Below are 72089 nucleotides of genomic sequence, written 5' to 3'. Positions count from 1 at the left end.
AGATGAAACATCAATGCATGAGCACATACTAATGCATATCAGATCCAATAGTTGCAAGCCTTTCAGATGTCAGTGTTTCCACTGCATCCATACTCTTCCAGTCAATAAAACCTTCATCTCATTTCCTTTGCAGTCGCATTGCATTTCACTTAGTCAGTCAATAAAATTCTCATCTTATTTTCCTTCACTACTCATTTTTATTCATAGAAACTATATTTTCTTGCCTTGCTTTCACTGACTCATAACCCATTTTCATCAAGACATTCAACTTTCTTACATGCTGATTTGTCCTTTTACTTTCCATTCACTTGTCATTTTACTTTCTGTTAAATAAACCTTGATCCACTGCAAAACTTTCCATTCATTGTTCTTCAAAATCATTGTTTCATACTCACTTTAGATGATGGAGGATTCCTTAAGGCCTTCCTTCGAACAAGCCTTGGCCTATCGACATCCGACACATTATGTAGGTCTAAGGCTAGAGTCCTCATTAGTACCTTGAGGCTTGTATGCATCAATGACAAGTTCTCTCACTGACAATCATGGGAATACATCAATGTCCCTTGATCGTTAGATCTTGCAAGTGGCTCAACATCAACTCATTTATTTGCCCTTTGCAAGATGTATTTAGGTACCTTGGCACTCGTTATCATTAATGGCGATTTTGCCTCGCATTGGTTAACAACATTTATTAATGGTCAGTAATCCAGTGACCTCTCTTCATGCTCGAAACCAACACATTTATTCGCATGACTAGAGCTGTACCATCAATTTTATAGTGATTGAAGACTATATCATTTCAGCATTTTGCTACAGATACAATAGATTTAGTAGCAGAAATAAAGAATCCAATTCACAACCTCATCCACCATTTATGCAACCAAGAAGCAAATGAATTCTACATTTCATTCCATGATCCAAAAGCAGCCACACTTTTCAACTTCCATATCTCATGCACATTGAAGGTAAGTGAAGGTATGTGGTTCTCTAATTTTTAGTCAAGAAATTCCTTAAAATACTAAAATTGCAACTTTGGGAAATTCCTCACTTCCTCTTTCACATTGTCATATCTTTAGCTGGGGGGAAGGGACATCATTTCATATTCATATATCATAAACCATCACGCATTTTCATTTCATCCTAACATACTTGTCTTAATAAATTATGATTACATTATGGTTCAAAAAGTTATATGATTTGCAAATAATGCCTAAATTATGAACACACTATATGGCTGATTTTAAAGATGCATTCTTAAATATGTTCAATGAATATTGTTGCAACAAAAATAAACAAGGTATTGAAACACAAGAACCAATACCAATTAGAATTTGGTTTAAACACAAGAACCAACCAAACATGTTGCAATTCAATATATGACAAGGAATACTTTGAAAAAATAAATAAAATTGTCAAATACAAAGTTTAAGGACATATGATATAAGCCAAGCTCATTCAAAAGTAAAGACATTGCGAGCAAATCAAAGGAATTAATGTAATATTTGCATGAGGACATGAAATTACTCTAGTTGGGGAATATGTTGATCCTCCAAAATGTCTTCAAAATAACATCCACTTTCAACTTTATCACCACCATTTCAATCACAGGTTGCAACTCCATAACCATATATCCTTTCATTAGCCACCATTTTCATAAATATATGGGTTAGGATCCTTATTTACCAAAGTTATTTACTTTATGTGTTTAAAGTGAATTTATGATTAAAAACTAGGAAATTAGCATAGTTTCATGTATCTATATATGTGGCTTGAGTTTCATGACATGTGTAGGTCATTTGGAAGCTTCCAAGGTGTTAGCGTTCGAATTTCCCTCAGGCTGAGGAAGGCAAAACTCGAGGCAACATCAAACCAAGCTCAGCCTCGTAACTAGCCCTACGAGGACAGGAGAGGGCTCTCTCCGGTCAATCTCGGCAAAAGGTAATCAAAGAGGCTCGGGATGACTGAATTGATGACTAATTTTAGGCTAGGTATGAAGTACAAGGATTATGGAATTTATTTTTTAAAGTTTTGTTGAATTCAAGGGAAAGGCAATTTTGGGTGCGGGGATGAGGCATAGTTTTTGTAGAGGTCTAATTGGGGCAAAATAGGCAATTGTTTTGATGCCTTTAAAGTGAATGAATGAATAGTCCTGATAGGTGAGGAGCTAATGAGAGCAAGGAAGTCTCAAGAATTCTCCTTAAACTGAAGAAAACATGGAAAATTAAACAAATTTAAAGGCAGAGCATAGCAAATTTATGGATTCTACCTTAACACTTCATTTGTTTAATTGCAGAAGATTAAATAAGGAAAGTGGTACACATACACAACTTAGAAGTACTAAGAGAAACACACCATCAACACATAAGGCCACATGAATCCCAAATAGTGCTGCAAATCCCTGGTCTATCCTTTGCCAAAATTGCAGATAAAATATGTACAATAGCGTCTCAAGCTCTTCCCAAGAGTCCAACCCTGAAAATGACTAAGAAAATACATAATATAGGCAAGCTAACACATTCCCTTACCTCTAGGGGTCGAGCTCATCATCCTAGGAGCTGTTTCAACCAATTCTAAACAAAGCACTACCATCTAGGCAGTCAAAACAACTTGCCTCTATAAGCTAGGAAACCAATTCATTCATTAAATTTTTGCTATTTTATGAATGAATCATCTAGAATAGGTAAATAAGTGTCAAGTCAACATAAAGTTACATTAATTACATCAAGGAGGGTGAAAAATCCCATCACAAGTCAAAACTGGTCAAACTGGCTTCATTTCCTGAGTTGAAGATGAAAACTATGCAAAAAATCTTGACGCGTAGCGCGCTTGAGCCCTACGCATAGTGCGCCTTTCCACCTACTTTTGGGGCACTTCATGGCATCCACATTGAGCTCAAGTTGGCTTGTTGGAAAGCCTTGGATGTCTACTTTCCAACCCAAGTGGAATTTTCCAATTTGATGTCCGTTTGCCCCTCCAAAAGTGCATTCTCCCAAGGCTGCTTCCTGTGTGTCCAAAAAGGGGCAGTGAGGTCATTTTTTGCATGTTTTCTGACCTTTTGGGGATCCAAACCTTGATGAAATGCCTTGGCAGTGGCTGATCAGGTGTATTTCATCATGACAAATCCAAAAATGCAAACCTTTCATGATTTGGACCTCCCAATTTTAAGGGTAGCGCGCGGCGCGCTACGCGTTGAGCCCAAAAACCTGTTTTTTACACAAAAATTTCAAAATTGACAAAATTTTCCCCAAACTTGTTGAAATTTGGGCTGGGGGTCCCAAATCAAGTACTATGCTCAATCAAAGAGGCTTCGGCCAAAATCTAAAGACGATCAAGCTCCTTTTGCCGTTTTTGCTTCTTGGCCATTTTCCTCAATTTTGCCTTAAGACTCCTAATTTGCGCCTTGCAAACCAGGTTCCAGACCTTGTAATGCATAACCATGTGTTTCAATAATGCATGATCTCTATCGGCCCATTTCAGCTGTTCCTCCAAGTAGATGTTGACCCTCTCGATATTAGCCTCTCGATCCTCATTTACCTATTGCTCTAGAGAGGTGAACTCAATTTGCCTATGTTGGGCAGCTTCGCGATTCTCACAGATGTTCTGTAGCTCTATGATCCTGTGCTGGTCCTCAAGCTGTTTATTCAGCTGCTCTAGATACCTGATATATTGGGTCTTCTCTGATTCTGAAGTTGTCTCATCATGAATAGTAACAAACCCGATGGCTCACCAGAAGGTCCCTCCTCATGCTTGGGCTTCTTGCCCTTATCCTGTACCTTCGGTACTATTGTCGAAAGCGAGGCCCCTTCCACACGAGGTGGAGATAACACTCGCTATGCCGATGAAGTCAACGAGACCCCTTCCACCCCGGGTGGAGATAGTACTCGTCGTGTAGATGCAAATAATGTCCTGTGACCTCGCTAATATGTCACATATGGAGGAGCACTTATATGCTCAATCTCGGGAATGTCTGGCTGGTGTGAAGGTCCTCCCTCATCATGAACTATCTCAGGAGGTGGCTGTAATGGTGCAAAGTAATCACGGGAAATGAAATATTCCCAAGTAATGCCTTGCTGTGCCAACTGATGCATCACTACAATTTTGATCAATGCATAATGATAGATGCTCTTATGCTGATGTGTTGGGCTCTTCCTTTGTACTAAAAGCACCATCCTCTCTATGTTGCGACACATGAAAAATGGAATGTTCATCATATGTACCCTGGTAAAATGCATCAACAAACGAACATGGTACACATAGAGACATGAGAATCTGCCCTCGCAACTGAAATATCGAATGATAAGTTTCATCAATGGTGCATACTCATCCCTTAGGAATCTGAAAGGAAAAACTGCAGTCAAGTGTCTTACACATCCAGGCTTAATATATGGCTCATAGTGAAATCTGTCTAACTGCTGGCGTTTACTCCATTCCTCCCCTACATTTGGTATCCCAGTGGCCTGAGCAATAATCTCAGGTGACAAGGTGAACTTCAGTCCGGCAAGGTTTACATGACCATCCTGCAAATGTAGAACAAATAAACGGACTAGTTCCCGATGATGTTGGATTTGTGAGATCCACTCACAGTATTCAAAACATGATTGATACCGAAAATAGTCCATTGCAAGTGGACAAGCTTGCAATTGAGCCAAAGAAGTAGGCTCCTCCCTGACATGCCGACCACCTTTGCCACCTTTGTGATACCTCCTTGGCACACTTACCTCTGGTGTAGAATCACTATCATAATCCTGCTCATAAGCTGACTCGGTCTCTGACATGTTCTTTAAAAGCAAGGTAGCTCGAATATATATATGCTGATATACAACTGTGTGAAAAATTGACTGTAGACTTTTTCTTCTTCTCAAAATGTTGTGACCAAGGGGACACAAATATACAAGGGAACTGTTAGGAAAGGGGAAACATTAGGGAAATGGGGACAATGGAAATAAAAGAAGGAATTTAGGGAAGGGAAGGGACATGAAAATCTTTAAGTTTTAGGGTTTGTGATGAGGTAGGGTAGGAAAAATATGTTTGTAGTAGAAGGGAGGGGTTAGGATTGGAGGGAGAATAGTATAGGGTTTTATGAGGAATTATTGGGGAAAATATTGGTGAATATAGGGGGTGGGAAACATAGGAAATGGGAAAACCTTGGCAACATTTATGTTTGAAAACCCTACAGCAATCTTGGAATTTAAATCCTCACAGCAAACTAATGGAAAATGAGGGTTTTTACACTTGGTTTTTCATGGCAAATATAGCAAAATTTCTTTACATAAATCTTTCAAAACCAAGAACGAGCCGTGGATAAAGGCCTACCTGTGATTTGATGCATGAGAAGAGGTGTTTCAGTGTGTTTCAGGCAAAGTTCTCACTCCAATGCATAGTGTGCCTCACCCAACGTGCCGCGCGCTCCTCATGCGCCTCACCCATGTAAAATTGCACTGAAAATTGTGGCCTGATGCGTAGCGCGCCACTGGTACGTAGCGCGCCCAACCTGATGCGTAGCGCGCCCTGGAAACGGCCCAATTTGCCCACAACTCACAAAATCTCCTTAGAACAATGCTCTTTGCTCTTGGAATGTGGAATGGGTTGCAAATGAGGAGAAATATCTTCATGTAGACTCCTTGTTGATTTTTGCTTAACCCAAAACCCATTTTCTTATGTTTGGTTGTTGACACTTTTTGAAAATTAATAGGCTTTGAACTTTTTGGTTTCCCCTTTAAAATTGGTTGAAATAATGATTTTCACTGATAATTTTTTGCAGGGATAGCTCTGATATGCTCTGGCAAAGGAGACCAAGGCTGCACTTGAACGATTGAAGAACTGAACATTTTGACAATTTTTTCAAAAATAAGATGGCGACTTATCTTCAAAACAGAGTTTTGAAGAGAAGTCCTAATTCAGTTGTACAATGATGAAAATTATTGAAGTGATGATCTATCAAAGACATCCCTCTGGACTGCTGGTCTTCTAAGACTTTTGAAGACAAAATTGACTCAACCCTAGACCTAAGACCTCAAAATTTAAAACATGATTGTAAATGACCTTTGAAGACTTATTTTAATAAACAGGCCTGAACCAGCAGTGCCAAGCACGAGGGAAATGAGTGACACAACCCAATCCATCAGAGTTATGGCATGCCTAATAAAATGCAACTGATCAAAACCGATGGGACACCTAATCATGAAATGCAAAAGAGCTTTGATCTCTGATGGAGGGATAACTAGACCGACTCTAACGTTGGCTCCAATGGGGATGGTAGCTCCTTGGAGATGCCAAGAACCGCAGATCTCTGTAAGAGCTAGACAGTGCCTTCATCCATTGGGCGATGGAGTCATTATTTCCGACACAAAAACTTGAAAATTTTACTGAAAAACCAAAAACCTCTTTGACCAAACAAGACTCAAAACTAAAAGATTTAGAAACTGACTTGACAAACTTAGACTAACTAACTTTCATTTTCAGAATTATAGCCTTCACCTCGGGCCCCAGAATGAAGATGATAAGTTAGTTTACATGTGCAATAGAATAAAAGTAAAATGATATGTACAATGATGATGAAATGAGCAGAAAATACTCAAAAGTAGTATCTCTTTAACAACCGACCATTAATCGGCCCTCCACGACATTCATCTCCATTCATTTCTTTGAGGAGGAAAGCGTTTTGGCCACGATATGCTGCAATCTTGTAAGGACCCTTCCATAAATTTTCAAATTTTCCATGCTTTCCCTTATCTTCATGTCGAGCATCCCATCTCAAAACTTCATCTAGCTGAAATGTGTCCGCCTTCGCTTTCCGGTCATAAATCTTTTTGATGCGCTCCTGCAACTTGCAAGTGTTTTGAGATACCTCCTCCTGTGGCTGCTGTAAATGAATCATCTGATTAATCCTTCTCTGCATAGGATCTTCCTCAGTACCCGCTTCTTGAAGCAATTTGACTACCGGGACAGCAAGCGAAGTTGGAAACATCGTGTCTGTTCCGTACACCAACTCGAAAGGAGACATGCCAATAGACTTTTTCTGACTCACCCTATCAGCCCATAGTGCATTTATCAACTTCTTGTGCCAGCCCTTTTTACTGATTTCCAACAATTTCTTAATGATATTGACCAAATATTTATTATATGACTCCGCCAATCCATTTCCTTGAGGATGGTATGCGGTTGAATGTCCCAAGCTAATATTGTACTTATAACAAAACTCAACCATCCTTTTTGACTTAAATGCTGCTGCATTATCTGTGATTAACTTACTTGGGCATCCAAAACGTGACAAAATATTGGTTTCAAGAAAAGAGATAATTACCGCATTCGTGGCTTGTCGAGTAGGAATTGCTTCAATCCATTTTGTGAAGTAGTCTGTGGCTGTCAATATCCATCGATGATGTCCTGATGATGCCGGATGAATTTCCCCGATGAAATCCAATCCCCACTGCTGAAAGGGTGCGCTGACTTCAATTGGTTTGAGAGGCAAAGGCTGTAGTTTTTGCTTCCTTTCGAAAATTTGGCATTCATGACAATTCTTAACAGCCTTATATACATCTGAAAATAATGAAGGCCAATAATAACCTGCCCTTAAAATCTTGTTCGTTGTGGTTTTCCAAAACAAATGGCCTCCACAGTCACCTCTATGAAAGTCTTCCACAACTCTTTTGGCTTCCTCCTCTACCAAACAATTCAATAACATTCCACCAGGATCTTTCCAATACAATGTAGAATTTAGTATGCAGAATTTTGCAGCTTTCAATTTCAATGTTCTACTTTTGTTTCTAGGCATTCCGGGAGGTGAAGAAAAATGTTGAAGTACATATAAGATGTTAGCATACCAAGGAGAAGAAAGAAATATTTCAGATACCTTAACGGATGAATTCTCCTCATCTTCATCAGACATGGCAGCAATCAAATTTATGTCTAGAACTTGCAAATTTGTTTCAGTCATTAACTTGGCGAGTCCTTGACCTTTGATCAGCTTGGTTGGTTTAATCTCGACATCATACTCTAACAACGCAGCAATCCACTTACCCCTCCAGCCTTCTGGATCTGTCTGTACTAGAATATCTTTAACTGCTGCGCTAGGAACATAAGCTAGAATATGGGAATGCAATATATACACACGGAAATCTTTCAAGGCCTTTACAAGCACAAGTGCTTGCTTCTCAATGATGTTATATTTCAATGCTCCATCTCTTATAATCTGACTAAAAAAAGCAATGGGCTTTTCAACACCTTTCCTCTTCTGCATTAATACAGCTGCCAAAGTGTGCTCAGAAGCAAATGAGAACAAAATAAAATCCTGAGTGTAGTCTGGGCTGATCAAAATAGGAGCTGAAGAAAGAGCTAACTTCACTAAATTAAATGATTTCAATGCCTCTTCGGTCCACTTTACCTGACTGTCCTATTTTAGCATGCTTGTGATTTCTCTAAGATGCCCTGCTAGATTTGGAATGAAGCGACGCAGAAAATTTAGTTTACCATTGAAGGAATGTATTTCTTTCTTGTTCCGGGGTTGTTCAATTTGCTGAATGGCTTCAACACGTGCGGGGTCAATACGGATACTGTCTTCAGATATGATGTGGCCAAGAAGTTTGCCCTCATCCATGGTGAAAGGACTCTTTTTCGGATTCAGCAAAATGCCATATTTTCTGCATTTTTGGAAAACAATTTTCAAATGATACAAATGCTCCTCATCAGAATTTGAAAACACGGTTAAGTCATCAAGATAAACAACTAAAAATACATCTTTCTCATTGGCGAAAGCCATGTCCATTGCGCGTTTAAAGGTGGCTCCTGCATTTTTCAAACCGAACGGCATCTTTGCATAATGAAATGTTCCCCATGGAGTGGTGAATGCTGTCTTGTCACAGTCATCTTCATGTACTAAAATCTAATTGTATCCTAAATAGCCGTCAAGTAGTGACATCCTTGATGCTCCAACTACTCACTACAATATATGGTCCATTTTGGGCAGCGAATAATTGTCTTTTAAGGACACCTTATTCAAATTTCTGAAGTCAATACATAAACGGATCTCACCTGTTTTCTTCCTTACCGGTACCAAGTTTGATATCCAATCTGAAAATCAGATAGGCACAATGATTCCTGACTTATACAATCTATTTACCTCTTTTTCAATTTATGGCAGCAGCTTCGGATTGATTCTTCTCAACTTTTGTCGAAAAGGCTTCTCATTTCGCTTAATAGGAATAGTATGCTGAATGATATTTGTGTCATATGTTTTTAGATCTGAGTAATCCCATGCAAAAACATCAGAAAATAAAGACAACAATTTCATATAGTCTGCTTTCACCTTTGGTAACAATGACTTTGATAGCTTTACTCGCTTGGGATTCTCAACTGTCCCAATGTTGACCTCTTCAACACCTTTTTCAGTCGGTCTTAATGTCGGTTTGCGGGCCACATCATCTTGGTCAAACAGCTCCTCTAAAGGAATCAATCCCTTAGGAATAATGTTATCTTTCAGTTGCAGCACGTCCATTTGATTTACTTGTATATTATCACTATCATCATCATGTTCAGTATCTATTGAGGTATCTTTGAACTTACCCTTATTTTGCAAAAACTGATTGATCTCCTCATCATCTTGAAAGACTTGCCAGCATCACTGATTGTCTGGAACAGTGGGACGATGTTTCACATGAATCTCAAATTTGTTGCTAGAATTCATCGGAATTTTAAATTGCTTGCTGCCTTAGCAAGTCCATCAGCAACACCATTTTGTATGCGAGGCACACATGTCAAGGTATGATCAGAAAATAACTTCAAAATATCTAAGACTGCATTTCGATATGCCCTCATACGAGGATGCTTCGCCTCAAACTCACCCTTAACTTGCTTTATCACCAACTCGGAATCACCATAGACTGCAATCTTCTTCGCTTTCAGCTTTCTAAGAATCTTAAGGCCAGCAATGAGAGCCTCATATTCTGCCTCATTATTTGAACAATCAAATGCTAGTTTATAAGAACACACTCTCACCTTGCTTGGAACTTTGTCTTGAGCGGAAAAGGGACTTCGAATCCACACACCAATACCAGCACCCTCACTACCTACTGCGCCATCAAAATCCATGGTCTAAAGACCATCATCATCTTCTTCCAAGTGTTGAAATTGTGTTAGCTCTGTTTTTTATGTTTGCTGCCCCTTATCTTCAACTGATTGCTCCATAGTAGCTGGCTTTTCTCCTCTTTCATTTTGTAGAACTTCTCTGAAATTTTCAGTGATCTCTGGTATATCTTCCGCCTGAACTAATTGACTATCTAGATCATTAAAACTATCCGCAAATAAAACAAATGACTCCAAATCTGTATGTACATAATTTACAGGATGATTGATTGGCTTCTCTTTGCTGGTTATCATGTATTTCATCTTTTGCTCTTGATATAGTTTTCTCATTTGACCGAAGACTGGAATTGTAGCATAAGAAAAGTCTAACTGTAGAGTACCCTTCAACTTAGCCCCCTAAGATCTTGAAAGTAGCATACCAAACCGTGGAGGAATGTCCGCCACAACCACATCCATCAAGACATTCTTCGCTTGGTCTAAGCTAACAACCAAATCTTTGATGAGCCTGATACATCTTACACGGCTAGAATCAAATGAATACAAATCATGATATTTCCTTCTAATGTCTAACCCAGCTTCTCCATGATCGCCTTTGGCATCAAATTGTGCGAAGCACCCGAATCAAACATAGCATTGTGCAAAACATATTCATGCAATCTCAAACTGATATAAAAGGGAGGAACATCACAATCAAGGGACTCACCATCCAATGCTGGCCCAAATAACAATTCTGGCTGATCATCTTCAACGTTCACCGAGTCAAACATGGGATAAAAATTTAGAATTTTAGAGACTTGACCTCGGTAGCTGCTGTTTTTCATGATTTCAGTCAAAGGAATAGATACTTTTAATTTGGAAATTTCATTTTCCAAACTAAATGCTGAAACTTTGTCGACTTCTTTGACCGGAACTTCTCTCCTATCTTTGATTATATTTTCCTGATTTGTCCTTTCTGCTACTGATATCTTGCTAGTTGTGGAATCAATTGTCTCCTTTCCTTTCTTCTGTGGTTTTGGTGAATCCATCTTTGGTGTTGTAGCTTCTTTTCTTTTCTGAATCGGATTGATAGGCACATCTTGGTTTCTCAATGAATACTGCTTCTGTTGAGTGGACAACGCATTCAAATATCTTCTTTGGTAATCATCTAAATCTGCATCATTAGCTAAGATAAAATCTTCATCTTGTTGGGCGCCTGAAATTTCTCCATACTCTTCTTCTTCAGTGATGTAAATGGGCAGATCATCAGGAGTAAAGAAGTGATTTTGGTCCCCTACTACATTAGCATCTTCATCTGAATCTTGACTCACAAAATTCTGCAAAAGAGGAGTCTTGATCGGTTGCTAGGCTACCGGCTCTTGTACTCTTGGTTCACGCTGCTTAATTCTGAACTGAGGTTGTTGCTGGCCATGGTAATTTGGATTATGAATTTGCGGTTCTGATTTGTCAAGGTTTATTCTTTTGAACATTTTTTCCATCTCACGAAGCCAAGGCGGTTCTGATGTAGATTCTTCCTTTATAGTCACTCTTTTCTCTGCCTTCAACCATGCTCTCTTGTCATTCAGATTCGCCTCAACATTAACAACAATCTTTTTCATATCTTCTAAAGTAGGCGGATCTCTATCCCGTAATGAATAAGCCATCTCCGGATCAAAACCATCCGGGAATTTGAGAAGAGCTGATTTTCTAGATGGTCTTAAATCATCTGGAATAGCATTATAAACTGTATTGAACCTGATAATGTAGTCTTGGATAGACTCACCATGATTGCGTTTGATATTATTGTACTCAGAATTGATCTAAAGCGGATCCTTTCTGAGTTCCTAACGATCTAGAAACTGTCTCTGAAGTTCAGCCAACGTAGGTATACTTCTGGCTCCCAAGCCTCTGAACCATTTTCTTACCTCTCCTCCGAATGTTTGCACAAACAACTACATAGTTACATCCTCCTCATCAATCTCATATAAATCACAAAAATTTGCCATTTTGTCTATGTGTTGTTGAGCGGACACACTTTGAGGAGTGCCATCAAATAAAGGAATCTTACTCTGATAATCCGCGGGCATATCATGCAAATCTTGAGGAAGAGCGAGAGGAGCAAACCAAGCAGCCATTGCTCTAGGAGGATTTGTTCTGGGAGTAGTTGGTGGAGTAGATGTAACTGAAGTATGAGGAGTATGAGGAGGTGTATGCGAAGGAGAAGCGATGTGGGATGAAGGAGGGGAATTAGCTACAGATTCTGAATAAGTAATTATAGGTTGCACAGGAATGGTGGGAATGAAAGGCAGTTCGGTGAGATTTTTCGAAGCGGAAGCCGTGACAGCAGATCCAATATTTGCAGATGCAGCTTCTAGGAAATCAGCAAGATTTGCAGCCTGAATGTCACTTTGAAGGTGCCTCAAGATAAAATTTTCATCCAGGCTTAATATATGGCTCATAGTGAAATCTGTCTAACTGCTGGCGTTTACTCCATTCCTCCCCTACATTTGGTATCCCAGTGGCCTGAGCAATAATCTCGGGTGACAAGGTGAAATTCAGTCCGGCAAGGTTTACATGACCATCCTGCAAATGTAGAACAAATAAACGGACTAGTTCCCGATGATACTGGATTTGTGAGATCCGCTCACAGTATTCAAAACATGATTGATACCGAAAACAGTCCATTGCAAGTGGACAAGCTTGCAATTGAGCCAAAGAAGTAGGCTCCTCCCTGACATGTCGACCACCTTTGCCACCTTTGTGATACCTCCTTGGCACACTTACCTCTGGTGTAGAATCACTATCATAATCCTTCTCATAAGTTGACTCGGTCTCTGACATGTTCTTTAAAAACAAGGTAGCTCGAATATATATATGCTGATATACAATTGTGTGCAAAATTGACTGTAGACTTTTTCTTTTTCTCAAAATGCTGTGACCAAGGGGACACAAATATACAAGGGAATTGTTAGGAAAGGGGAAACATTAGGGAAATGGGGACAATGGAAATAAAAGAAGGAATTTAGGGAAGGGAAGGGACATGAAAATCTTTAAGTTTTAGGGTTTGGGATGAGGTAGGGTAGGAAAAATATGTTTGTAGTAGAAGGGAGGGGTTAGGATTGGAGGGAGAATAGTATAGGGTTTTATGAGGAATTATTTGGGAAAATATTGGTGAATATAGGTTGTGGGAAACACAGGAAATGGGAAAACCTTGGCAACATTTATGTTTGAAAACCCTACAACAATCTTGGCATTTAAATCCTCACAACAAACTAATGGAAAATGAGGGTTTTTACACTTGGTTTTTCATGGCAAATATAGCATAATTTCTTTACATAAATCTTTCAAAACCAAGAACGAGCCGTGGATAAAAGCCTACCTGTGATTTGATGCATGAGAAGAGGTGTTTGAGTGTGTTTCAGGCAAAGTTCTGGGCATAAACTCCAATGCGTAGTGCGCCTCACCCAACGCGCCGCGTGCTCCTGATGCGCCTCACCCGTGTAAAATTGCAGTGAAAATTGTGGCCTGATGCGTAGCACGCCACTGGTGCATAGCGCGCCCAACCTGATGCGTAGCGCGCCCTGGAAACGGCCCGATTTGCCCACAACTCACAAAATCGCCTTAGAATAATGCTCTTTGCTCTTGGAATGTGGAATGGGTTGCAAATGAGGAGAAATATTTTCATGTAGACTCCTTGTTGATTTTTGCTTTACCCAAAACCCATTATCTTATGTTTGGTTGTTAACACTTTTTGAAAATTAATAGGCTTTGACCTTTTTGGTTTCCCCTTTAAAATTGGTTGAAATAATGATTTTCACTGATAATTTTTTGCAGGGATAGCTCTGATATGATCTGGCAAAGGAGACCAAGGCTGCACTTGAACGATTGAAGAACTGAAAATTTCGACAATTTTTTCAAAAGTAAGATGACGACTTGTCTTCAAAACAGAGTTTTGAAGAGAAGTCCTAATTCAGCTGTAAAATGATGAAAATTATTGAAGTGATGATCTATCAAAGACATCCCTCTGGACTGCTGGTCTTCTAAGACTTTCAAGACAAAATTGACTCAACCCTAGACCTAAGACCCCAAAATTTAAAACATGATTGTAAATGACCTTTGAAGACTTATTTTAATAAACAGGCCTGAACCAGCAGTGCCAAGCACGAGGGAAATGAGTGACACAACCCACTCCATCAGAGTTATGGCATGCCTAACGAAATACAACTGATCAAAACCGATGGGACACCTAATCATGAAATGCAAAAGAGCTTTGATCTCTGATGGAGGGATAACTAGACCGACTCTAACACAAGACACCCTTATGTTGCCTCCAATTCTCAAATTAGAATTCCGTTCAAAGGAGATTTGGATAAAGGTCAAAGAAAGATATGTGTCCTATTTGGATTGTAACTCTATCAGGTGTCTCATAATTTCTTATTTGGATTAGAACTCTATCAGACACTTATGGGATATGTGTCTCATTATGAGCTATGTGGTTGTAACTATCTGATATTTTTGTGGATCTTCATTAAATAGAGTAGCTTCTTATGTTTTTGTATAAATAGGAGAGACTTCTCCTTTGAAAGGCATGTGTAAAGTTGGAGAAATGCTCATGTTCTTAATAGAGAATTTGGAGCTTATACTTGGAGATTTGAAGATTTAGTTTTTCTTGCATATGGAGCTTTTTCACTTTCCATCCTCATACACCATTAGAATGACCATCTAATGATTGTGAGATTTAATTTCTCTTATAGATTAAAGTTTATTTGCTTTTTTAGTATTAGTTTTAGAATGATTGTGTAATCTTTGCTTTTCTAAAAACATTTCAATAGGGAAGATTTATGTATTTTCTAATTGGATTAAGTTTGAGGCAAGGGCTCATAGTTATTTAATTTCATTTCATGTTCTATTATCTACTTTCTTAGATCATACTATCAATTCATTGTATAATTGAATAGAGGATCAGGCCAAGAAGGTGACTTCAAATTGAGTGATTGAATGTTCAACCTATGCAATCATTGATCTTTACTTTTTCGTGCTTTTATATTTGATTTTAAGATCCTCATTTAATTGCATCAACTAATATTCCTAAAGATCATTTTAAGAAATTGATTTAATCATATTTCAAGATTGAATGATTGGATATTTAATACATGCAATTGTTGAGTTATATTTTGCACACTTTACTTGCTTTTCTAGGACATTAGAAGTTAAAGTATAAATAGTTGCTTACACATCATCTCAAGAAGGTAACGATTGATAATTAAATGCTGGAGTAACTAAGAATACATTAGTTAATTTTGATTTCATAGGTTATTTGAATTTCATTTTCATTATTTGATTTCATAGATTAGATGAAGTGATTTTCATTATTTTGTAGTTATATTGATCTAAACTGAAAGACAATTTCTAACGCATATAATGTACGCATGCTTCACAAGTTTATGAAACCCTTGGGTTGACAAATTAAATGATAGGCAATCACTTTTCCCCAACAGTATCCAAGAAGGATCTAGAGCGTCCATAATTTTGAATGCAAAAGTGTAGACTTGGAAGGGGACTCAAAACTCAACTATGATCAATTAAGGAAGCAACAACCTTCCATGAACGATTGGAGGTTGGAGTCCATTGTCATAAATGAAAAGGGTGGCTTCCCTCATCCCTAATTTGGAACTCAAACACACAAGGAGCAGGAAGGACGGGTGCAACAAGATATCCAGATATGTGGAGCATCCTCCAGGGGGATATGAAAAGACAAACTTCACTTCCTGAATGATGCATATAGGAATAATGTGGGAGGATCAAGGATCTTTAATGATGGCAATTCAAGCCATCAATCCACCTTGCCACAAAATGAATAATCAGGAAGGATCCATCCATCATGGCACTTAAAAAGTGCCTCAGAGGTGTGGAAACCCCTTGATCAAATTAACCATCAATGGAGAATGAAACCTAGAGCCAAGTACGACGAATGAGGTTAATGTGTTAATTCCATGACAAGGAGATAGGTAAGATGCACGCCTCACTATCTCTAACTGTCTGCACAGATTCCTAAACTTGTGTTTTCATTCTATGGAACTCTACTCGCATTCTCTCTCTATCTAATGTGTTAATTCCATGACAAAGAGATAGGTAAGATGCATGCCTCACTATCTCCAATTGTCTACACAAATTCCTAAACTTATTTTTTCAGTTTATGGAACTCTACTCGCATTCTCTCTCTCTCACTCTCTCATAATGTTGATAATATTTGTCCACATTAGGGCCTCTCTCTCTACAATGGAGGATCCTCTCTAGGTTTCTTTAGTGCATTAGTAAAAGATTGAGTCTTCCTCCATGTTTGACCGAGGTTATTTTTGTGATAGCTTTCATGGAGGATCCTATCTAGGTTTCTTATGTATGATTGATTCTTCCTCTTCCCCCAAGCATCCACCACATCTATGTGGTCCTTGGAAGAATCCCTTCCTTACTCCTACATGAAATATAATTCTGTTATTCGTTGCCAACAAACGGGACGTTGCTACTTCTAGATAGGGTTTTGGGAACGATACCTTCTTCTTGGGGTTGGGTACGAGTTTTGGGATCTATACCTTCTCCTTGGGGTTGTGGAGGAGCTTTAGAGCTATACCTTCTACTTGGGCTTGTCATTCAACATGACCCATCCTTAATCGAAGTGTTGGGTCTCCTTCCTTTTTTGGGGATATTATCCTTTTTCTTTAGCGTTCCAACCAATTATGTATTATCCACTTTTCAAAACTCACTTTTCACTCTTCGAGTTCAATGACGTTCATGATTTCAATTTCAAAGATATTAAGCATTCCTCCAACACTTTTTATCTTAGGTTTTTAACCCAAAAAGTTAAGCCTTCCCCTTCCAAAATTGGCCAGTAGTCTTTTTGTTTCAGAATCCAACCCCTCACACTTACAAACTACTGGAATAAAGAAGCCAAATTACAAGGGCATATTTTTAATAATTAAAAAAAATGTCTTTTGCAATAATAAGATAACAAATTAAAAATATATATCAAACTGTCAATGGAATCAAATTTGAAATCGGTTGCAAAGTCTTAAATGGTTGGAAGGTTGCTGGAAATTGTTGGCTGCAAATAGTTGAAAAGGACCTCAAAGCTGCCAATTGTATTTAATACTGCCAACTATGTCTTGCAAATATGGAATTGCTGATTTAGTGGCAAGTAAATTGGGATGTGCTTGTCACATTAGTCCACAAAATTTGGAGTAAATTTTTACCTGTTGATTTCTCCTGAAATGCTCTATCATCTATGGATTTGGATGATTAAATAGTTGCTTGAAAATATGGGAATGATCTAATTGTTAAACTATTTCCTAGAAACATTTATCACATCAATTTCTAGACTTGTCACCTAAATTGTTGCCACAACTCTTGCTTTATATATGTTCCCAAAAGTATACTGCAACAATCTCTATTTGGTAGATAAATTTGAACTTATTATACTAGCTCGCAGAGGTTATGTAATAGCAAAATAATGTGTGATTTGTTGACAAATATCCTCACTTTGGAATGCTCTATCTGTCGATATTCTTCCTTGTATTCTTTGTTGACCATTCATGTCACCATAGTGACCAAGGTCTATTTGAACAAAAGTGATCACTACTTGCTCAACAATTCCAAATTCTATAGCATTGCGATATAAACATTTTGATCTTTGCACAACAAGTTATGTTGCCATCATGCTTTTCCCTGATCCTACTAATTCACCACTTTGTATCAACAAGCTTCAAGATGTCCTCTAGATGGATCATATGTATACCCAAACAATGAAGAAGGTAGAATACCGTGGATGAACAAGGTCACAGTGAAGGGAAACAACAATTTGGGCATGGAAAACACTAAAATCCAGCATTATTGTGAATTTCTTCTTCTCATCTATCCACAGGAGAATATTTGATATTTTTTTTTATTTTTTTTTTTACAATAATTTTGTAAGCCTTGGATGGCTGGTTAAATTTTTGAATCTTTATAATAGGCACATCACATGAAATCAGAGATGGAAATTTTGGTTTTTACAATCCTCTTCTTGTAATATGTTACGGCTTGCCTCCCTAAACCTGAATAAATCCATGAACAAACGGAGAACCAGAGACCAACTCTTCGTATCCTAAGATATATCTTAACACTTGGAGTTTCCTACAATTCTTTCTAGACTCCATGGCTCTTATACCCTACAGCATTTTCCTTATATCCAACAAAACAAGACCCTTACAACAATCTAATATATTTTTAACATGAAATCGAGGGTTTTGAAATAAAGAGATGTAGAATAGAGGAGGACAATCGTGCATGTGTCTCCTCCATCTTAGATTCTTTCATTTACCTCACATTCAATAACCTAACAATAGTGCATTCGTGTGAACTAGACGTTATCTCCTTGATCTTGCAGCGTTGAACGTTTGAACACCTGGAGGATCAATCTTTGGTAGTCATGTTGATTAAAATTGAACAATGACACGGTATTGAAAATAGAAAAAAGGTTGTCTATACATTTTCCTTAGTGATTGTCAAACTACATGTGCCTTTCCTTTGACACAAATTGGGTGTCCTTGAAAATTTTTAGACAACTAGAGTCATACATTTTGAATGGTCCTCCTAGTTTGGCGCTAGAACATAGACAACTAGAGTCACACACTTTTTGTTTGACAATGAAATCCCACTGCTGGGACATAGATAACCAAACCAAGGTCTGTTAGGTGAGAGTGAAAAAGTAGACTATAACTGAGTAAAAAGAAATTAAGTTGACAACGTGAATTAATTTTTAAGACAAGCTTGTAATTTAGGAAATTGGTGTTGTAATTGGTTTGAATCCATGATCAATCCATCAATGGCATCTCTGTGTTCATATATATTTCTAGAACAGAAGAATGGAACACTAATATCGATCTGTGAATTGAATGGCACTTGCAAACAAACAAGAACAAGATTAATGGCAATCCGTGAATGGAATGGTTAATAGCAATCTGTGAGTGAATGGAATGGCATTTGTTTACAAACATTAAAAAATATTATTAATAGCAATCTACGATTAGAATAATGGAATTTGCTAACAAACATTACTAATATCAGTTTTAGTTTGGAAATAGTTGCAGATAATTTCTTTATCAATTTCAGTGTGGAGGCCAACTCTAATTACAAATAGTTTCAGTTGGTTTGATGGTTGCAACTTACCTGGAATGCCAAACCCCTTCAAATTCTGATTCACAAATCGCTAAGAAATGGGGGATTCCATGTAGGTTTTAACCCCGTACAGAAATTACCTGCATCCGAATTCTAAAACACAGAAAATAAAAAATGCGAGAGTATAACACATAAAACACATATACACAAAGATTTTCCCCTGGATCCCAAAACCGAGACTACCAGCCTTATTTTTTATTATGTTCCTTTCAATGTTACAATACATATTTATACATGCCAAAGCATCCAATACCATGGACCAAAAACCATCGTGTCCAAAACCATGTGTGAAAATCATGCACAAAACCATAGGTAGGCTCGCCCAACCTAATATAGGGTCCAAAAAAAAAAAATTCTGAGGCGCTACCCTGGACCCCATAGAGTGGGGTTACCTGCACCCATCAAACCCCCTATGACCCCTGCCCTCCTCCACCCACTACGCAATTGGAACAACGAAGGGGGGGCTCCGCCCCCCTTCTAACCCCCTGGTTAACTACATGGGCTAGTCGTGGAAAGAATATAACATAACCCAACATTTCGCACAAAATGTATACCCTGGCACTGGTTGCAATGAGTTGCCAAGAAATGGAGGGTTACACACAAAATGTACACCCTAGTCCCTATGAGGCTTATTTCTCTTTGGCTTACTCTCCGTTTAAGGCACTTCACCTGCTACTAGTCAAGGTCTGAGCCATTTTTTGGCCTCCTCCAAGGCTTCGGCCCCCCACAAACTCTTGCGCAAGTCCTAAGGCCTTTTGGCTTCCTACAGTGGACAAATATGAGGTTGTTAGGCCTCTTTCTAGGGCTTCGGCCCACCCATTTTTACTCAAAACAAAATACACCTTAGGCATAATTTCAATGCTCTTATTTCCGTCTATAAACAAATCATTCTAGAGCCCAAAAAAGAAACACAACTTTGGCCTTACTTCTGGACAGACTTCAGCCTCTTCACATGCGCAAAACAGACTTCCTTTTGTCCTCTTCAAGCTCGACTTCTCCTTGAGATTTTGTTGCTCCTTCCTTAGGCTAATGTCCTTCACAAGAATGGATTTCCATATTTTACCTCCTTTTAGACTTCGTGGATGCCCTCTAACTAGCCCTCAGCCCTGGTGGAAAGAGTTGGTTTTGTGAATTGAGAAATTCGAGGACTGAAAATAGAAAATTTATATACCATGAACACTGATTTGAAAACAGGGAGCCATTCACCATTGCCCTCCATTTTGAAAACCAAAAATCAAGGTGATTAGGACTAAATCGAACCTTCCAAACCACCTCCCAAGAATGATGTTTTATAAAAATTTCGCCCCTCTAAAATGTAAAACCCCTTAAATTTCGCTCTTATGCTAAAATTCACCCCTAAAATTTACCATGCGGTGAATGCACAGAGAGTTGTTGAGGTGGATCCTCAAACCAGATCAACTTGTGATCCATTGAGTTTGTGGAGTAGTCAATGAGTTCCTCATACATCTCAATGGGGTTGCCGCAAACTGTCGCAAAAGAGTTTCAATGTTGTGCAGTTGTCGTGTGTTATCAAAGTCACTGACCCGAATAGTTGCCTCGTCCTCCGTCTTCCCCGACATATTTGTTACTTTCCCTGTTGCGTGTTGCCTCTATTCGCGAAAAAAAGAGGCCATAGACCTTAATAGTGCCCTAGAGAGTAGTAAACCCTTGCGAAGTTGCAGAACTTTAATGCCCTATATATTTAAAGGATTTAATGAATGATCCAAAATCTAAAAATAATTAGCAAAAATGAAAATTTAACTTTCATAAAATACATGTAATTTTTTTAAGATAATAATAAAAAATGAAAATAAAAATATCAATTTTTAATTTAGAATTATTATTAAAAATATTCCCTATAAATCATATAAATCAGATGCCTGCAATTAACTATTATTAATAATTAAATTAAAATTTTGAACACACTATTAAAAAATTAAAGAATGGGTGAACAAAATCCATAGGAAAACAAAAGCCGGAGCCAAATCTAGTTTTAAAACGTGCCAAACAATTTATTGAAGGGGCGTTCCGCTGATGCCACACATTAATTCAGAGAAATGGAACACTTCGAGACACTTACACAATATGCAATTCTATTGATTCGATTTCCATCATTCCAGCCATATAAAAGATTAATCGAATTAAATAATCAGGACAAGAACGTAACATGGGTGAGCGGAAGGTGCGAAAAAATCCATGATTTTCGGATTAGAAATAATCAAATCTCAATATCTTTCATTATATTCATTGACGCCCAAATGGTATTATGTAATATCCCAGCGCACTCAACTGTTACTTTCGAATTGAAATGTGTAGTTATCCTGTATATCAATTCTTTATTATAATAATAAAGGGTCTTCTTGCAATTCTCTCAAATCAACTTTCCAGTAGTTTCTTCTGAAATAAATCGGCTGCTTGTTTTATTGTCAGAATCTCTCCACAAAACCTCAGACGTAACACGAAGAAAATTAATCTTTTCTTAGAGTCCAATATTTTTTTAGATATGTGGCTATCCTCGCAAAATTTCATTGAATCAGATTAACCAAATCAAATAATGTGTTGCCAGATTTTAGAATTTTACCATTTATAATGATAATAAGATGTTTTTTTAATTAATTATATTATTAAAATTTTAATCTATTTTTAAAACCAAACATCAATTAAAATAAACTAAAATTTTAATGATGTAATTAATTTAAAAACATCTCATTATAGAATAACATATTCTTTTAATGATAAGAAATTTGGATATGAAGTTTTGGTGGTTTGATTTACCATCGAAAAACGTACAACAACAACCACAAAAACGACTATTCATCAAAAACATGGGCTGGAAAATCGCTAGAAATCAAAGGTCATAGGGTGAAAAGCGAGAGCCTTCACTAAACACATTCTTTCTTGAGATTAGAAACCAAGTTTGCATGGCTGAACACATAGCTTTATGTATAAGCTCATAGGGATGCTTGTGGGTACTCGGGTCGATGGGCATGGTGGGAACTTGAAGTTCACCCGTGATCACGGTTCAACAATGGTTGTGAGCAGTCTTTGTGCTTATTTTCTTCACTGGGAGAACTGTGTGGTGTTCTGATGGGCTTTGACTAGCATGTAGCACCAGTAGTTGTATTAGGGCTTGTATCTTATGCCAATTTTTTATCATTGGAACATTTTTTGAAACAATATCTGATTAATGTGCATTGTGAGGATAGGAAGTACGGCTCTCATGCAACTTTCCTAAGGTAAAGTAACCAAGCTGCATATGAATGGAATCACTGTAATACCATCTGAATAATATGTTGATTTTCTGTGTAGCCTGCATATAGTCTTGAGATTTTATGCTTTATTTGAATAATTTTTTAAATGAGGATTTTATGAATCAGAAAATTACTTGTAATTTCAATCTTTAGAATAAATATTTTACATATTCATTATTCTTTATAATTTTATATATCTATTATTGTCTATAATATCAAGACTTTTTCTCTCATATATATATATATAATATCTTAAAGAATATCAATTTATTTAGGTTTAATATTAAAAAATAAAATCCTATATATATTTCTTTAATGATACTTAAGTTTATTAAGTTTTTAACAGTGAAAAATGTAAAATCAAAATTTCATATTTTGTATCTAAAATTTAAATGAAAAGATAATTGTAATATATTTTTTTATTTATATTTTAAATAAACTATTTGAGTAATTTTGAAAAATCTAAATTCGTTAGAAATATTTTTTTTGTAGAAGCTTATTGTAAATTATAAGCGTGTATTGAATAAATTTTCTGTAAAAAGTTTTAAATTTTGACTATGCTAATAAATTGAAATTATTTACTAATATAGTATTGAAAGTGTAAGTGCACGCAATTTACAATTCTTTTAGGTTTTAATAATCTAGTTTTTTCAATTTTGTGGCGTGAGATCATGTTATTCAATTTTGACACAAATGGCAAAGGAAACTTAAAAAATAGAAACATGATTGCTAATCTTTTATTACTAAAGGTACTTACGATATCATGTAAAAGGAAGAAAGTTAGCTAATCAAATTTCTTCATGAATATACAACCTTTGTTTATGGGAAGCCAGTATATCTTAAAAAAAATAAAAGATGTTATTATAAAATATCTATGTTATTTTTTCTTTAAAACATAATGTGTATGTTTGTGTTAGGCTTCTAGAATTGTCTCTCCACTTCTAACCACATCCTCCACGCTCAGGATAGGGCCTCCCTTGTCTCCTTTACCAATGGTTATGCTCAGTCTTCAACAAAGTCATGATAACGGCCATAACAAAAAGGATTTGCCCAATACTCAAATTATTTATATTCTTCAAGTTGTCCTCTACAAAGGTCAATATCCTCCTACTTTGTATGCACCATGGGGGCTTCGCTCAATGAACCTCTGTCATATCATGTGTGATTATGGCATACTAAACAATACTCTTAATTTGACTACATATTGGAAAATACCTCTGAAAATCACATTATTGAACCCCCTACCAATACGAACCCAATACAACTTCCCAATTTATAAAGGCCCTACTTTCACTAGATGTTGTAGGTATCTATTTTTTCATTAACATTTTTTACAGTCCTTTATATTTTTTCATCAACTTTGCACTCCATTATGTATACCTGCCAATATAAAAACCATTTAATCTCTATTATATGCTTAATATGTTATGTCATTTTTTCCTCAATATATATCCCGTAATATGAACCCATGCGATATGGTATTTCTCCCAGTGAATCCCCCATCGCCTGCACCCAACATCCCCTCGTCGAATTATAGAGCACGCTCGATCAACATAACTGTGTCACGACATGCAAAATAAAGACTTTGCAAACTAATGGTTTCAGTCACAATAACAAGTGCACATAACAACCACAACTCAGAAATTGATCATCCACCAATAGAAAATGCTACAGGCCTTTGGTCAAATTAATTCTAGATTGAAATAAAATATATTTATAATTTAAACACATAGTTAACAATAGATAAATAACACAGAGCTATCAAATGAATACTCTACAGATTTCTTTTATTTTTCTCACAGGTACAAGTTCGAGGTAGGAGAAGAAGCTACCCTCCTCTTAATCAATGAGCACATCCTTGGCAACTGTTTCACTTCCTTTTCTCTCTAATTGAGGGAAGCCGAAAAAACACAAGAAAAATGACTTCTTTTCCGAGACTCTACAACTTATTCAAATCTTGTATTTACATTATTTACAATCTCACTGAAGGAGACAAAATTGACTTTTCCAGCCCAACATGTGGCCAATCCACCACATTATGAAGCCCAATTCATTTCCACCATGAAATTGGTCTAATTCTCTTACATAAAACTCCCCAGGAAGGAGAACTCATGATATCCTTATTAGAAGGTCCTCTACAAAGCAACCTGACTTCTATAGAGTTGCAATACTCATCCATGTAGAAGCCTCCATCAGATGGTCCATCCACTTCTTTAAAAACTCTAGATACTATTTTCCCCTTGTGTTCTTTGCCACTTTGGTGCACAAGACTCTCAACCTCTGTATCCTCTGGCATATGCATTTGCTTTATCCAATGTTGTTCACTAACCTCCCTACCACTCCCACTTGTTTTAGTGGCACCCTTATCATCAGCTTGATAGGGATATGAATCAATCATATTAAAGATAGGTGAAATACTTAGGCCCATAGGTAGCTCTAGTTCATAGGCATTTGCAGAAATCTTTGAGTATCTGGAAAGGTCCTATTTTTGTCATTTTGAGCTTGTTCTACTCCCCTCTCGGGAAATTCTCTTTTTAGAAATGTGTTAATAGCATGTCCACTACTTCAAAGTTTAACTCTCTCCTTCCTGAACTTTCTCTTTGTTTGTATTTATGGTTGCCTTCCTATAGCATTTTTTTATTTCCTCATGGAAATTACTCATCACTGCTACAAAATCCTCCCCATCAGCACTCCTCTACTCAATTTTTTTAAATCTCTCAGCTCACAAACTCCTCTAGGTTGAATTCCATACAATATATGAAACAGTCTCTTCCCAGTAATCCTATTTGGCTAATAATTATATGCAAACTCATCTTAAGCTAACACTCGATCCCACTACTTGGCGTGATCTCTCACAAGACTACTCAATAGGTTTCTGAGACTCCTATTCAGAACAATAGTTCTCATTTTTTGCCAGAAGTAGAAGTGTTCTAGGTTCCATAGTGTCTTGTCCACACCAAAATGTTGTGCCAATCCTCCATTGTGCTTTTCCTGCATCAAATTCTCCCTCATCAAACAACGGGGAATACATAATTGAGTGTTTTTGAGACCAAAACCATTTTGCAACATAACTATGTCCATGGGCTTCTATCTTTGCTCATGAGGTTCTTGTATGCTTCAAAGGCCTCTATGAAGTCAGCATCATCCTTTTACAAGTCCCTCAAATAGTTAAAGCCAAAAATTTTCACATGGAACTCTTGCATGATCAAGTTCCTTCTACTCAACGCATCGGTTGCATTGTTTTCTTGTCCACTCACATGTTTAAGAACAAAGGTGAAATTGATTGGAATTCCACCAACTTGGAATGTTTATGGTTCAACTTATTCCACTGCATTATATAGTATAATGAAAAGTTGTCAGAGACCAAAACAAAATCCCTATTCATTAAGGAGTGCCTCCAATTCTTCAATGGTTGAACCACCACATATAATTCCTTGTCATAGGAGGAGTATTTCTTTTCTGACTCATTCAACTTCTCGTTGAAATATGCAATAGGTCTGCCTTCTTGACTCTATATAACTCTAATGGTTGTGCCACTAGCATCACATCTCACTTCGAAATGTTAATTGAAGTCAGGTAGCTTCAACATCAGCTTCTCAATGATTCTTTTCTTGAAGAGGTGAAATATTTTCTTTATTGTTGTTGTCCAACAAAATGGTTGTCTATGCTTCTTGATTGTCTCAATGATGGATGAACAAATACCACTGAAATTCTTGATGAACTTTTGATAAAAGTCGACTAGCCCATGAAAACTCCTAACCTCAAAAATTCTCTTGGGTGAAGGCCAACTCACAATTTCCTCTATTTTTTCTACATCTATTTTCATCCCATCCTTTGAAATGACAAACCCTAAGTATACCAACTCAAACTTCATGCAAGTACACTTCGTCGGGTTAATCAATAGTTTCTCTTGTTGCAACCTACCTAGAACATACCTTACATGCCTAAGGTGCTCTTACTTTGTCTGATAGAAAATCAAAATATCATATAAATAAACAACAAAAATCATACCAACAAACTCCTTCAAGACCTCGTTCATCAACCGCATGAAGATTCTTGGTGCATTTGTCAGTCTAAATGGTATGACCAACCATTCATATAGTCCACTTTTGGTCTTTAAAGTTGTATTCCATTCGTCTCTTTGTTAGATCTAGATCTGGTGGTAACAACTCTTCAAATCAACCTTTAAAAATTAGGCTACCCCACTCAAATATTCCATCATGTCATCGATCCGTGGTAATGGAAATATGTACCTGATTGTAATATTATTAATCGCCCTACAATCTATGCACATCCTCTATTCTCCATCTTTGTTTGGACTAAGCAATGTCAGGACAATGAACAGACACAAGCTTTCCCTTATCAATCATTTTTCCAACACTCCTTGTAGATGCTTCCTTATCTATTCATTCTCCTCGTGTGTCATTTGGTAAGCAAATTTGATTGGAAGGCTTTCACCTCGTATCAGGTCTATGTGATGGCTGATACTTCTCTTAGCTGGCAACTCAATTGGAAATTCATTGACCATGATATTACTAAACTTATGCAACATCTCTTGAATCTCAACAAGTAAATCTATAATTTCAGTGTGCAGAAGTATTAACTTTGGCTTGCAGACCACTGCAAAATTGTCGTCTTCTTTCTCATTTTTCTACAGAAATTCCTTTCCTCCCAACAACAATTCTTTTGAGCTACTTGTCCTAGATGTACTTTCTTCCTTCAATGGTACAACAGTGTGCTTGATTCCAACCTTTTCAATCTTATAGGTGTTTCTCTCTTCATCATGCATTGCACTCCTATCAAACAACCAAGGTCATCCCAAAATAAGGTGGCAGACATCCATTGGCATAATGCCACAAACTATCTTATCCTACTATCAACCTCTCTAGAACTCCATTTCACTCTGCCCACTTACCAACGAATAGTGACCTTTCTGCAACCATGATACTTTATATGGTGTTAGATACTTCAGCCTTTTTCAATCCAAATTTTTCCACCATTTCTATGGAAACTATATTTTTAGTGCTTCCACTATCAATCACCACTTTTCAAATGTCACAAACTATCTTATCCTAATATCAACCTATCTGTAACTCCATTTCTCTCTACTCACTTACCAACAATTAGTGACCTTTCTGAAACCATGATACTTTATATGGTGTTAGATGCTCCAGCCTTTTCAATCCAAGTTTTTCCACCATTTCTGTGGAAACTATATTTTTAGTGCTTCCACTATCAATCACCATTTTGCAACACTTTCTTTTAGCCTTACAAACAATCCTAAACAAGGCTTTCCTTTGTGGACTTTCAAAAATCTCCTTGGGTAGTTCCAACAAGACCTTATTCATCATAAAAGATTATCCCATTTCTGGTGAATTTTCTGCCATGGGTTCTTGTACCTCTTCTCCCTCTATCTAAGATATATATACATATCTTTGTCCTCCCTTCTCATTCTCAAAAAACTCAAAGGATTTGTGACCCAGTCATCCACATTTACAGTATTGCTAGATAGTCTCTCTACCTCTTCCTCTACCTCTGCCTCCCTGCTAAGGTCTTTTGCCTCTAGAATCACCTTCTTTCTCTTGTTGCCCTTACTTATTTGGGTTACCTATATCATTATTTTTGGCTGGAGCCTTCCATATTTCAGTTGTTTGTCCCTTTTCTCTATAAAAACCACAACCTTTGCTTGAATTTTGCTTCCTCATTATCTTCTCTTTCACCTTCAAGGGAAACTGGTATGCTTCTTCCATGGTCCGAGGATAAAGCATGTTGATTTCACCTTGAATCTTGATCTTCAAGCTATTTATCTACATTGTTGTCTTCTCCAGGGTGTCTTCTACATCACCTACCATCAAATTCATCCTGTAAAACTCGTTAGTGCATTCTCTAACTATTAGCAGCCTTTGCTTGAGGTTATGAACCTATCAGTAGAGGAATAGTTGATAATCTTCTTGTAGGAGCTTCTCCTTATCTTGGCTATCATATTATCCCAACCTTTAATCAATGGTTTCCCCCTTTTCTCTCCTTCATCCTGCACATTCTCCCACCACAATGGGGCATGGCATTTCAACCTAGTTATAACAAATTTTACCTACTTATCTTCTTCAATCTTCTCATATTTGAAATTCCTGTCTAATTCATTAATCTAATCCATCGAATTCTAGGCTACCAGACTGCCATCATAGGTGGACAAATTAGGTTTTTGTCTAGAGGTTGAGCTTAGCACCAGCCTCAATAATCTAAATTCTAGAGCTTCATCCCCAAGTGTTTCTTTTTTTGTAGTATCTTCTTCCTTTGATCTGCTCTCATCTATAGCCTCAGGGTCTCACTATCTTTTGGTCTCCATGGACTCTAAAAGAGCTTACAGCATTTGTATCTCTTCTTGGAGTCCTGCATTAGCTATAGGTCTCCCTCCACAACCTCACTCTCTTCTTGCTCGCATTACCATATTTCTTTTTAGTAGACAACACCACCAACACCAAATCTAGATCTGTCACAAACGTATCTCTACCTAAAACCTACTATGATACCAAAATTGATGGCAATGAGGAAGTCGAGAAAAATTGGGTTCCACACTATGTAGAAATACATTATTGGAGGCGCTATGAAATATTTTCGTAGTTCCCTTGAAAATTTGTTTTTGTCTCTAGGAAGGTAGAAGGGCTAATGGTTTACATACTTTTCTCTTCACCTCTGAACACATCCTCGATACTTAGGAAAGGGTCTCTCTCATTTCCGTTACCAATGGTTACACTCAAGCTTCCAACAAAGGCGTGAGAACGTCTAGAACAAAAAGGATCTACCCAACGCTCAAATTATTTAGATTATTTACATTGTCCTCTACAGAGAATGATCTGCTCCAACTTTGTCTGCACCCAACATCTCCTCATCGAATTATTGAGCATGCTCTATCAACATAACAGTGTCACCACCTGCCAAACATAGACTTTAAAAACTAATGGTTTGGGTAACAATAACAAGTGTGCATAATGACCACAACTTAGAAATTAAAAATCCACCAGCACATAATGCTACACGCTTAGGGTCACATTAACTCTATACTGAAATCAAATGTATTTATAGTTTAAACAAAAAGAGAAGAACAGAGAAAAAACAAAAGTTATGGAATGAATATGGTACACATTTCTTTTATTTCTCTCACAGATATAGGTTTGAGGCAAGATAACGAGCTCCCCTACTCTCAATCAACACTCGTTTTATGCACATCCTTGGAAACTATTATTCTTCCTCTTCTCTCTAATTGAGGGAATTTGAAAATACAAAAGGAAAATGAGTCTTCTCTTCCTAGACTCTACAACTTATTATAATTTTGTATTTACATTATTTAAAATCTTACTAAAGGAGACAAAATCGACTTTTCCATCCCACCATGTGGCCAATCATACACATTGTCATGTCCCCTTCATTTCCATCACGAACTTGGTCTAATGCCCTACATCATTCCACCTCATCCACCACATAGTTGAAAAACATTTTTTCTCCAAAACATACCTTTAATTTAGTAATTCTAGTGTGTTAATAAAGTATCCACATTTTATAATAAGGTAGAATTTTGTAATAATGCTTGTGTATTATAGTAACCCACAACATGCATGCATTTTTCATCTATCTCTCACCATCCTTCCCAAATCTTTGTCCCACTCCCTCTCCCTCTTTTACCTAACCACCCCATCTCATTCTCTCTTCCACGCCCCTCCCATCTCTTCCTCTCTACCACCCCCCTCCCATCTCTTCCTCTCTACCACCCCCCTCCCATCTCTCTATTCCTATGTTTCACTCCTCTCTCTCTCCTACCCCATAAAGCCCATGAAACTCTATGCCTTTCTATATCTCCTCCTCTTCGTGTCCCTATTTTTATCTCTCTCTATATTTTTATTCCCCAACATTCTATGTCCTTTCCTTTCCCCATCTCTCTCTCTCTCTCATGCACACTCTTTCTTTCTCTCTCTATTTCTCTCTCCCCCGCTATCTCCCTCCTCCTTTCCCTATAATTGCATATCTCTCTCTCTTCCCCCTTATGTCTCCCTTTGGTATCCATCTCTCTTACTTTCCCTAAGCCCTTCACTCTCTACACTTTTCCCTATACCTTTCTATCTTCCCCCCTTTCATTATCTTTGTTTCCATCATTCTCCCCCTTTCCTATCCTCATCTCTCTCTCTCTCTCTCTCTCTCTCTCTCTCTTAGAATACATCCTCCTCTCTCTACCCCTTTCCCAATCCCTCTCTAGATATTTTTCTCTCTGTATCCATCTCCATATCTCCCTCTCCACTTCCCTCTCCCCCCCATTTTCTTCCATTTCCCATCAATCTCTCTATTTCTCCCTCTATCTCTATTTCTTTCTCGCTATCTCTCCCTCCTTCCTCCTCCCCTCCCCCTCTCCCTCTCCCTCTTTTTGTTCTTCCTGATCCATTTCTCTTTCTATACTTATGTCTCTCTTCTATATCCATCTCTCTTTTGTTCTCTCTCTCTAACACACCCAACCCTTTTCTCTCTCCCTATGTCATTCTCTTATATCTTTCTTTCCCTCCTCCGTTATGCCCCCCATCTATCCCTTTCTCTAACCACTTCTATCTCTCCCCCTATACCCATTCCTTTTTTATCTCTCTCTCCTCCCCTTTCCCATCTCTCTATCCCTTTATTTCTCTCCCCTATGTCTCCCTCTTTCTATCTATATCTCTTCCCTCCCTTATTATCCTATCTCCTACTCTTCATTTCCCCATCTTACTCCCTCTCCCCATCTCTCCCCCTATACTCCAATCTTTATCTCTCTCTTCCCCCTTATATTTCTCCCTCCCATATCAGCCTACACTCTCTTTCCCTAAGAATGGAACTGTTCACGGATTTCTCTATCCCTTTCCATCTCTCACCCTCTCCTTATCCCTCTTTTTATCACTCTCTCCCTTTCACTATTTCTCCCCTCTTTCCATTTTACCATAACTCATTCTGTCTCTCCCCCTCTCTTTTCCCATTTATCTCCCATTCTATCTATTCTCCTCCCTCCTCCTATCCCTCCTTTTCTCTCTTACCCCCTCCCTTGTTCTCCCTTCCTCTCTCTTTGTATCCCTTTTTCTCTCCCCCCATATCCCTTCTTCTCCCTTTCCCTATTATCGATCCTTCTTTTCCTTTACCCATTAATTTCTCTATCTCCCTCCCCATCTTCTCCCTTCTCTATATCCCTATTTATCCATCTTTATATCTCTATTCTCTCTTATTCTCCCTATCATCTCATCTCTCTTTCAATCTTACTTTCACCATATCTCTCTTTCTCCCCCATGTTTCCCCATTCCCTTCTCTTTCTCCCCTCATGTGTATACACTTTATATCCCTCTCTCTCTTTTTCCATAAGTGTATCTCTCTCTACCCCTTTCCCTTGTTTTATCTCTCTCTCTCTCTTTACCTATTTCCTTGTCTCCCTCTCTTCCTTTCCTTATCTCTCTATCACTCTCCCTTTCCCCATCTCTCTCTCTTTCTATGTCTCTATTATATATCCATCTCTACTCTTGTTTATATCAATTTGTCTAAAGCTTGAAACATAAATTTATATAGAGATTGCTTGAATTATATTTTTAATATCCTAGATCTCATTCTTTATATTAAACTTCAGTTTTGAAATTTTATTATTAATACCATTATATTTTCTTTGCACAATTTTTGTCATTCTATAACATAAATAAATTTCATACATTAAGTTGTTCATCATTTTGGACCATTTTAAAAAAAAGGTCAATGTTAAAACATTCATAATTTTTTTTTAATTTTTAAAAATATATAAAATATATACCCTAAATACATTTTTTTATGAAATTTTAAAAATATATAAAATATATACCCTAAATTCTTTTTAGAATAGATTTTAGAGAGTCAAATTTTTCAGTATCGAATTCAAATCCAAATCCAAATTAGAAATTGGTACCTATGAATTCAATGAAATGGTTTAATCTCGTGCGTCCATATCTGTCACGTCCCCAATTCTTTTTTCATAAATTGGCTTTCGTGTGGCATCGACCAAAAACTTAACTTTTTCATTGTTAACATGTTTCCCAAACTACGTTGAACACTCACTTCATTAACCATATTAAACATTTAATGTGCGGAATAACATGAAATAACATTCACCAGCAAAAGACACTTAATCATATGCAAGTAAGATTTATATTATAAAATCTATTTTTACATTCACCGGGAGGAAAACCTTCAACCGGCGTTATACAAGTTTTCACCATTCTGCTGTTGTGCAGCTCGACCTCTAGCCGTTGTAGCATTCAACTTCACCCAAATACTCTCCGTTCCCACTTCGGATGTTGCCTATGTTCAGGCTTGCATAGCTCATCTTGCAGACTCACCTGTCACAACACTCCACTGTGTCGACCTTTTGTTCGACGGGTGCTCGCTCCATGAGTCTCCTTGACCACACCTTCAAACGATCATTTCAACCATCAGGCACCCTCGCCCTAGGCCACGCTACCAACCGCACACCGTTTCCACACCTGGCAGGCGCACACACCCCATGTCGCCCTACCCGCAGCTGTATACACATTTTTGTGTTTAGTTCCACTCGTTATGCAGGCTCATCCACGAACCAACACCTCGATACCGCAGAGCTAAGTATTGCAGAGCTTGCACTTCACTTGCCTCCTTTACAATGCTCCATCATCGCCTTTTATATGAGTGTTAACTTGTTTGGGCGAGGGATTCGGCCATGAGCCAAGTTGACCCACGACCAAGTCTTTTCCACCGTCATCTCCAGGTAGGGGTGCCCACACATGGGACCACCCACCCGCCTATATAACGTGGCCCAACACTTAGTCGCATTTCTAGTTTTATGACTTCGCGTTTCTTTGTCAACTTGTCGCCTTTGTTGGGCGCATGCGCTCACTCGCCGAGTCACTGCCCAGCTCACTGCTACCCAACGAGTCGCCCATCGCTCGTTTGTATCCAATGTTTACACGTTCCCTGTGGGTGTGCCCATGCTGCTCGAACATTGCAAGAGCCTGAAGGCATTACATTCTCCCCCACCTAAGGTCATTGTCGTCCTCAGTAATCCGGCTATCCTCCATAGCCTCCTGTCGTACTTCGCAATCTTTCGCTTCCATCTCCAAAGTGAGTCGTCCGTTTCCCAACTATCCTCCTCTAGTGCATCCTTCCATCTGACAAGAAATTCCCATCTTATGTGACTCCCAATTCCTGTTGTCCGAAGATTCAAAATCTTCTCCATCACAAGGTTTGGTCTGTCGACAATCATGGCTGGTCCCCTTGGTGGTTCCACTCTCTCTGGATGTTCTGCATCAAGTCGACATTTCTTCAAATGACTGATATGGAAAACTGGATGTTTCATATGCATATGGTGCGGAAGCTCCAACTCATAGGCAACCTCCCCCACTCGCTTCTTCACCTAGAATGGCCCCTCATATTTCCTCATTAATGATCTCGCAATCCCCTTAGGTGGTTGAAACTGATCTTTAGTAATCCTAAGAAAAACCATATCCCCCACACTGAAGTGTGCATCCCGTCTATCCTTATCTACCCATTTCCTCATTCTCCTTGCAGATTCATGCAAGCACACCCATGATAACTCCAAGGTCTCATCCCAAGCCTTCATGAACTTCTTCGCATGAGGATTTCTTAAGAAAACTCCTGTCACTATGATATGCAGTGTGACTGGCATATGTCCTTTTACCAACTCAAATCGACTATACCCTGTTGCAGAACTCTTTTGTATGTTGTAGCTAAACTGAGCTATGTCCAAGAGTTCAAGCCAATTCTTCTGATCAACGATCACACAATGTCTCAAGTAATTCACCAGCAATGCATTGATCCTCTTAGTTCTCCCATCTGTGTGTGGATGGTAACTCGAACTCATCAAAAAAACTGTCCTGACTAGCTTGAAAAATGTGGTCCAAAATCTCCCTGTAAATTGCAGATCTCAGTCTGATACAATGCTCAATGGCATTCCCCAATAATTCACTATGTTCTTAAAGAAAAACTCTATAGTCCTCTCAGCTCCACAAGGTATCTCTGTTGGAACAAAGACAACATACTTGGAAAAATGATCAACCACTACCATGATCCCGTTATACCCCTGTACCTATGGTAACTGAGTGATGAAGTCCATTGAGACACTCATCCATGGTCTCTCAGGAATCGGTAAAGGCTGAACCAGACCTCTTTGCCTCTGCGTATCCAATTTGTCCCGCTGACAAATGATGCATGTATGTGCATACTCCTCCACATCCTCTCTCATCTTCTCCCAAAAGAAACCTCTCTCTAATAATGTCAAAGAACAACGCTGCCCTGGGTGGCCAATGCACGGAGAATCATGTCATTCCTTCAAAAGGTGCCTCCTAAGCCTAGATGAATTTGGAACATGGCATCAGTTTCCAAAGAACAAGAATCCATCTCGGAGAAAGAACTTTCGTGTCTTCCCCTCCTTTATCTGCTTCACTATATTCTGTGCCTGAGTATCAGTCTCAATGCTTTCCTTGAGCTTATTTTGCATCTCTTTTGTCATCTGTACTCGACTCCTACTTCGTGCTGCCCGGTCTTCCTCTTCCTCCAATGCTGCTAGTTGTCCCTTCCTGCTAAGGGCATCTACCACCACATTGAGTCTACCCAGCTTGTACTCAATAGTCATGTCGAACTCTGCCAAGAAGTCCTGCCAACGAGCTTTCTTTGCTGACAGCTTTGGTTGTGATGCAAAATAACTTGCTGCAACATTATCAGTCTTGACAACAAAAGGATTCCTAATCAAGTAATGCCTCCATACCTTTAAACAGTGGATGATTGCAGTCATCTCCTTTTCATGGACTGGATACCTCTATTCTCTATCCTGCAACTTCCAACTCTCGTATGCCACTGGATGCCCATCCTACATCAGAACCCCTCCTATGGAAAAATCTAAAGCATCTCTGTGTACCTCGAATGGTTGCTTGAAGTTCAGTAACTTCAGTATTGGTGTTGAAACCATCCTCTTCTTCAAATCATCAAATTCCATCTGACATTTATCTGTCCAACTCCACTGCTTTTCTTTCTTTAAAAGGTCTGCTAGTGTTGATGTCACCTTGGAGTACCCCTCTACAAACTTTCGTTGGTAGTTGGTCATTCCAAAAAACACCTTCATATCATGGACATTCTTCGGTTCAACCCAGTCCTCGATCGTCCTCACTCTGTTCGGCTCCATCTGTACGTATGCTTGATGCACAATATGTCCAAGGAATGGAATCTCGGTCTGAGCAAACACACACTTCGACTTCTTCAAGTACAACTGACTCTTCTTTAGCGTCTCAAACACCAATGCCAAGTGCTGCTTATGATTCTCCATGTTATCACTGTACACCACAATATCGTCCAAGTACATTACTACAAATGAATCCAAGTATGGACGTAGTACATCATTCAGCAAAGTGAAAAACATAGCAAGAGCATTGCACAACCCAAATGGCATAACAAGGAATTCAAAGCTTCCATACCTTGTTACTATCGCGGTCTTCCTCTCATCCCCTTCTACTATCCGCACCTGATAATACCCATGCCTCAAATCTAGTTTGGAAAACACTCGAGCTTTCACAAGCTTATCGAAGCAATCTGCAGCTAATGGCAAAGGATACTTGTTCTTTATCATCTACTTGTTGAGAGCACAATAATAACAGCACATCCGTAGCTCATTCACATCTTTCTTCTGCTAGAACAATACTGGAGCTCCATAGGGGGACCTTGAAAGTAAAACGAAACCTACATTAGTTAACTCCTTTCATTGTCATTTCAATTCCTCCAACTCAGGTCCTGAAAACTGATAAGGAGCTTTAGTCAGAGGTTGTTTCCCTGGCTCAAGCTCGATGCTATGGTCCACTGCATGCCTTGGTGGAAGCTTCTTTGGTAGCTCATCAGGCATCAAATCTGCATACTTAGCCAACACCTCGGAAATCTCAGCTGGAACAGGCATCCCCACTCCATCATCACCATCAACTTCTCTGATTACAGGTGCATATGTCTCCACGTCTCACTCTTGGATAGCCTTCTCCAAACTCAGTGCAGAAACATGCTGCACCTTGATTTCCTTCCTTTGTTTATGAATAGGCAAAGTCCAAGTCTGTGATCCTCCAATCAACATAACCTCATACAGAAGGGGACAATAATTTCTTTATTACCGTTCTAAAAATCCTGCCCTTCTGATATTTATTTTTTGTTATTATTCTTTGGTGATACGTTAAAAATGAATTTTTTCTAAACACAATTAAGAACACAGATAAAAATTAGATTAGTGGTATTTGGTTGAGATATATTTTAAAAATAATTTTTCTATGCTATAGAATTAGATTAGTGAATGATTGTAATTAATAGAAAATTACATCACATTCAACAGACACCACAACCACCGTATTTCCCAGAGGTGTGCTCCATTTTGAACTCAACGTTGGAAACGTGGACGCTGAGTATTTGTCGGCACTTAACGGTGAAAATCCCGGCACTCTGGTACGCCTGCATCCAACCAATTATATTTCCATTTTAATTTGAAACCTAGTGCTGCAATATAGTTTAGATGGTTATTGATTATATCATATCATATTGTTTTGGATGATATGATTTCAGACTAGCAGCGAAGCTTTATTTCATATTCCCGTGAAAGCACTGGCAACATCCCTGAATGTGGACCAGGGGGCTGTAAATTGGCTGAACTCAGCAGCTCATCGGTACGCTGCTTCTCTGAAGAAAACTGCAAACAGTGGGTGTGTACCTGGTAGAGATATTACGACAGCCTTTTAGTCAGTAATGTACTTTATAAGTATAAATAAACTGCTGTTTGGATATACAGCGCGCATCAAGATGATAGAATTAGAGTTTGGAAAAACACTGGGAAGATGCGAGGCCCTAAGCTTGTGGCCACGATGCCGACCCTCAACGATTATGTGATCAACGCCATACTTCCTGGCAAGTATGTTGAAGTGCGCAGGCACAGGAAGGCTCTCTGGATTGAACATGTGGATACCATATCAGTTCTGTCGGTTGATAGTAATGGGTTTTTATACTCGGCTTCGTGGAACAGGATGGTGAAGATCTGGAGACTTTCCGACTTCATGTGCGTTGAATTTTTCAGAGCGCACGACGATGCCATCAATGCGCTTGTGGTTTTGGCAGATGGTTTTGTTTACACAGGATCTGCGGATTCCAGAATCAAAATCTTGACAAAGGCCTCAGGCAAGATAAAACATTCTCTGGTTGGAACGTTTGAGAGACACAAATCTGCTATCAACGCATTGGCTCTCAGCCCAAACGGCTCGATTCTCTACTACGGAGCCTGTGATCGTTCCATCATTGTCTAGCGAAGGGAGGGTAGTACAGGGCATATGACCCTACTTTCACTAGATATTTTTTCATTAACATTTTTTACACCCCTTTATATTTTTTCATCAACTTTACTCTCCATTTTTTATATCTGCCAATATAAAAACCCTTTCACCCCTATTATATGCTCAATATATTATGTCATCTTTTCCTTAATAAATATCCTCCAATATGAGCCCACGACATATAGTATTTCTCCCCCAGTGAATCCCCAATTGTTTGCACCCAGCACCCCCTCGTCGAATTATAGAGCATGCTCGATCAACATAACCGTGTCACGACATGCAAAACAAAGACTTTGCAAACTAATGGTTTTAGTCACAATAACCAAGTTGCGGATAACAAACACAACTCAAGAATTGAACATCCACCAACACAAAACGCTACAGGCCTTGGGTCACATTAATTCTAGATTGAAACAAAATATATTTATAATTTAAACACATAGCTAACAATAGATAAATAACACAGAGCTATTGAATGAATACGTTACACATTTCTTTTATTTTTCTCACAGGTACAGGTTCGAGGTAGGAGAAGAAGGTTCCCTCCTCTCAATCAATGAGCAAATCCTTGGCAACTGTTTCACTTCCTCTTCTCTCTAATTGAGGAAAGTCGAAAAAACACAAGAAATATGGCCCTTCTTTTTCTAGACTCTACAACTTATTCAAATTTTGTATTTATATTATTTAAAATCTCACAAAAGGAGAAAAAATTGACCTTTCCAGCCCAACATGTCGCTAATCCACCACATTGTCAAGTCCACTTTGTTTCCACCATGAAATTAGGCTAATTCTCCTGCATCAAATTCCCCACAAATGAAAACTCATGATATCTTTATTAGAAGGTCCTCTACAAAGAAACCTAACTTTTATAGAGTTGCAACACTCATCCATGTAGAATCCTCCATCATATGGTCCTTCCACTTCACTAAAAACTCTAGATACTCTTTTCCCCTCATGTGCTTTGCAACTTTGGTGTCCAAGACTCTCAACCTATGTATCCTATGACATAGGCATCTCCTTTATCCAACATATTTCACTAACCTCCCTACTGCTCACTCTTGTTGTAGTGGCACATTTATCATCAGCTTGATAGGGATATGAATCAGTCATATTAAAGATAGGTGAAATACCTAGGCCAATAGGTAGCTTTAGTTCATAGGCATTTGCAGAAATCTTCTTAAGAATCCGGCAAGGTCCTATTTTCGTCATTTTGAGCTTGTTCTACTCCCCTCTTGGGAACCTCTATTTTCATAAATGTGCTAAGACCATGTCCCCTACTTCAAATTTTGCCTCTCTGCTTCTTGAACTTACTCTATGTTTCTATTTATGGTTGTTGTCCTGTAGCCTATGTTTTATTTCCTCATGGAATTTACTCATTGCTGCTACAAAATCCTCCCCATCAACACTCCTCTGCTCAAGTTTGTCTAAATCTCTTAGCTCAAAAACACCCCTAGGATGCATTCCATACCTAGTAATCCTATTTGGCTAATACTTATATGCAAACTCAGCTTGATCTAATACTAGATCCCAGCACTTGGGATGCTCTCCCAGAAGACTCCTCAATAGGTTTCCGAGACTCCTGTTCAGAATGTCAGTTCTCATCTTCGGCGAGAAGTAGAAGTGTTCTAGCTTCCCTAGTGTCTTGTCCACACCAAAATGACCTATCAATCCTCCATTGTGTTGTTCCTGCATCATATACTCCCTCATCAAACAACAGGGAATACATAACTGAGTGTTTTTAAAATAAAAACCGTCTTGCAACATAAACTATTTCCATGGGCTACTATCTCTACTCACGAGGTTCTTGGATACTTCAAAGGCCTTTATGAAGTCAACATCATCCTTTTACAAGTCCTTCAAATATTTAAAGCCAAAGAATTGCACATGGCACTCTTGCATGATCAATTTCCTTCTACTCAAAGCATCAGTTACCTTGTTCTCTTGTCCACTCACATGTTTAAGAACGAAGGTGAAATTTGTTGGAATTCCACCCACTTGGAATGCTTATGGTTCAACTTATTACACTGCATTATAGAATTATATACTATAATGCAAAATTGTCAGAGGCCAAAACAAAATACCTATTCATCAAAGAGTGCTTCCAATTCTTCAATCTGTGAACCCTTGCATATAATTCCTTGTCATAGGAAGAGTATTTCATCTTTGCTTCATTCAACTTCTAACTGAAATATGTAATACGTCTGGTTCCTTGACTCTATACTGCTCCAATGGCTGTGCCACTAGCATCACATCTGACTTGGAAATGTTAATTGAAGTCACGTAGCTTCAACATTGGCTTCTCAATGATCCTTTTCTTCAAGAGGTGAAATATTTTCTCTGTTGTTGTTGTCCAACAAAATGGTTGTATATACTTCTTGATTGTCTCAACAATGGATGCACAAATACCATTGAAATTCTTGATGAACTTCTAATAGAAGTTGACTAACCCATGAAAACTCCTAGCCTCAAAAATTCTCTTGGGTGAAGGCCAATTCAGAATTGCCTCTATTTTTTTCTACATCTATTTTCAGCCCATCCTTTCAAATGACAAATCTTAAGTATACCAACTCAGACTTCATGAAAGTACACCTCTTTGGGTTAATCAATAGTTTCCATTCTTGCAACCTCCCTAGAACATACCTTACATGCCTAAGGTGCTCTTCCTTTGTTTGAAAAAAATAAAAAAATATTCTAATAAACAATAAAAAACTTACCAACAAACTCCTTCAAGACCTCGTTCATCAACCACATGAAGATGCTTGGTGCATTTGTCATTCTAAATGGTATGACCAACCATTCATATAGTCCACTTTTTGTTTTGAAAGCTATATTCCATTCGTCCCCTTCTCAGATCTGCATTTGGTGGTAACAACTCTTCAAATGAGCCTTTCAATAGTAGGCTACCCGACTCAAATATTTCGTCATGTCATCCATCCATGGTAATGGAAGTATGTACCTGATTGTAATCTTATTAATCGCCCTAGAACCTGTGCATATCCTCCATTCTCCATCTCTCTTTGGACTAAGAAATGTCAGGACAGTGAGTAGACATAAGTTTTCCCTTATCAATCATTTGTCGAACACTCCTTGTACATGCTTCGTTATCCCTTCATTCTCCTTGGGTGTCATATGGTAAGTAAATTTGATTGGAAGGCTTGCACCTCGTATCAGGTCTATGTGATGGATGATACTTCTCTTAGGTAGCAACTCACTTGGAAATTCATCGATCATGATATCACTAAACTCATGCAACATCTCTTGAATCTTAATAGGTAAATCTGTAATTTCAGTGTGTAGAAGTATTAACTTTGGCTTGCAGGCCACCACATAGTTGACCTCTTCTTTCTCCATTTGCTACATAAATTCCTTTCCTCCCATCAACAATTATTTTGAGCCACTTGTCCTAGATGTACTTTCTTTCTTCAGTGGTACAATGATGTGCTTGATTCCAACCTTTTCAATCTTATAGGTGTTTCTCTCTCCATCATGCATGGCACTCATATAAAAAAACTAGGGACATTCAAAACGAAAGTGGCTAACATCCATTGGCATGATGAGATCTGGAACTCCATTTCGCTCTACTCACTTACCAATAATTAGTGACCTTTCTACAATCATGATACTTTATATGGTGTTAGATGCTTCAACCTTTTCAATCCAATTTTTTCCACCATTTTTGTGGAAACTATATTTTCAGTGCTTCCACGGTCAATCACCTCTTTGCAACATTCTCCTTTAGCCTTACAAACAGTCCTAAATAAGGCTTTCCTTTGTGCAGGTTCAACAATCTCCTTGGCTAGTTTCAACAAGACCTTATTCATTATTAAAGCTTCTCCCATTTTTGGTGAATTTTTTGCCATGGGTTCTTGTGCTTCCTCTCCTTCTGTCTAAGCTACATATAGATATCTTTGTCCTCATTTCTCATTCTCAAAGCAATCAAAGGATTTGCGACCCAATTTTCCACATTTATAGAATCGGTAGATAGTCTCTTTTCCTCTTCCTCTACCTATACCTCCCTGCTAAGGTTTTCCTCCTCTCGAATCACCTTCTTTCTCTTATTGTCCTTGCTTCTTTGGGTTACCTATATCATTATTTTTGGCTAGAGCCCTCCCTCTTTCAGTTATCTGTCGCTTTCCTCTAGCAAAACCATAACCTTTGCTTGATTTTTTCTTCCTCATTATCTTCTCTTTCACCTTCAAGGAAAACTTGTATGCTTCTTTCATTGTTTGAGGAGAAAGCATGTTGATTTCATCTTGAATCTCAATCTTCAAGCCATTGATATATCCTGTTATCTTCTCCAGGGTGTCTTCTACATAACCTGTCATCAAATTCACCCTGTAAAGCTCCTCATTATATTCTCTAACTATTAGCAACCTTTGCTTGAGGTTATGAACCTATCAGTAGAGTGATACCTGATAGTCTTCTTATAGCAACTTCTTCTTTATCTTAGCTATCATCCTATCCCAACTTTTAATCAATAGTTTCCCCCTTTTCCTTCTTTCATCCTGCACATTGTCCCACCACAATGGGGCATGGAATTTCAACCTATTTATAACAAACCTTACTTGCTTATCTTCTTCAATCTTACATTATTTGAAATGTTTTTCTAATTCATTAATCTAATCCATTGAATTCTAGGCTACGAGACTGCAATCATATTTGGAAAATTCAAGTTTTGGGCTAGAGGTCGAGCTTAGCACCGACCTCAACAGTTCAACCTCCAAAGCTTCATCCATACGTGTTTCTCTTTCTGCTGTAGCTTCTTCCTCCGACCGGCTCTCATCTCTAGCCTTAGGGTCTTACTATCTACTAGCCTCCATGGACTCTAAAATGGATTGCAGCCTTTGTATCTATTCTTGGAGTTCTGCATTGGCTATAGGTCTCCCTCCATGACCTCACTCCCTTCTTGCTCACATTATCATCTCTATTTTCAGTATACAACACCACCAACACCAAATCTAACTCTATCATAAATGTAGCTCTACTTCAAACCTACTACGGTACCAAAATTAAAGGCAATGAGGGAGTCGGAAGGAAAACTTGAGTTCCACACTATGTAGAAATACACTATTGGAGGCGCTATGAAATATTTTTGTAGGGCGCTGTTATATTTTTTCATAGTTCCCTTAAAAAAATTGTTTTTGTCTTTGGGAAAGAAGAATGGCTCTTGCTCTGCATACTTTTCTCTTCACCTCTGAACTCATCCTCCGTAATTAGGAAAGGGTCTCCCTCGTCTCTATTACCAATGGTTACACTCAAGCTTCCAACAAAGCCGTGAGAATGTCTAGAAAAAAAGGGCTCTACCCAATGCTCAAATTTTTTAGATTCTTTATGGTGTCGTCTATAGAGAATGATCTCCTGCTGCTTTGTCTACACCCAGCATCCCTTCATCGAATTCCTGAGCATGCTCGATCAACATAACAATGTCACCACCTACAAAACAGAGGCTCTAAAAACTAATGGTTTGGGTCATAATAACAAGTGTGCATAATGACCACAACTTAGAAATCGAACATCCACCAACACATAACACTACACACTTGGGGTCGCATTAACTCCTTACTGAAATCAAATGTATTTACAATTTAAACACCAATATAACAACAGAGAAAAAACACAAAGCTATGGAAAGAATATGCTACACATTTCTTTTATTTCTCTTATAGGTATAGGTTTTAGGCAAGATAACAAGCTCCTGTTCTCTCAATCAACAGTCTTTTTATGGACATCCTTGGCAACTGTTATTCTTCCTCTTCCTTCTAATTGAGGGAAGTTGAAAATACAAAAGGAAAATGACTCTTCTTTTCCTAGACTCTACAACTTATTAAAATTTTGTATTCACATTATTTAAAATCTCACTAAAGGAGAAAAAATTGACTTTTCTAGCCTAATATGTGGCCAATCCAACACATTGTCAGACCCCCTTCGTTTCCACATGAACTTGGTCTAGTGGCCCTACATCAATCCACCTCGTCCACCACGTAGTTGAAAAACTCTTTTCCCCCAAAATATACCTTTAATTTAGTAATTCTAGCAAGTTAATAAAGTATGCACATTTTATAATAATGCTCATGTACTATAGTAACCCAAAACATGCATGCATGCTAATAACATGTATGCATTTTTCATCTATCTCTCACCATCCTCCCCAACTCTTTGTGCCGCTCCCTCTCCCTCTTTTACCTAGTCATCCCATATCTTTCTCTTCTCCACCTGCCTCCCATCTCTTTCTCTCTCTCACCCCCCTCCCATCTCTTTCTCTTTTCCACCCCCCTCCCATCTCTATATTCCTATGTTTTTCTCCTCTATCTCTCCGACCCCCTAAAGCCCCTCAACCTTTACCCCTTTCCATATCTCCCCCTCTCCCTATCCCTGTTTTTATATCTCTCTATCTTTTTATTCCCCAACATTTTATGTCCATTCCTTTCCCCATCTCTCTCTCTATTGCACACTCTTTCTCTCTCTTTAATTCTCTCTCCCCCTCTATCTCCCTCCCCCTTTCCCTATAATTGCATCTATCTCTCTCTTCCCCCTTATGTATCGCTTCAGTATCCATCTCCCTCTTACTTTCCCTAAGCCCTTCTCTCTCTACACCTTTCCCTATACCTTTTTATATTCCCCCCTTTCATTATCTTTGTTTCCATCATTCTCCCCCTTTCCTTTCCTCATCTCTCTCTCTCTCCCTCTCTCTCTCTCTCTCTCTCTCTCTCTATCAGACTACTTCCTCCTCTCTCTACCTCTTTCCCCATCCCTCTCTAGATGTTTTTGTCACTGTATACATCTCCCTATCTCCCTCTCCACTTCCCTGCGACCCCCTTTTTCTTCCATATCCCAACACTCTCTCGCTTTCTCTCTCTATCTTTGTTTCTTTCTCTCTATCTCTCCCTCATCCCACCTCTCTCCCTCCTTCCCGCTTGCCTCCCCCTCTCCCTCTCCCTCTCCATCCTTTTGTTCAATCCTAATCCATTTATCTCTCTATCCTTATGTCTTGCTCCTATATCCCTCTCTATTTTGTTCTCTCTCTCTAACTCACCCACTCCTTTTCTCTCTTCTTATGTCATTATCTTATAGCTTTCTCTCCCTCCTCCATTATGCTCCCCCTCTATCCCTTACGCTAACCACTTCTATCTCTCCCCTATCCCATTCCTTTTTTATCTCTCTCTCCTCCCCTCTCCCATCTCTCTATCACTTTCTTTCTCTCCCCTGTGTCTCCCTCTTTCTATCTATCTCTCTTCCGTTCCTTATTATCATATCTCCTTCTCTTCATTTCCTCATCTTACTCCCTCTCTCCATCTCTCTCCCTATACTCCCATCTCTATCTCTCTCTTCCCCCTTATATTTCTCCCTCCTATATCAACCTACTCTCTCTTTCCCTAAGAAGCACATTGTTCACCAATTTCCCTATCCCTTTCCATCTCTCACCCGCTCCTTATCCCTCTTTTTATTACTCTCTCCCTTTCGCTATTCCTCCCCTCTTTCCCTTTTACCATAACTCATTTAGTCCCTTCCCCTCTCTTTTCTCCTTTATCTCCCATTCAATCTATTCTCCTCCCTCCTCCTATGCCTCCTTTTCTCTCTGCCCCCTCCCTTGTTATCCCTTCCTCTCTCTTTGTGTCCCTTTTCCTCTCTCCCTATGTCTCTCCCCATATCCGTTCTTCTCCCTTTTTGTATTTTCCATTCTCTCTTTTCCTTTACCCATTACTTTCTCTATCTCCTTCCCCCTCCTCTCCCTTCTCTCTATCCCTATTTCTCCCTCTTTCTATCTCTATTCTCTCTTTCACTATTTTCTCATCTCTCTTTCTCTCTTACTTTTTCCATATGTCTCTTTCTCCACTGTGTTTCCCTATTCCCTTGTCCCTCTCCCCCATATGTATACACTCTATATCCCTCTCTCTCTTTTTCCATAACTGCATATCTCTCTACCCCTTTCCCTTATTTTATCTCTCTCTCGCTTTACCTATTTCCTTGTCTCCCTCTCTTCCTTTCCCTATCTCTCTCACTCTCCCTTGCCCATATCTCTCTCTCTATGTCTCTTTTCTCTATCCATCTCTACTCTTGTTTATATCAATTTGTTTAATGCTTAAAACATAAATTTCTTGCTTATATAAAGATTGCTTGAATTATATTTTTAATATCCTTATCTCATTCTTTATATTAAACTTTGGTTTTGAAATTTTGTTATTAATACCCTTATATTTTCTTTTTACAATTTTTATCATTATAAATAAATTTTATCCATTAAATTTCTCATTATTTTCCACCACTTTGGAAAGAAAATAAAAATCAATGTTAAAAAAATATTAATTTATTTCTTCTATTAATTTTTTAAAAAATATATGAGATTGTATACCCTGATTTTGTTTTTATATTAGATTGTAGAGAGTCGAATTTTTTCAGTATCGAATTCAAATCGAAATAAAAAATTGGTACCTATGAATTCAATGAAACGTCATAATCTCATGCGTCCATATCAGTCCGAAGAAAAAGCCAGCTGCCCACTCAAATTAAATCAATGATCAAGGATTTAATGATCAACCACGCCTCGAATTTGAGTTGAACTTCAAAACTTGTAAAATTGCATATTGCATTTTTTTCAAAATAGAATGTTCAACGCCAAATTCCATCAAATTCAGTAAAACGTTAGAATCGCATGTCTCCATATCAGTCGGAAGAAAAAGTCATTTGGCCAATCAAATTAAACCAAGGATCCGAGCACTCCTAGAATTTGACGTTATACAGACGCATTGAAATGTCAAAAAATTGATTGCTAAAAAATTGAAACCCGCAATTTGATAAGCATTTAAGTTGCTTTTGATAAATTCTAGTGAGTGATTTAAAATCTAACGAGTGATTTAAAGGGGAGCTAATTTAAATTATTTGTTTAGTTGTGGTATTTATTTTTTGTTATTATTCTTTGGTGATAGGTTAGAAATGAAATTTTTCTAAACACACTTAACAACATGTGGTAATTTTTTAATTAAGAATGGTTGAGATATGTTTTAGAAACAATTTTTATGTATTATAGAATTAAACTAGTGAATTAGAGAAAGATTAGATCAGTGGTATTTTTTAATTAAAAATGGTTGAGATATGTTTTAGAAATTTTTTTATGTATTATAAATTAAACTAGTGAATTATTGTGTTTAGTAGAAGATTACATCAGACACCAAAAACAAATAACCATCAGCCAATTTCCAATCACATGGTTGAGATATATTTTAGAAACATTTTTCTGTGTTATAAAATTAAACTAATGAATTATTGTGCTTAATAGAAAATTACATCACATTCAACCGGACACCAAAAACAAATTAAACAAATAACCATCAGCCAATTTCCAATCACATGGTTGAGGTACGTGCTGTCTTTAAACTATGTCTTTAAACAATGTGAAACAAATAACCATCAGCCAATTTCCAATCACATGGTTGAGGTACGTGCTGTCTTTAAACTATGTCTTTAAACTATGGATTTTCTCACAGAGCTTTTTCTTCTGTTCAGGATGCCTTCCTCTGGTGGAGTGCGCAACGTCTCTCTTGGCGTTCTCTTTTTATCATCACCTGCTGGTTCCTTTGGAAGTGGAGGAACGATCATATTTTCCAGAATTCCTGTCTGCCTCTTGACTTCATTTTGATAAAAATCTCGGGATATATGCCTTCTGTGGATTAATTTCCGTCTTGGCATTTTATGTCTTTATCCTTCGGGGCATTTTTGTTTAAATTCAGACTCTTAATATCTTGATCTTGATGGTTCCTTCCTTCTGAAGATTCTGTAGTGCCATGCACTCAATATTTTTGTTCTATCTCAGAGATTCATGCGGTGCTGATTCCATGACAGTAACAGGTCTCTGCATATTTTGCATCAAAAGCCTTATGCCTTCGCTTGTATCTGGACTTTTATATGCTCTTAATATAAATCATGAAGCTTTTTTTTTCTCAAAAAAAAATATTTTAGAAACATTTTTCTGTGTTATAAAATTAAACTAATGAATTATTGTGCTTAGTAGAAAATTACATCACATTCAACCGGACACCAAAAACAAATTAAACTAGTGAATTATTGTGCTTAGTAAAAAATTACATCACATTCAACGGACACCAAAAACAAATAACCATCATAGAATTTCCAATCGACAGAAAATTACATCACATTCAACCGACACCAAAAACAAATAACCATCATACAATTTCCAATCGACATAGAAGATAAATTTGAAATTTTAAACCTCGATTTTTTTTTTTCCAACAAAAAAAATCATATACTTTTATTTTAAAAAAGAGTTACATTTACGTGGATTTGTCTCATCCCTTACCATCTTGTATCTCATTTCTATCACTCAAAACATTACTGTTGGCATTTTTCCATGTGCCTTCCATCTTTTTCTTCTATTCTTCACTAATTCAACACACTATTACTAGTATGGCTTCATCTTGTATATCAAAAAGTAAGTCGAAAGAAAACAAATTTAAATAAACCTATTCAAAAAGACATCATAACAAAAAAGTCTATTACAGTCATCATATTTTAATCACCGCCGAACCCGCTTCAAAGGCTATGAACTTGATCTTGCAATTACAACTATTCTTATGACAAACCATCTGCAACTTGATTCTGTTCTCTAATGATATGAAATAGAAAATCGTCTTGAAAGACAAAACCTGTAACTGTTCATACTCTCTCATTGCCAATAAGATAATGTAAATAAGATAAGTCAATGTAAAGTCTGATTGGAAAGACTTGATTTCAAAATTTGACAGGACGATCGAACCGAGTTAAGGTAATCGCGATTCCCGAAGACTTCAGTCTTCACGCATCATGATAATCGCGAAGACTTTAGTCTTAGCGCATCATCATTGTATCGCGAAGATATTTTGACCGTTGATCTAAACCTCACGGACTGTAAAACAGACGACCGACAGTTGTCGCAGAGTGTCTGACGTGTGGAGATCTGAATGACAAATGTGGTCAATTTGAACATTTTGTCAACTTCGCCATAAACTGCGTGTCTGCGTGGCCAACGTGATCTCGACTTCGACGTGTGAAAGGAAACAAAGGAAAATAAGTAACTGTAAATTACATCGGTTTGACTCGAAAGTTTTTACTTCATTCTACTCTTCAGCGAATTCTTTATATTGTGTCGTTTGACAGCTTTCGAGGTGATCGGGTTGTGAGTAGTTGAAAATGAATTGTCCAAAGCCTTGCAACTCTCAAACCTCCAAGGAAAAATGATAGTTTATATAAACCAGGGTCTCCGTTTTTTTACGTATCGTTTTTCAATTACAACATTTTTTTTGCAGAGATGGCCACCTCCTCGCAGGCTTCTCAGAATAAGCGAGGCAGAGATGAGTCTTGGAATGGTGAATTGGCTTCGCCCGCTGCAAAGAGAAGCAATAGCGTAACGTTGACGCTTGATGGTCATCTTACGGCTTTACTTGAGATGATCGATAATATGGATGCTATTAACAGTAATCCAGAAGAAATCCATACTGCGATTCAGCTCCAGGACGAGAGGCTCAACGGGTTTATGAAATCTATGAAAGATGAAGTCGGATTAAAAGGGCAAACATATGATGTTGAAGAGAAAGGTGGTGTAACTAAACAAATAGCAGACTGGAATTCTGAAGCGACCTTGGCTTCTGATACAGCAGACATGCATTCAGAAGGAAATCTGACTTATTACGACGATGTTGATGCAGAGCTCAGTTTCTTCGTTGACTATACTGCTGTCGAACTTGGAATCATCATGAACCCTTTTGATGGAGATTCAATGGCCAACATGTATTCAGATGATGCCGTGTATGGTTATCCTGAGACTCCAGCGCTTTTCTATGAGTCTCTGTGGGAGGATGATATTTGGCAGTTAAATTGACAACTCGTCATTCAAAATGAGTTTGCTCATTTTGAGCTGCAACAGCAACAACAATTTGAAATTAGTGGAATAGAATTTTATTGCGGGTGTTATTGTTGAGATCGTCAAAGAATGTTTTATATAATTTATAATGTTTTATATAATTTATAATTTGAGTAGGTTTAATGGTTAAAAATATGTGTTTGTGTTTTTTTGAGATAATTTATTCAAAATCAGAGATAAAATGTATGCTTTTTAAACTTAACAATCACATCATTAAATGAAAATAAATTCCTTATCTAACACACAACTTTTTTTTATATACCAATTTAATATCTAACTTAACCTTAATCTTAAAATTAAATAATAAAATAATAATAATTATAGATCGATTCCTACTAATTTTTCCCAAACAGTCATAGCCGTTATTACGCGGCATGTAACATGTCACACAAAATTTACTACAGCCGAAGCTTAGTCCTCACTTTACTACAGCCGAATTTCTAATTCTGCATAGTTCAATGATCAATCTTGTCTGTAGCTTAAAAAAAAGTGCAATTGCAGAGTCTTCGTTTTGCTTCGGCTGATGGTATAATTTTGCATGGTTATAGTTTCACAAAACTTCCGAGCTTTTCTTTTGCATATATTTCTGTGAAAATGTTACAGATGAAATGTTTGATTATTTTTTATTTTTATTTCAGTATAGTCATAATTCCGAGTTACAACTCAGAATTGAACACCATATTTGGTCATGAAAAGTTTGACTATTAAGTGAACATATTGTATTGTAGGTCCTATTGATCTATATTTCATATAAATTAGATTCGATTTCTATTACATCAGTTTCTCCGTAAAGCAAGATAAGCTTTTTCAATTTTTTTATAAGTCACATAAATTTGACCTCTTTTTCATAACTCAGATATAATAACTGAATTTTAGTTTGTTTAGCAAAAATGACATATCATACCGAAATATAAGAAGGTAAATCTTATATATACTATAAATTTGCGATGCCATTTTTGCGCGTTGAACAATTCAAAAAAATTACAAAAATCCAGAGTACTGCGATATTCTTTTTTAATGCTAATTGAAATCTTTTTAATGAGAAATGGAAAACCCTCAGTTTAGAGTACACTTCGTGCGTCGGTGCTACTTTAATATGTTTATATTAATGAAATTAAATATAAATGGATTATGTTATCATGGTATAGATCGTATTGTTAAGATATTTTTTATTATTTTTCAGCAGGGAAAAAATTGTCTGATGGACAAATTCTCCTCATAAACCTTGAGATATATATAGCTTGATCAACTGTCTTGGAGAAAGCTTCTCCGCTTACATTCATTAGTACTATTGTCTAAAAAGTTACAACATAATGGTACTATTTGCTCTCATCGATTTTTACAGTTTACACAAAGTCTAATAAGTGGATCAGATCCTTTACATTTCTGAAGATCACATAATTAATGTGCTATTTTCTTATATGATTTCTATACAAAATTAGCTACCAAAATTTATACAAAACTTAAAACAAAAAGAGACAGAAATTTAATATGGACTTATATGCTATGAGGATCTTCTTTTTTGATCCCGCTTAACTTCTGTCTCCTCTGCTTCCATTTTCATCAAGATGTGCATGCCTTCTTCTGTGTCTTGTAATCCCTTTTTCGATAATTCATCCATTGATTTGTTATGTGCCCTGTTGATGTGCTCAATGGAAGAATTCTGAAAGGAACTCCAAATACATTTTATACGTCTCAGCCAACCTTGTAGTGAAGTTTGTTGAATGTTGTTCTTCCCATTAACATGGTCTATTATACATTTGGAATCCCCAAAAATTTGTACTTGAGGGATATCCAAGAACTTGATAAACCATAATAGACCCCATAAAGCTACAACTTATGCTTTCATACTTGTTCCTTCTCCCCCATACCAGTGACTCCAGAATTCCTGCTCTTCTGTCAATTTTAAGCAAAAGCCACTCCCACATCTACCTCCTTGAGCTTCTCCGTAAAAAAATCCCACCAAATAGTTTGAGAACTGAACTCTCCTCTTCTGTCTTTTTCTTTTTACTTTTCTTGGTATTCTCATTATGTTATAAAACCACCCACTGTTCTATGGATTCATAGATTAAGTTTCCCCCCCTCTGCTGTCACCAAAAATCAGATGATTCCAATCTTTCCAAATTTCCCAAAAAAGGACCAAAGCAAGCATTCTCCTGCTTTTACTCTTACTCTAAGTGCTCCACCATTTTAAACACTCCTCAACTGAAGATATTTCTTATTATGATGTTGGTTTAAATTCTTTATTAGTTCTGTGTGCTGTGTGAGGGGTCATCTGTGTATGTCTAAACAATACGGTGGTTTCGGTTGAAACTAATTTTGCTTCTAGTGAATAGGAACCTAGCTCATTTGCCAATTTCACCCATAATTATATAAATTAAATGGGGGATATGTCAATCATGATCAACATCAGAAAAATTAATTCATGATAGCTTAAAAAACATATATATATTTTTTTAATATTATAAAATAATATATGAATTAAACAAATATAGTAACAAGATTTTTAATCACAATATTTAGGTCAACTTAGCAATGAAGCTTTTTAAAGTAGCTTTTGTTATACTACTACAGACCAATACATTAAACCCAAAAAAACCTAACTCATTATATATGGTACTTCTTTATATGATATTATTTTATTAATCAATTTAATTAGAAAAACATAAATGATAACTATTTTTGAGATAAATCTCAATCTTTCATGTGTGATTACAATTAAGAATTGATTTGTGATTACTATTAAGAATATTTTATAGAAGTTCAATTCCTATTATCTTTTTCTTGTTAAAGCAAGAGTGTTTCTTTCTCATTCAATGGCTTAAAAAATTACAAAACTATGTTACAAGTCTCATCCAAAGTCAACGGGAGGAGTCGGTGATTGCCAAAACTCAAAAATCAGGCTTCAGTTCAACAAAAAACCTACAAATAGACCAAACCCATGGACATGAAAGTAAAATAAACGCAATTCAAGGGTTCTATCAGGTCCATTCAAGGGGATAAATCTCGTGCAACTTTGACATCCATAGCCCAGGAGCCACCACGATGATCACAATAAGCTTGGAGGATAACACATCTAACTAGCTCGATGAACTGAGGCCGTAGATCTTCATCCACGGAATTCGACGGATGAGGAGAATATCGGGCGGGGAAGAAGGTCGAGGATAACCCACTCGATATAGGTGGTTTTCTCTCTCTGCTTGCTGCCATGTGGTGATTGATGAATGGCATCAGAGGTAAACCATGAAAAACCGCTTGGGGTCTTGGAAGCGCTCGATAGACCACGAAACTGCTTGACCTTTGATTTCTTTGAGAACAGAAACCACTCTTGCTTTGCATCCTGCCGTCCATTAGAAAGCTTCCGTCATGCCGATTCTAAGGTCTTAAGCTAGATGAACCCTTGTCCGCCATTCATTTCATTGCCCAATTGCTGTGTCTCCCTCGTAGTATGATGATGCTCATTTTCTGCGCATGCCAGACTGTGGCATTCTTCTCGCAACTTCCCTGTGGGTGTAAGTTCCCACTTGTAAACACTGTGATCATTTTCACAGAGCACCCCTTCATTTGTCAACCAGCCCGTGTTAGCATTTCTGCGCACATGTACAAAACTTAGGGTTCTCAAGATTCTTAGATGTGATTGAATATGGCGATATACTTGCACAAGTCTCCAGTGGTTTGAGATTTTCTCTGGAGCAGAGCCATTTGCTATTTTTTTATAGAATTGATTGTTAATTCAAGATCAACTTCTATTATGGAGTTCGTTATGTTGAGATCTCTCAGAATCTCTAACCACTGCTCTATGGCCATTAGTTCAGCCATGTTGTTGGTAGCATTCCCTAAATGACTGTGGAAGATGACTATTATATTTCCCTTGTCATCTCGTATAGCACCTCCATACCCCGCGTCCCCCGAGTTTCCTTTCGAGGCTCCGTATGTATTGAATTTCAAGTAGCCAGGGGGGTGTTGCCAGTAGTCTTGCCTCATTATAGTGTGTGATGCAATCCGGATTGTGCCGTGGGGGACCAGCTTCTGAAGGCCCAAAAGAGGAAGAATGCGAGCCTCCCGTTGAGATGGAGGGTTCGCAGGAGGTTGCTTCTGAATGGTATGAATAGTTTCTTTGAGTTGCCTTAGGAGCTAAGCTATTATCTTTTGAGGTGGGCTGGATTTATCCTTGAAAATTTTGTTATTTCATCCTTTCAAGACATTCCAAATTAGAAAGCCTGGAATCAATGTCCAAGCTGTGTTGACAGTCTCATTCTCAGAAAGTTTTTTCCTCCAATTCTTTAAGGTTTTGGAGATGTCGTTTTCATCTCTGTCAGTTTGTCTGAAGATAGAGGTAACCTAGTTCCATAAGGTTGAGGTGAAGGTATAGAGGCTGAGAAGGTGATCCCTCGTTTCTTCCTAGATACCACATAACTAGCACCTGGATGGTCCCGCAAAACCCTTCTTTCTAAGATTTTCCCAAGTCAGAATCTTTTTGTGATGAACCATCCACATAAAGAGCTTGATTTTCATCCAGTGAGGGTGCTTCCATAGGTCCTTCCAAATTTTATTTGGGTTCGAAAAATTGTAACCAGTGACAATTTCATTGGCTTCTTTGAGGTTGAAGTTTCCTTCACTACTTCTTCCCCATCTAAGTTGATCTGTGAAAGTGGAGATCAAAATTTTCCTCTTTTCCAAGATTGTGGCAAGAGCTTCTGCTTGGGTCTTGAAAGGAGACTCTTCACTATAAACTAGTACTTTCCATGTTCTCCACATATCATTATTTCTTGTCTTATCCCAGAAGTCATTGACCTTTTTCAGTCCTTTGTTGATAGTTTCCTCTTCGAGAATGTCCAATCCTTCTCTACTTAATTTGGGTTCCTGCTGCCAGTTATCCTCCCAAAACCAGGCAAGGTTCCCATTTCCAATCTCCCAGAACCTATGTTTCTGAACTAAAGCTCTGTTCTCCCAAGCATTTTTCCAAATATGGGAGCCCCGAATATGTCCTGTCATTTTGATCAAGTCCAATTCATCCCAGTCCTTTGCATATTTCTATTTCCAGAGCTTGGCCCATGGGTTGCTTGATTCCCTCAGCCATCTCCAGCAAAGCTTGGCCCCTAAGACTTTTTTGAGAGTTTCCGGGTCATGGAGACCTAGGCACCCATGAGGTTTGGGCTTGCAAAGTTTGTCCCAGGCTACCAGAGCCCATTTCTTTTTTTCCTCCCCTTTTCCCCAATTAAAATCTCTTTGCATGTTCTTGGTTTGTTGGGCTACTCCTCTAGTGACAGGAATAGCCGAAAACATATATATTGGAATAAATTACAGGACCGCCTTTGTGAGAATGAACTTGCCAGCTAGATTTAAAGATCTACTTGTCCATTTGCTGATTTTGTCCTTCAATTTTTTAGTCAAAGGCTCCCAAACTTCCTTGCTTTGAGGTTTGTCAGTGAGAGGGATTCTTAGATATTTGGAGGGGAGATGGTCTCTCTAAAAGACGAGAATTCTGGGGTGGTTTCTCTAAATGGAAATATTTGCAATGAAAAAAAATACTTTGGATTTTGAGAGACTAACCTCTGTACCAGCTGCCAAAGCAAAATCTTGCAAAATTTGTTTGTAAGCTTTGGCTTCTTTGATCGTTGGTATGCCCTGTAACATGGTGTCATCTACAAATTGCTGATCAGTCAGCGAGTCTCCTTCCTGGGTGATCTTGATACCTTGGATTGTGTCGTCCCTTTTGGCAGAAGTGATTGTTTTGCCTAATCCTTCCATCATAAGAATAAAGAGAAAGGGATAAAGCGGATATTGTTGCCTAACACCTCTCGAGAGCCGAAAGGATTTAGATGGAGATCCATTGAGAAGGATAGAAAAGCTAGCAGATGTTACCAAAGCGATAATCCATCTTATCGAATTCTGGTCAAAGCCATATGCTATTAGAACTTCTTTTATGTATAACCAGCTTAGTTTGTCATAAGATTTCACTAGGTCCAGTTGAATGATCATCCTTGCTTGCTTATTATTCTTGAGAGAGTGCACTATTTCATGAGCTTGAATGATGTTACTGAGTATTTCCCTTCCTTCCACATATCCAGTTTGTTCCTCCGAAACGAGAGTTGGTATAAGGGGCTTCAGTCTATTTGCAATAACTTTGGAGATGATTTTGTATATTACATTACAGAGGGCTATGGGTTGGAATTGATCTGGAGTCATTACTTTATCCTGTTTATAAATTAGGGCTATGAAGGAGGTATTTAGTGCTTTTAGGAGTGTTTTTGAAATTCTTGAGTCCTCCACCACCTCCAGAATGTCCTGTTTGACTATTTCCCAGCTTGCCTTGAAGAAGTCAACGTTGAAACCATCCGGTCCATGAGCTTTCCCATTGTGCATCTCATTAATTACTTCTTTTACCTCTTTTTCTGTCACTGGTCTATTGAGATTATGATTATCTTCCCTGGTCAGCAGTTTTGGAATATGCTGCGTAAATATTTTAATAGCTAGCAATCTGTTTAAGATAGGCTCTTCGGCTATATTTGAAAATGTTGTACCAGAATGGATTCCAGATCTTTGTGTGTGCTCAAATATTTTCCTTGAGGATCTATGAGCTTTGTAATTCGATTATGAGCCTGATGTTCTATGGTTGATTTGTGAAAAAACCTTGTATTTCTATCTCCTTCTTTAAGCCATTACACTCTTGATTTCTGCTTCCAGAAGATTTCTTCCTCCTAACATCAGGTGTCCCATTCCTATTGAAGAGAGTCACCTTGCAATTTCCTATCCTCAGTGAAGCCTTCCTTGATAAGGATTTGGTTTATTTTCTGTAGCTTTTGTTCCACTTCTCTTTTGGCTTTAAAGATATTACCAAACTCACTTTTGTTCCAATCTTTGAGTTTGACCTTAATGTGCTTGAGTCTCTGTTGCAGAATGAACATTTTCGTGCCTTGAACAGGTAAATCTTCCTTCCACCACTTATCAATGTTGGAGATGAAGTTAGGGTGAGTGAGCCAAACATTTTCGAACCTGAAAGGTCTGTTCCTAGGAGTGCCAATAAAAGAAGCTTCTAGTTGAATCCGCCAGTGGTCCGACCCTCCAAAAGGAAGGATAAAAGCATTCAAGTTAGGCCCAGAGAGGAAGAGGTTCTCTGAGATGAGGAATCTATTTAGGTTTTCAGAAACTTGGGAAGCTCCTCCCCTTTTATTGTTCCATGTGAAGGTTCCATTTTTTGTTTCTAAGTCCACTAGCCTCAAGTTGATGAGGACGTTTTGGAAGGCAATAGAGTCTTTTCCCATTACTCTAGTTCCTCCTTTTTTCTCCATAAGATATTTGATCATGTTGAAATCTCCACCTAGAATCCAGGGCTTTACTAGGTGTCTTTCCCTTATCTCCTCAGGTGAGGTGAGAAGCTTGAGTTTGTCTTCAGAATTTTGAAGACCATAGACATTTGTGACCATATAGATTTCCTTGTCATCCAAAGGTTGGATAACCATTGAAAGGTAGTTCTTGGATGATTCCTCATCCAAAATGCCAAATTTATGAGGATTCTAAAGAGTAAGAATCCCTCTCACTGTGTTATTGGCTTTGACTTCTAGGTAATCATATTTACTAAGCCATTTTTTATGTATCTCTCAGACTTTATCTATTGAACATTTTGTTTCTTGTATGAACACCATATCTAGGTTTTCTTCTTTTAATCGCTTGCTAAGATTCCTCTGTTTCCTTTTACTTCCTAGATCTCCGATATTCCAAGTTGTGAGCTTCATAATGATGGGTTTTTGAATGAGTAACTGGTGAGATATTTCATCTTACCTAAGTTGATCATGAGCTTTCCACACTCTATTAGCAACTCATTTTGTTTCTTTCTTCCTCTTTTTCTACCTAGAGTTTTGGCCGAGTGTCCTGATATTTCCTCCATTGATTTGACCCCTCCATGGTCTTGGCTTTCATGGCTTCTTTTGATTCCTGAGGCTTTTGTCTGAGATCTCTAGAGGAGGAGCTGTTGTACTCTGTCAAACTCCTCTGATGGTAGGGAATCTATCCCTTTTTTGGTTCCCTGGTTTAAGAATTTCTCTAGATCAAGATTCTCCCTCTCAAGAATCTCATGTAGTTCTTAGTCCTCTATCCCTACTTCACTAGGGGTCATCTCTTAGTCCCTGCTTAGTTCCATGCTGTTTGGTATGGTTTCCTGTTGTTCGCTATTTTCCTGTATTATTTCCATGATGTCCTCCTTTTCCTTCTCTATGGGATGGTTGTCCAGAGTAACGACCTTTTCCATGTTCCCCCCTTCTTCTTCTAAAATTTCAAAACTGTTGTGACTTGCTAGTTTGTTTTCACTCTATTTTTTCTGGTGCTTTCTTCCTCCTCCTTTCCCTCTGCTTCCCATCTTGGTGAATCCTTCAGGATCTTTGCCTGTGTTGGTCCTCGGATTATCCTCCCTCTTGTTTTGTGGGCAATCTCTAAAATGGTGTCCGTGTTCATGACATTTCCGAAATCTAAAAGGGACATGTTCATAGTCCACTGCCTGTACCCATTCCTCATCATAAACTTCTATGACCACTTCATCCGAGAGTGCTCCCAATAGATCCATTTCCACACATATTCGTGCGAAGGATGTATATTTTCATCGCAGAGTTTCCTCTGAAACTTTTAGAAAGTCTCCTAATTTATTTCCTATCGCTTTCAAGGATTCGGGCAGCCAATAATCTAGATGTAGGGAGTAAAGTCTTATCCATACCAGGACCGATGTGAACATTTCTCTCTCCAGGACAAAGTTCATTACCTAGGGTCGCATATATAGTCCTGCAACAACATAGAAATAGGGTCCTCCTTCGAAAACTTTGTCTTTGTCCTCTATGCTCTCGAAAACAACTGTGAAGAAACCCTTTTACCCTCGATGTAGAGTTATATCTCCCTTTGGTTTCCAGTTGTTTCTTATCCATATGTACAGATTCTTCTCTGTGGACCATATACCCATAAACTTGCATATAATAGCATAAGTTGCCATGTGATCTCTATGCTCCTGCAGTGCAGGATCATTCAACACCACCCGGGGTTCGATGGCAGACTTGGGCTTACACGGTCCTGCTACAGATTTGTACCTATTTTTCTGACTACTGTCCTCTGGTCTCTCCTCCCTTCTGGCCACCCCGTGAGTTTCATCCTATTCATTAGCTTTGCTGCTTTCCGGTTCTTTTGAGTCTATTTTTTTTCCCAGCCTCCAAGGGTTTCCTGAATCCATTCAAACATGTTTCTCTGCTTCTATCTGATATGACGTTGTTGTAGGAGGGAGTCGAACTCTCTCCTCCTGGCCCCTCCATTGTTATCATATCGCTCCTCATGTTGCTCCCTGCTCTAAACTGTAGCTCCCCGATCAAGTGAATAGTTCAGTTCAATTCCTATTATCTACTTAATAATAGATAATTATATTAAAATTCTAAAAACTCTATTAAAATTAAATAAATAAAAACCTTAAACTTTCATATCAGTACGACATCCTAGTCCAAGAGGTTCACTCACTACAACACAAAAGGGGGTTTTAAGACAATATTTAAGACAACTTTTGGGTAAATTGTCCTAACTTAAGACAAAAAAAAAACTTTTTATTGTCTTAAACATTTTCTTTAAGCGAGTGTCTCAAATTATTGTCTCTATAAAGACAATATATAACACAAGAATTATTGACTCTTAGGAGACAATTTCATTTTTGTCTCTGCAAAGACAATAGTTGGGAATAAAGACATATTGTCTTTATAGAGACAATATGTATTTAATCCTAGATAGTGTCTCTCCAAAGACAATAAAAAATTATATTTAACGACAATAAAATATAACATTTGTATCTTTAGAGAGACTATAAAACAATGAATCTCAAAAATATCTCATCATTGAAATAAATCTATATAAAAGGTATGTAATTAAAAATAAATTATAATATCATAAATTAATTCATGTTAGGGAATGGTGGAATGGAACAAAAGGTATTTAATTAAAAATAAACTAAAATACCATTAATTAATTCATGTTAAGGAATGGTGGAATTGAACCACCAAACTCCTGCTTATAACACAGGTGATCTTCCATTGAGCTAGCACCCTTTAAAGAATAATGTGAGGAATTATTTATGTCCTTGAAATTGTATATATAGGAATTATTTTTAAATAAAATGGTCAACACATAATTGCATAATATTTTTAAATTATATAACCACGCAACTCCTTTATCTAACTTAATAAAAAATAACTCTATTTTTTTTAACCAACTAAAAAATAACTCAGTAGAGTTAGCATTTTCATGTCCTTTTTAGCATAGAAAAATGCTCCACATAAAATAATTTGTAACATTTCTTTAATAGATGTGGGAATTGAGATATATCTTCAGTACCCTTTATTTCCTCTTCTTCGTGACCTACACCTCCATCCTAAGGGAATCATAGCCAGGATTTCTCATTAGCTCTAAAACCATTGCATATTTCCAAACAATGCTTTCTCTAGGAACATGATATAAATCACCGTTAAGGGTTTTTTAGCCTCCAACCACAATCACCAACTAGCCATTACCAAATATCTGATAGACCCCTCTTGTCACAGTTTTCTCAACATATGCATCTGGATTCACTGGAAGGAAAACCAAATAGAAAAGACTATTAAAAATAGTTCTTGCATAAAATAGATGAAATACAAAAAGAATATAAAAACAAGTATATTGAATCTGCAATAATTTTGGAGAGTTGTTTACGTCTTCCTCAAATTTCCGAATCTCAACTCCAAACAACTGAGCAATATCAACCACGTTTCTGCTTTTCTTTTCTTGTTTCTTTGGATCAACCAGAAGTTTATATTTGATTCCATTGTCCATAGACTCACTAGAAGGACAAGGAATAGGTAATGGACCTAAACATTTAATATGTACATTTTCTAAGCAACACAAGAAAAAGTAACATTCAAATATACACTTTTTAAATAGATTTTCAAAGCAACAAAGGAAGTTGAAAAATAATTGCAGTTATAACTATTTAATTATTAAAAGATGAATAGCAGGAGGAGGAGCAAGTTGTCCCCATGCTCCAAAGTAATGAACTTGAACAAAGTGGTATGGAATATCTATGTAATGTTTGAGAATCACAAACAAGTAGTCTATAATTGAGCTGGGTATTTTCAGAGATGTTCTTATTTCTTTCCACATTCTCTCTTTAATAACCTATAGATCATTCATTTCTGGTTGTGCATCAGCACAACATAATACCAACACATTTAAATTTTCAAAAAATATCAAACCAGTTATTCTCTTCTAGTTCCCCTTTAAGTTTTGATGTTACCTATAATCAGAACCCATTCAGTGGAATTCTATTACTGGAATAAAGTGGTAGGAAAAATGCTACACCCTTGTAGGAAAATTGTAAATACATAGAAACTGATTGTAGGAACATTGAAAATTTTAATTTTTGAATCCTCCATTCCAATAGCACCAATGTTATTATCTAAAGGGTCGAAAGTTATAAATGTTTTAACTCGAGGATGGGCCATGCACTTTTCTATGACGTGTATTAGCGTGGATGTCACTATCAAATTTAAAAGTGATAAAAATATATATGCTAATATATAAATACTTCTCCATAAACCTGAAGGGTCAAAATAGAGGTAGTTTTAATCCACGTCATGCATGCTTTACAAAATTGCATGATAGAGGATCATGGATTCAATACAAAGACATATCTAGATGGAAGCATTAGGAAAATAACAATATTTACTAACCAACAATCATATACAAAAAAATCATGATAGGATTAGTCACTAAGGAAAACAATAAATAAATGCAAGAAAACTATTTACTAAGAAAATAATACCTTACCTCAAATTTGTTCATTTTGAGCAAATATACTTGACCACAAGATGCAGATATTAGATATGTATTATTATCTAACAGATATATGCAAGGAACAACTTCTTTTGAACCCTTGTCACTAGTGTCAATTTTAATGAGGAACCCATCAAGAGGTTCCCACAAATGTGGTTGATAATTTTTTGTAGCAAGTCAAATAAATTCTACCATTAATCAAGTTACTCAACTTAAATGCATGGTGACAATGACATGTAATCACTATAATAGTAACTTGACTGCATGGTGACAATGGCATGTAATCACTACAACTGAAATTTTGAGCAAATTGTCCATGTAATAACTAACCTTAGTAGATGGATTCCAATCATTATGTTTCCAATTCGAATGAGATGGACCCTGATATGATCTCGCATAATGCAATCATCAATTCTCTCTGCAAAACAAGTATGTCAAAAATTTCTCTTCACCTTCTTACTTGCGTCTTTGCCTTTGGATCATTTCCTAATGTGGTTACTTATACAACTGGCATAAATGGGTTTCCCACTCAACCTATGATTGGCTTCGCCTTCACCCTCCTCAAACACTGTATATTCCACTACAAACTAAATGTTGTGATATGTGACACATGGAGAATAAATAAACCTTTATAAGCAAAAGAATTTTAGAAACTTATCATTGTCATGTATTGATAGAGGAAAACCATAGTGATTTTTTAACAAAGCATGTCAAGGAGTATTGATCCCTTTCATGAATACTCAACACTATTTCTACTAAAGGTATGAAACTATGCAAGGGATGAATAGTCATGCTAAACTATATGCACTTTGGATTCTATTGAGAACAACATATGGGAAAGATTTGAATCAAATACATGTTCTTGCACATTTAAAGCTTATGATTGAGTGGGAAAATCAACAATTAACATTGAATTTGGAACTAATTCTAAATGTGAATATAGTTCGAGAGGTAAAAAGCAATCCTATTGATCCTTCCTTTATGCTTGTTTACTGAGAATTCGACAATCAAGTGGTTCACTTATCAAAAGAAGAATTACTTTTGCAATATGGTAGCTCTATTAAATTAACTTTTAAGGGAGTCACTTTGCTCTTAGCTACATAAACAATTTTATATTAATTAAATGATTCATTGAGTTATTTTTGGCTCAAAGTACAATGTTAATGGTTGTAATGAGGAATTGTATAAGTTTAATAACTATGTGTTTTTTCTTTTATAAAGGAGTCGATGATGTAAATGATACATGGGGAATTATATTCATTTTAGAGAAGGAGGAGACAAAAATTGTATTGGGGTACTATGAACTATTTATGTCGAAATCCTTTATGGATAGTCCATGCATATTTGATTTGAGGCTCTATATTAATATAAAGTTTTTTTTTCTTTGGAAAAAAATTGTTGATGGACGAAGGTGCTTTAAACTTTGAGTATTTGCATATACTCTTTGACTCGATTCAATTGAGGTTTTCATCCAAGTATTCAACATTTTGAAATATTCAAATACTCTAGCCTCTAACAAGCCTACTAACAGTAAGTTCCTAATCAAGTCTTGGTTGATGTTCTTCCCTAAAATTTCTCATAACCAAGAAGGATGAATACATGAAGCCATGTTTCTCTTTTTACTATTTTAGCAAGTGGGGCAATTGAAAATGGTCTCCACAAACCCTCTACGAATGAGTAATCTCAAACTAGGTTTTAAGACTTCAAACAATATTTTAAGCCTCAATTGAAGGCTTAAAACCTTGATTGAGAGTATAAACCCATAAACAATGTTGAAAGTAAAGTAGGACCTTGATCAAGGGCTTATAAAATCCCCTAATCAAAGTATTTTATAAACCCTTCATCAAGGGTTCACAAGTCAATAAATTTTTCTATTTTTGGATGTTTTAATGGAGCTTCAATTTCAAAGAGGTCACAAACTTAGTATCGAGATATTTACCATCAATTCCTCACTCCGTTGATATATAAGTCATTCAAAAATTCAAACCGAAACTCGCACTCTAACAAACCTGAACTCAAAGCCATTCAAGTAAATACATCTTTGCTCTAACCTAGAGACCGATGTCAACTAGACACTCTCCACTATAATTCCAAAGTTGTCCATTTCAGCTCTTTTTCTTGGTTTTGTGAAGGGATTTTATCATTTTTGCATGGTAAGACCAACTCCAACAAGTATCTATTGCAAAACTACAACATATATGTTATTTTTAAGGTAAATAATTTTCAAGAGCAATAGAAATAACATCTAAGGAAAATTTTGTGATTTTTGAAAACTTATTTGACGAGTTATGGAACAAATTCACAAGTTTCAGTTTGATTTTCACCATCTAGCTATTAATGCATATATTTATGATTTGATTTTCAAAGAATTAGGCTTCATCTTATGATTTGGCAGCTAGAAAACACTTTTAGACCTCATTTTTCACCAGAAGGGATAACTATATACTTTAAGCTTATTTTAAGAGTTGGTTTCTTCACAACTAGTCCGTAAATGGCACATATAAAAGCTCATATTGAAAACCAAACTTTTCATTTCCAAGTCAGCATTTTTGTAAATTTTATGAGATCATTTTCTGAGTTGAAATAAATCATTTTCATATATGATTGTCTAAATAGGAGAAGGGCCTTCAGTCAACCCTCAATCTTGATATATTTCAAAAATATCAACTAGTCCTCCATCATTTATAGATTTGAAATTTTAGATATATGGCTCGTATGATTTATAATTATCAGTTTTTCATCGTTGCTTCATACCATGGTTCATGGAATAATTTATGCATTATGTACTTCATAATAAAATTACATAAATACAAACCTATTAATATTGCATTATATACAGTGTAAACTTTCATATCAAATTTAAGCATAAAATACATGATATGACAACTAGAGAAAACTTTTAGACCTCATTTCCACCAGCAAGGATAGATATACACTTTAATCTTATTTTTAGAGTTGGTTTCTTAATAGCTAGACTAGAAATGGCTCATATCAAAGCTCATATTGACAACCAAACTTTTCATTTCAAGGGAAACATTTTTGTTAAGTTTATGAGATCATTTTCTGAGTTGAAGTAATCCATTTTAATATATGATATTCTAAGTAAGAGAAGAACCTTCAATCGACCCTCAATCCAATATTTCAAAAATATCAGCTAGTCCTCCATCATTTATAGATTTGAAATTTTTGAGATGTGGCTCGTATGATTTATAATTATCAATTTTTCATTGTTGCTTCATACCATGGTTCATGGCATACTTTATGCATCATGTACTTCATAATAAAATTACAGACATCCAAACATATTAATTTTTCATTATATACAATCTAAATTTTCATATCAAATTTTAGCATCATATATATATATATATATATATATATATATATATATATATATATATATATATATATATATGTATATCTATAGACACACACACACAAACACACACATATATATAGGTTATGTAAGTTTTACATTTTGTACTTGTGTAGGACTTTCTAGGTTGACTCCTGAGTCTTTGCCAGGTCACAAATCCAATTTGACCATTCAACCAAAACAGCTTTGGAAACTTTGTTTCAGAGATTTATACAAATATGAAAGAGGAGATATGTGAATATTGAAGTTAGGATATGATTTGTAATTCAGTGAGAAAGACAGAATTCTTAAAATTCTGACACCGGTCAAAGGTGCATGTAGTCCTATCAGTATGATTCATCTTGAGTGATTAAGAGGAGAACTTGTTACATCCTCCCCATATTGGTTGAAATCTCACTTGGTAAATGTTTTCCATCATGGAATCCATTGGGTTAGCAAGGCACCAGTAATCTTACCCTTGCTTAAGTGCTTTGACAGGGTACAAGATGTTCAAAACTATTTTTCATGTCCAATGGGATAGAAGAAGTAGATAATTTCCTCGAGGTTCATGGAGGAGGTATTGGAATCAATCCCATAGGTTGGCTTCCTCTATCGTGTATCTCGTTCAACATCCCTACTAGGTTAGATGTTGTAATTGGCACTGATAAGTTCATAGTGTACCACACATGGAATACAAGTGTTAGAGGTTTTCCTTAGGAAAAATAAAAAAGGAGACATATTACATGAATTCATAAAATTAGTCATCATAATAAATCATAAACATAAATCACAAATCAAACACAAAAATTTATACAATGTCGAGAAAGAGATTATAACGAGAAAAATCCTTATAATAAATTAAGAACAAATTCCAAATCGTCATTAAGTATTAAATAATTAAAATTCTTTCAAGACGACGCCCCTTTAATTTGCTATCAAGTTATATTGACTTGCATAACCCTCATGCCAACATTCACATTCAACCATATTTGGCCTTAGAGACTTTCTATACATAATCCCATACTTCAACATACTCAACCATTTTTTGCTTATTTGGCCCTAACTGAAATTACAATCTATTTTTAGATCACACCTCTTCCTTTTGGAGGATGTGTCTGAGAGGACTTCGTACAATTTCTTGTAGAATCACATATAATTATATTTATTAACCATTTTTTTCTTATTTGGCTTTACAACCCAAATTCCGATCTGATTTCAAATATGGCCTCTCCCTTTGGAGTAGTTTATATCACAAAAAACTTAATCAATTTTGTAGGTGAAGAAACATAACCTCTTCAATCCTATACCACTTAGCCTTCAAATAAACTTTATGTTTAAAACAAACTTGTAGCAACTCTTTCTTACCTCTACTAGTGTCCAAAACGTTTTTTGTTGAATGGTATCTTCATCCAAGTCAACATAAGTTTCAACAATAAGGTTTGAAATGAATCCAACACTACCAATACCTCTTTTTATGAGATCATGACGAGATCATAACATCGAAGAATAATGAACATCATTGAAGTTTTATATTAAGGTCTTATAGATGCCTAAACAATTTATTAGAATCAAAAGTCTCGATGCATTTGTAATGAACACAAGCTTGATAAAGGTTTCCATGCATAACATACATTGTCTACAAGAAATGGTCCTAGCACAATATTGTGATTGTATTTCTATCATTCCATTCTAAAAATCCATCTACAATAATAATCTTTTAAGGTCTACATTTGGGTACCTTAATCTCATAAGGATCTTCAATGATGTCACTCTGAAAATGCTAGCAAAGTCATCCTTTGTGAAGTTCTAGAAGGCATTAAGAAAATTTTTGAGTTTGTGTAACACCCTCCTCCAACATTTACCCAAGTTAACTGGTACGTTGGGGTAAACATGTGGTGAGAGGATATTAAAATATGACTCAAATCCCTATGTATAGATAGGGAAGTGGAAGCAACACAACATAACCAATCTGACCGTTTGCACATGTCACATGTCCTAGAATCGATGGTTTTCTTGATCAGTTAAAGAATGTTGTTTACTTTACAAAATTGGATTTAAGAAGTTGTTATCATCATATTCGTATTGCAGAGAATGATATATGGAAAACTACATTTAAGACCTAACAGGGTCTTTATGAATGGTTGGGTGTGTCATTTGGGTTATGCATTGTTCCAAAACTTTTATGAGAGTGATGAATGATGTTTTTCGTCCTTTTCTTCATAAGTTCATCATAGTCTATCTCGATGATATTCTTATTTTCAGTTCAAGTATGGAAGAACATGTATAGCATGTTAAACAAGTTTTTAATGTGTTACAAAGAGAGAAACCGTATCTCAAACTTTCTAAGTGTGAATTAAGAAAAAATTCCTTCGTACATCTTGGTTACATAGTTGGAGGAGGTCAGTTAAAAATAGATCCAACTAAAGTTGATGTAATTACTAAGTGGCCAAGGCCTCTAAATGTGACATAAGTTAGAAATTTCTTGGGTACAGTTCAGTATTGGAGGAATTTTATTTCTCATTTCTCTTTTATTGCATCACCACTTCATGATTTAACAAGTTCTAAAGTCTCCTTTCAGTGGGGAGGAAAACAACAAAAAACATTAGATACCTTAAAGTAGAAAATTATTACAACTCCAATATTGGCTTTACCAGACCTTCAATAGCCATTTGAAATAGAATCTGATGCTAGTGGGTATGCAATGGGTGCAGTGTTGTCGCAAACATGAAAGCCTATTTGTTTTCATTAAGAAACATTTTCTGAAGCAATTGCTAACTATCCAACTTATGATAAAGATTGTATGCATTAGTGGAAAGTGTTAAAAAATGGAAACATTATTTAATGGGCAAAGAAAGATTCATATAGATCATTAGCCACTTCAATACCTTCAGTCTCAAACTAAGTTGCAATAGTCTTGACATTGTAGATGGATGGGGTTTTTGCAAGAATTCCATTTAGTAATAAAATATAAGAAGGTTACCATTAATAAAGTAGTTCATATTTTATCAAGACCTTATTTTAATGCTTCAGTTATTCTACAAAATATTTCTTTAGCACATGAAAGTTATTGATCCGAATTGGATCCATGGAAAATTATCAGAGTTTTATGACTGTATCAAATCATGATAGACTCCAACAACTTGTGAACAAATAACTATCAGGAAGGACCTCTGGACAGTGGCAGTTTGTAGCCAGCAAAGAACGATGAGGACCTCTGTCAAAGCGTGCTAAACAAGGCCCATGGAGACCATCCAGGATGCAAACTAGCAGTTAGGAAGTCCAGATCGGAAAACGAAGGCTATTTCTGATGCACGATTAGCGCTAATTATGCTTAACTGGGAAAAACCCCTCGAGAAGGAATACCCCCGAGCGCTCAGTCATAAGGAAAGTTGAAAACCATGGGAAAGGCAATGAAATGACAGGTGGGTCCTGCGCTCCAAAACCGGCGGAATATCGGAGGCGTTTGGGTGGTAAGTGGGTTTGTCAGGAGACCCACCGATTCCATATGTTGGATGATGCCTGTCCTGTGGATGAGAGAGAAAACCACTCTCATCACGGCGCTAATGTCTGAGCAAGTCGACCGTGTGATAAGAGCGAACACCATAGGATTTGGGGGCTCCAGATCTAATGACGGAGATTGCACCCAATGAATGACTAGATCTGGAGGGAGAATTAAGCTGCAGCATATAAAAGTCTGAAGTCTGATTTGACCACTGAGTTAGCAGATGAATCATTACACGGAGTAACCGAAATACTAAAACGTTTGAGGAAGAGCCAGCGCAGTTCGTGAAAGGACATGTGGCCACTTCCCTAGGAGATGCTACACAGTGGCGAAGACGTAGAGGCAGGGAATTCCAAGCGAACAACAGTAGGCGATCCGAAGAGGCAGAAGAGGAAGTGAAGAGTCAAAGGGACGAATTGGCCTTAAGCCATGAACAGATGGAGAATGAAATAGAGAAGGAGACAGTGAGCCAGAGAAACCGAACAGAAAGCGAAGCAGAGAATAGAGAGCCAAGCTGACCTACGGAGCTAAGGTAGCATTGAGCAAACAGATGGCTTGAGAGGTTCAAGCAATCCCGGTGAGGATATCTATTGAGGAACTAAGTACCAAATTAGACTCATCCCATTAAGACCAGTTGAGGTTGAGACTTGGTAAGGGGCATTCTGTGCGCTCTAGTAGCTTAGGGAATCCAAGAACCATCCTACTAAGTATTATCTAGTTCAAGAGACTCAAATTGAGCTCCTCATTGTAAAAACTCTGTTTAAAGACACAATAAAAGGAAGGCCACCATTGAAAGCTAGACAGGAGACGTAGCCCAGGAGGATTGGGTGAACTCCTTATTAATTTGTTGTGTTCTTGCATTTGCTTACTATGTTGCTCTTACTATTTTCCATATTCTATTGTCTATGTATTTTGCAATTTTATTGATTCGTTGCCTAAGACAACATAGACACACACACCAGCACATGAGTCTATAATACCTTCATTAATTAATTAACTGAGACCACTCACGATTGATTTTCAGATCAAGTGGTATCAGAGCTCTAGGTTGTAAGGTTAGAAAAGCTTGTGCTGGATTTTGTTGTTGAATGCTAACTAAATAAAAGCTCAAATTAGGAGAAGGAGAATTGGTCGAAACTAATCCTGAAAATGGGAGAGTCTATCCTTGGAAGACAATGTCAAAGAAAGGTTATGTGGGGCTAGACCCTCATTTCATAGATAGTTTCCTAGCCATAAGGTCCATGGTAGAGGAAATGTATAAGGAATTTGGAAAACATAAGGATGAAGATTCATCAGGTTTCAAACAAGATAAAGGAGAGGATGAGTCTCTCCTCCATGACCACTCAAAAGACAAAGGGAAAGAGGAAAGCTTTCTCACACCTCCTAATAGCCCCGAACATAAAAGGAAGGGATATTTGATTAAGATAGATGTTAAATTTGATTTACCAATATATGATGGAGAGTTGAATGCAGAAAAGTTGCACAATTGGATTAGAAAAATTGATGTTTATTGCAGAGTGCAGAGTATCGATTCAGACAAGAGAAATATTTAGCTAGCAAGCCTATACCTTGGAGGCACTGCCTTGGTTTGGTGGGAAGGCAGGACCCAAGCTGACATGAAGAGACATGGTAAGACTATCTCTGTCTAGAGTGAATTTTTTTCTGCAATCAAAAAGCAGTTCTATCCATTGGACTACATGTAGCAAGCGATGATGAGTTGGAAAACTCTTCGACAGTTGAAAGGGAAAAGTGTATAGGGATACACCCAAGAATTTAGAAAGAGAGGATTGATTCTAGGAATCTCATTAGAATCACCTAAGACTTTGTTGAAGTACATTGGTGGTCTACACAGCTATGTGAGGCACACTATCCTCATGTTTAATCCCACTAGTATAGATGGGGTATCTATACAAGCTACTCATCTAGAAGCTAGAGGAAAGAATGGAAATCTAGAAGCCGGGGGAATCATCCTAACCAACTGCAAGCAAAAGTATCGAGAAAAGAAAATAGAAATGGAAAGCAAGGAAGGCTAACACTACATAGAAGAGCAAGTCTTCATGCACTCACTGTAAGAAGGATGGGCATGATGATTAGCACTGTTGGATTCTACATCTGGAGCTAAGGCCTAAGAAGTTTGAGGGCAAGATGAAGAAGATTGCTGCAGGTATTCACAAAGATTTGGGGTCAGACTCAGGAGTTGAAACAACCATTGCAGCCACAGGTATAAAAGGTTGTCTGCTTTAGAGAATGCAGAAATCAGGAAGCAGGTGCAGGAGTTGCTCGAGAAAGGGTTCATTAGACCTAGCACATCACCATGTGGATCTCTAATCGTTTTGGTGAGAAAGAAAGATGGATCGTGGAGAATGTGCATTGATTATTGACCACTAAATAAGATAATAATAAAAAATTGTTATCCCCTTCCTCGCATAGATGATCTATTGGATCAATTGAAAGAAGCTGTTTATTTTTCCAAGCTAGACTTGCATAGTGGATATCATCAGGTCAGAGTTGTAGAACAAGATGCATGGAAGACTACTTTCAAAGCAAAGCAGGGATTGTATGAGTGGCTGGTTATGCCTTTTGGCTTAACTAATGCTCCTGGTACTTTCATGAGAATAATGAATGATGTACTTAGACCTTTTCTTGATGATTTTGTTATTGTGTATCTGGATGACATTTTGATATTTAGAAAAACATGGGAAGAAAATTTAAAGCATGTTAAGTAGACACTAGATGTTTTGAAAAGAGAAAAATTTTATGTTAAACTCTCAAAATGTGAATTTGGCAAGACATATTTGAATTATTTGGGACATAGAGTAGGGGGTGGTGAATTGAAAAATAGTTCCCTCTAAGGTGGCAGTCACTGTAAACTGGCCTAAACCCAAATTTTCTACAGAAGTTAGGAGCTTCTTAGGAGCAGCATAATATTGAAGAAAGTTCATTTCTAACTTTTCCTTAATTGCAGCTCCCTTACATGCTTTAAAAAGATTGAACAAGGTGTTTCAGTGGGCAGGCAAATAGCAGAATGCCTTCGACACCTTGAAAGAAAAGATTAGTACAACACCTATACTAGCACTGCCTGATCTTTAAAGACCATTTGAGATCCAAATGGATGCCAGTGACTATGCCATCAGAGCAGTGTTGACACCACATAGTAAACCCATATGTTATCATTCTGAGACTTTTAATTATGTAGTAGTTAACTATCCTACATATGATAAAGAATTGTATGCATTAGTACAGAGTGTGAAAAAGTGGAAACATTACTTGATGGGAGAAGAGACAGTAATACATACTGATCATCAAGCACTTCAATATCTACACTCCCAAACTAAGTTGCAGCAATCAAGACAATATAGATGGATGGGTTTTCTATAACAGTTTCATTTAGTCCTTAGATATAAAAAGGGCATACACAATAAAGTTGCAGATATGTTATCTAGACCCATTGTAAATGCATCTACTATACTTAAGCATAATTCTGTCTTAGATGAGAGCTACATTGAACAATATGCTCAAGATATAGACTTTAAAGATGTATATGCAAGTTTGAGTCAAGGCAAATGAGTAGAAGAATTGGATTATCATGTACTCCTATATCATTGTGGGAAGA

The 72089-nt window shown here is 37.2% G+C and overlaps 1 pseudogene; it reads left to right on the top strand.

The window, feature by feature from the left end:
* Positions 1-49181: 49181 nt before the first annotated feature.
* LOC149170981 (uncharacterized) lies at positions 49182-49850 on the top strand (annotated as a pseudogene).
* The last annotated feature ends 22239 nt before the right edge of the window (positions 49851-72089 follow it).

Source organism: Pinus tabuliformis, chromosome 4_2, assembly GCF_031772625.1.
Source record: "Pinus tabuliformis cultivar Carrire ecotype Pingquan chromosome 4_2, CPIR1, whole genome shotgun sequence".
In the NCBI taxonomy this organism is placed as follows: Eukaryota; Viridiplantae; Streptophyta; class Pinopsida; order Pinales; family Pinaceae; genus Pinus; species Pinus tabuliformis.
The sequence above is the reverse complement of the archived record's forward strand: the minus strand, read 5'-3'. Positions and strand labels throughout refer to the sequence as shown.